Source organism: Heteronotia binoei, chromosome 12 (assembly GCF_032191835.1).
Source record: "Heteronotia binoei isolate CCM8104 ecotype False Entrance Well chromosome 12, APGP_CSIRO_Hbin_v1, whole genome shotgun sequence".
In the NCBI taxonomy this organism is placed as follows: Eukaryota; Metazoa; Chordata; class Lepidosauria; order Squamata; family Gekkonidae; genus Heteronotia; species Heteronotia binoei.
In genome coordinates, this window is record NC_083234.1 from 53,999,362 (window position 1) to 54,065,851 (window position 66,490).

Below are 66,490 nucleotides of genomic sequence, written 5' to 3' on the forward strand. Positions count from 1 at the left end.
TATCCCCTGGGACCTTCCTCAGTCTTTTTTTTAATATATAAATAGTATTTATTTGTTATTCTATTTAGTCCATTACAACAAATATTTGTATTTCCAACACACCCTTCCTCCCTCCCCCCCCCCCCTTTACTCCTAGTCTCTTCTCCCCAGCCATGGGCAGAAAGTCTTAGTCTTCCACTGAATGCCCGTCCTTTCTTCTATCGCTGTCCATTCTAGGTAGGCCTTCCATCTGGTTGTAATTTTCTTGGTTTTCACATCCCATGTTGTCTCCTTGTTAAGTACCGCCACGATGTCTGACTGTATAAATTCAAACAAATAATTGTGCCAGATTTCTACTGTCCATTTACTTTTGTCCTTCCAACCCAAAGCGATGACCACCTTATCCGCCAATACCATAGCCTTGACTAAATTTTGCATACTCCTGTGTATTATCGGGCCACCTATTGTGCTTACCAACATAAGATTAAACTCTATGGTTAATGCTATATTGCATACTTTTCTGATTATTTCGATAATTTTGTTTTAAAAGGTCTTTACTACCAGGCATTCCCACCACATATGAGCATACCAACCTTTAGAAAGTTTACAATGCCAGCATAGCGGACTCAATCCTGGAATCATATTAGCTAATTGTGCTGGGGTCTTATACCATTTTGTAAGAAATTTATATTCAAGTTCTTTAAATTTAGTTACTTTGATTTCTTCTATTCCTTTCTTAATTTTTTCTACCGTCCTCTCTGATATCCAGCCCTCCTGGCTCCATCTCCTCTGTAAATACTCTATTTTTCCTTGTTTTCTATCATCCTTCTATATATCTTCCCTACTAAACCCCTTTTCTGCTTTGCCATTTCTTTGTATAGTACTTCCATTGGCGTGTCTATCCAAAAATCTTCATTTTCGCTAACCTTTTTTACTGTCTTGTATAGCCCAGCTACTTTTAACCAATATTGTTTTCCTATTTCTTCTGTTATTTCCTGTAAGGGTTTAAGATTTCCACTTCGAAACATGTCTTCCACTCTGCAATAACCTTTAAGATTTAACCTTTCCCACCAATTAGTTTCTTGCACTTCCTCATTGACCGTTTCCAGGGGTGCCCATCTAGAAACTCTTCCTAACCAATGCGGCTGCCATTTCTTCCAAACCTCTAATGAAGCTCTTCTAGGGCCTATTGTTAATTGTAAGTCTTTATTCGTAACTTTAGAAAAAATGCCTGATCTACCTATATTATTATTTATTTCATTCTCAAAGTTGACCCACTTCTGAGACTTTTCCTCACCTATTTCTAATAATGATTTTAGTTGGAAGGCTTTGTAATAAATATTTAGGTCTGGAATTCCCCATCCAAATTCTGATTTATGATTATATATTATTCGCTTATGGAATCTGCAATTGTTACTGTTGAATATCCATTCTTTTAATGCTCTATTCCATTGTTCAATTTTATTTTTCCTTGTTCCCAGTGGCAACGTTTGAAATAGGTATGTTAACTTGATATCCAAAACATTTTAGCACTTATTCTAGAAGATAACCCTAACGTTTTATTTTTCCATCTTTTCATGTCTCTCTCAATTTTTCCCATATTTTATCATAGTTTTCCTTTATCATTTTATCAATATTTTTATGCAGAACTATACCTAAATATTTAAATTTCTTAACCCCCAATCCTATTTTTGTAGACCTATTTATCTCATGCCTTTCTTTTCTGTTAACATTAAAATAAATAATTTCTGATTTTGCCAAACTGACCCCTAGCCCTGAACACTTTTCAAAGTCTTCTAGGATAATCTTAATCTCTTTAACACCCTCTTTAGGGTTAGTCATAATTACAATAATATCATCTGCATAAAGGTTAAGCTTCATCTCTTCATTACCTATCTTACAGCCCTCAATTCTACCCGAATTTCTAATCCGTTCCGCTAGTTGTTCCATTGCTATTATAAATAAAAGAGGAGATAGAGGACAACCCTGTCTTACTCCTCCTTGTATAGGAAATGCTTGTGTATGGTTATTATTTACTCTTACTTTCGCATTTCCTCCTTTATAGATCTCTTGAAGTGCCTGTAAGAACCTTTTCCCTATCCCAGTTTTCCTCAATATTTGCCATACAAATTCATGAGATAGAGTATCAAAAGCTTTATAAATGTCCAGTTTTAGTAACCCTATTTTTTCCTTCTGACCATGATATAGGACATTGAGTATATTTCTAATGGGGTGTGTGATGTTTCTACCCTTAATAAACCCATATTGGTCCCCTTTAATGATTGTCAAAATGACCTTCTGAAGTCTATTAGCCAATATTTTTGCAAAAATCTTAGACCATGTCCTGTTAGCCGCCCTGAGCCTGCTTCGGCGGGGAGGGCGGGATATAAATAATTTTTATTATTATTATTATTATTAGTCTTGGTTTAATAGCCTTATTGGTCTATACGAACCTACCTCTTCCGGGTCCTTTTGAGGTTTTAGAATTAATATTATTTCTGATTCCCTCCAGGTATCTGGGGCATTCTTTCCTCCCAACACTTCATTGAAAACTGCTTGCATTTCAGGTGCAATAATTTCAATCATTTCTTTATAGAATTCACCTGTAAAGCCATCTAGCTCTGGTGATTTGCCTTTTTTTTAAACCTTTTATTACATCCTTTATTTCCTGGAGTGAAATATCGCCTTCTAATGCTTCGATCCTCTTTCTCCAAAGAAAGACTAATTGACTCCTGGAACTCCTTTATGGGCTTTTCCTTATACAATTTTTTATAAAAATTCTCAAAGGCCTTAATAATTTCCTTAGGGCTTTGTGTTGAGTTTTTGTTAATTGTTATACTTCTAACCTTCTGTTTTGCCTTTTTAATCTTCAAATAATTCAGCAATCTTTTTGCCGTATTAATACTATTCCTCTGAAAAATCATTCCTTACCATAGTTTTCTTTTCCCATATTGTAGCTATGTCTAGTGCCTCCAGCTGTTTTTGGATCTCTTTTATTTTGTTCTGTTTTGCGGGGCAATATTTTATCGTTTGTTCCTTTTGTAACTTCTCCAGTTCCTGAAATTTGGCTTGTCTTTTTTTGTACCATTCTCTTTTCATCCTCTTTTCGCTCTTTATACAATGCCCCCTTATTACTGCTTTGGCAGCATCCTATAATATATTAGTGGGAACCGTTCCTCTATTTTCCTTAAAATATAGATTTATCTGTGTTTTCATAAAGTTGGGACCTTCCTCAGTCTTATCTGCCCTGTCAGATGAGCAGGATGTGTTCTACATCAGCAGGCCAAAGATCCACCAGAGGTCACTTTGCTTCAGGCCGCAACTACATGGCTGGTGGGGCAAAAAAAAAAATAGCGCTGGCATCGGGGAAGCCCTGACAAGAGCGCAAGAATGGAGGTCTCCAGTGGAGTGGCTTGATAGCAGCAGGGCCTACCTCCCTCACACTCCCTTTCCCCTTCCCGTGCCCTGGAGAAGGGCATGAAGCTGCGGAGACCTCCAGGTGGTCCTATGTAGCACCATACTCCCCCCCCTTTCACCATGCAGCCAATTGGGGCAGGTCTGACCCCTCGCAAAGGGTTCAGCAACCCCGAGGAACAGGCAGAGGCCATGTAGGGCAGAACCTGGTAGCTGGAGCAGCCATTTCATCTTACTGGGTCCTTATAGCCTTTCCCCCCTCTTCTTTCACTTTCAATTTTTTGCCAGCCTCCCACCTCTATCAAAATGGCTGAAGGGTTGGGGCAGAACTCTGCGACAGGAAGTTTTCCCAGTGAATTTGACTTGCCAAACCTATCAGGGTATGCCACAGCACAGAGCTCTGCTAGGGACAACGAGCCTGATTTATCTGGAGATGATGCCAAGTCCAATTTACTGCAGTGGCTTAAAAGGGAACTGTTGAAGGACTTAAGTGTTTCCCAAGGCTCTTCGTCATCTACATCAACTCCAAAAAAAGAGAAAGAGAGATGCTGCAGGCTCAGTACCTAAGAGGGGTAGGCTGGCTCTCACAGGCGATTCCCCCATAGGTAGTTCCTTAGAGGAGGAAGACTCTTGTTCCTCCAGTCAGTCATCTGAAAGAGAGGTTGTCTGAACAGGAAGAAGCACCAACAGTTCGTTCCAGGCTGTTTGCCTTTGACTAAACTCTTACCAAAGGTGCTTAGAGAATTAGATTTTGAGGCCATGCCCAAGGAGATAGAGGATTTGGACCCTGACCTCCGATCGAGCTCTGGGAAGATGATGCCAAAGCTAGGAGCTTCCCGGATAGGGGTTCCACACCCATCCCCTTTTTTCAGCATTATCAAGGCAGAATGGGAACATCCTACCAGACCAAAGGCTAACCCACAGTTGTTTTCCAAGAGGCCACTAAGTACTTGAAACTACCACTGGTCGAAGATCCAGTTAACAGCTTGCTTTTCAGTTCTTTGCTTCCCATGGACACGGACGGCCTGCCCAGGGATGCCTGTGACAGACGGATGGAGCAGGCCCTGCATAAGGACTTTGAGGCCTCGGCTTGGTCTGTACGGGTGTCCACTATGGCATCACTCTTCGCTAGGGCAATGCATTCCTGGGCGTCCAACCTAACAGCAGCAGATAGTGGGGCCTCCAAGGAATTCAAGAACGAACTCAAAATATTCCTGTCAGTGGCCTTTATTGTGGATGTGACGTTGGACGCTGTACAACTCTCCTCTAGAGCCATGGCATGTAGTGTAGTGACCTGCCGCAACCTATGGCTGTGTACTTGGGACACAGATGCAGCAGCCCAGGCCAAAGTGGTATCCATTCCCTTTAAGGGGACAAACCTTTTGGGAGATGCCCTGGAGCGTTTCCTTATAGAAGATAAGGATAAGAAGAAAGTGCTGCCATACAGAAGAAAGGATAGTAAACAAAAGAGACGCTTCCAGTCCTTTCGAGATTCAAAAAAGTCTACCTGATCTACTAATTTTAAATCTTTCAAAGGCAAATGGCAGTAGAGAATTTAAATCCTTTTCTAGCAAGATGGATGCCAGAACCAAAGGACACCCCAAGAAAGGGGAATCCCAATAACTATACCACTCAGAATAGGAGGGTGGCCTCTCCATTTCACGAACCAGAGGCAACGGTCAATGAAGGATCAGTGGGTGATAGAGACAGTGACAAAAGGCTATGCAATAGAGCTGGTCAGTTGGCCACCTCAAAAATTTCATTGTGTCCCAAAGATCCTGTGACTCACCAGTGGATACTGGCAGCTATCAAATACCTTCTGGACATAGGGGCAATAGAGAAGGAACCTCAGTGCCAGCGTGGGCTGGGGGGGTCTATTCTATCCTCTTCCTAGTTCCCAAAAAGAACAGGGATGTCTGAGCTATTCTGGACCTAAAATGGCTGAAGAAATTTGTCCAACAAATGACGTTTCAAATGGAGACCCTTCGGTCCAACCTACCCTTCATTCAAGCCAAGGAATTTCTTACTTCCATAGATCTCTCCGAAGCCTACCTGCATATTCCAATCAGAGAGAGTCACAGGAGACTCCGGAGATTTGTCTACAACCAGAGACATTATCAATACAAAGCTCTTCCATTCGGGCTGAAATCCTCTCCATGAGTGTTCACAAAAGTCTTGGTAGCCCTAGTGGTGCATCTTCGACTGCAAGGGGTGTGATGCTGTACCTGTATCTAGACGACATCCTAGTGAGGACTCAGTCATTCCATCAGACTCTTGAAATGACAAAATTGACAGTTTTGAACTTGCAGCAACATGGTTTCGTGGTGAATCTCGAGAAGAGCAACCTGATCCCTTCCCAATGCATTGTGCATCTGGGGGTCAAAATAGACACTCAGTTGGACAGTTTTTCTGACAGAGGAATGTCAGGTAAAACTACACCATTTGTTACATGAAGTTCTGTCGGTGCAGACAGTACAAGTGATGCAGTTGGCGCAATTGTTGGGCATGATGGTGTCCTGCCAGGATATGCTCCCCTGGGCCAGGTTCCATGCCCATCCATTACAATGGTTCCTTCAGTCTTTTCAACAAATCATTGTGCAAAAATCATCTATGCTGGTGAAACTACTGTCACATCTCTGGGAACAATTGAAATGGTGGCAGAACCCAGAGTTGTTCCTGAATGGGGTCGAAATACAGGAGCCACAAAGGGTCATCATGACAATGGATGCCTGCCTGATGGGCTGGGGAGCCCACTCCCAGAACCAGATGACACAAGGGAAACGGTCTGAGGAAGAATCTACACAGAGTACCAGCTTCTTGGGCAATTCACTTGGGTCTGATCCATTTCGAGTCTGCCCTCAAGGGATCCCATGTGCTTGTCAAAACAGACAACATGACAGCAAAATCATATGTAAACCGTCAGGGGGGCACCAGAGTGAAGACCCTTGGGAAAGAGGCTACTGTACTCATGCAATAGGCGAAGGCGCACCTGAGGTCCATCAAAGCAGTCCATGTAGCAGGCAACATCTTGGTGGACTGGCTGAGCAGGCAGACACTGGACCAGACAGAGTGGACGTTGGACAAGGCAATGTTCCAGCAGATCTGTTACAGATACGGCAAGGTGGAGATGGACTTTGCGATGTTGCAGAACATCCAGGTGCCAAGATTCTTCGCAAGACAAAGAGATGCCAATTCAGAAGGGAATGACGCACTGGGTTGTGATTGGCCTCCAGGACTACTGTATGCCTTTCCCCCGATGCAGCTGATTCCCAGAGTCATTCAAAAAATGTTGGAACAGAAGGCAAAACTGGTGTTGCTAGCCTCCTTTTGGCCAAGGAGGGGGTGGTTTCAAGACCTTCTGAGACTGTCGAGGGAGACACCTTGGCACCTGCAAGTAAATGGAACTCTCCTGCGGCAGGGAACAATGAGTCATCCTCAGCCGGAGCTCCTGCAGTTAACTGCGGGAGCAGTTAGTCTCTCTGGGATACTCACCTCGGGTTGTGGACACTATATTAGTCTTGAGGAAGGGGTCGACTAACAGGATTTACAATAACACTTGGTGGGTGTTTTCTGTCTGGTGTTCAGAGAAGGGTTGGGACCCCTTGAAGCTATCCATAAGGAAGTTTCTTCTTTTCCTGCAGGAGGGGCTAGAAAAAGTTTTGTCTACCAGTACCTTATGCAGACAGGTGACTGCGATTTCTGCAGTCTGGGGAGTAAAAAAAGGGAGGTCCCTAGCCTCTCACCCACATGTGAGATGCTTTCTGAGAGGTACCTCCTTGATTCATCCACCTACAGTTCATTGTTTCCCAACATGGAAATTGAATATTGTTCTGAAAGCATTGAGTAAGCCCCCCTTTGAGCCCATGGCCACTGTAGTTTTAAAGATTTAGCCTGTAAACCCCTGTTTTTGGTGGGGATTACCTTGGCACATAGGGTGTCAGAACTGAAGGCCTTGTCAGTGGATAAGGAGCTGTGCATTTTTCATCTGGACAGGGTGGCCTTACGACCAGATCCTACTAGGGTTGCCAAGTCCAATTCAAAAAATATCTGGGGACTTTGGGGGTGGAGCCAGGAGACTTTGGGGGTGGAGCCAGGAGACATTAGGGGTGGAGCCAAGATCAAGGCTGTGACAAGCATAATTGAACTCCAAAGGGAGTTCTGGCCATCACATTTAAAAGGATGGCACACCTTTTCAATTCCTTCGTTCCATAGGAAATAATGAAGGATAGGGGCACCTTCTTTTGGGGCTCATAGAATTGGACCCCCTGGTCCAATCTTTTTGAAACTTGGGGGGTATTTTGGGGAGAGGCACTAGATGCTATACTGACCCCTAAGGGCCAAACTAGATGTGACTCTAAGGGCCAAACTAGATGTGACGGTGTCCTTGTGACTGCCATCACCATTTTAAAGTGATTTTGAAATGCTGTAAACCCCCAGTCCTGACAGGGCCCATAGCATAGTGCCCCCCCTGCATCCCTTTTCAAATGCCTAAACAGCAATGGGGAAGCCATTTTGGAACTATAAGGCATGGAGGGGGAAGGGAACAAGAGTGCCTCAGCCCACCACACTGCAAACCTAATCAGGATTGGGCCCTTGCAATATTTTTAAACCACTTTAAAACAGTGGTGGCACTTCCATGGTAGCCATCTCTGTTCCTGGAAGTCAATTTTAATAGCGAGAGATCTCCAGCCACCACTTGGAGATTGGCAATCCTACTCACTCACCACCCTTTTAAAGTATCAAAGTTCTGCAACCCAAAGAGAAACCAGAAGGGTTTTACAACATTCTGCACAAGAAACCCAGTCAGGAATTCGGGTGGGCCTCAAGATCTACTGCTTTTGCAAGTGATTTCCAGCTGGCAGAGGTCAGCTCCCCTGGAGAAAATGGTTGTTTTGAAGGGTGAACTCTATGGCATTGTACCATGCTGAGGCCTCTCTCCTCCCCAAACCCCACCCTTTCCTAGATCCACCCGCATAGTCTCCAGGTATTTTCCAATACAGACCTGGCAACCCTAGTCAGGATGCAAAGACTCTGGCAGACTCCTTTATTTCTCTTTTTTAAAAATAATGAAAATAGTTGGCTAACTCTGGTATTCCAGGCTAACAGCCAAGGAAAGTCTCTGTTCAGTGAATTATTACAGACACCTTTTTTAAAAAAAATGCTGTAATAATTCATTAGTTTACTGTTTCACAAGAGCATTGAACTAGTTTGTTATTGTGCTCACCTGTTGATGATTAAAGTAATTTTTCGTAGTTCCAATGAAAGCAACCCTATAAAAAATACTGACCATTATTTGACAATAGTTGGCTGGTTAACTGACCAAATCTCTTTTGCTTGTCAAACATTCAGCCGTGGCCGCAATTGGCTTGGCTTGGCAAGACTTGGATTCTGATCAAAGACCCCAAAACCCTTAATCAAAGAGAAGGCTTTGCCCACACTCCAAAAACTAAGCAGAAGGAAGTTGTATAGCAAGCCATGGCTCAGCTTCTTTCTTTGACACTTAAACAGCAGTCCTACGGCCATACCACATCTTCCATTCACTTAGAAATTGGGCTCCATGCTTGACCCTTTTAGCTTGAGGCAGAAATTCAATAGATGAAACTTCTCCCAAAGCCTTCTGACATAGCCATCTAAATAACTTCTTGCATTCATAAAAGGACCAGAAAATTGCTAAAGTATATTGTAAACTATTGTAACTCAACCATATTACAATATGTTTCCCCTCCCCCACAAAAAAATGTGGCTGACTTCCACCCCTCCTGAGGCAGATTCACTGTCAAATTTCATTCAGTTGGGACACATTGCCTGGTTTTTATAACAAGAAAAGTACCAGGCATTGTGATGGTAGAATGCCGATAGTGTAGCACTGGGACCAATACAACCAAAACAATTAAGGGGTCAGTGGACCAGGGCCCTTTTTGGGCAGGAATGCACAGGAATGCAGTTTCAGCTGGCCTAATATGCAAATGAGTTCCTGCTGGGTACCTTGCCACATCTAGTCTGACTGTGATTTTGCAGAGATGAGGATCAGGAACCTGGAGCAACCCCCCCTAGGAATAGTGTTGCCAACTTCCAGGTGGGTACCTGGAGATCTTTTGCTACTTACAGTTGACCTCCAGCTGGCAGAGATCAGTTCGCCTGGAGCAAATGGCTGCTTTGAAGAGTGGACTGAGGCTCCTGAGGCTCCTCCCCTCCCCAAACCCCCCCTCCCCCCTAATTTCCAGATCTTTTCCAACACAGAACTGGCAACCTGAAGTAAGGATGAGTGCTGTGGGTGACTGCCCAACCAGTTTGTGGATTCAGACTAATTCACTGCCTGCTGAATGCAGAAAGCAAGAAAGCAGAACTCCTTGAGCCGTTATTTCCTTAGGGTTGCCAACCTCCTGATGGTAGCTGGGGATCTCCAGGTGACAGAGATCAGTTCCCCTGGAGAAAATGGCCTCTTTGGAAGGTGGACTCTATGGCATTATATCCCACTGAAGACCTTCCCAAACCCAACCTTTCCCAACCCCCCCCCCCCAAAAAAAAAAAAAATCTCCAGGTATTTCCCAACCCAGGGCTGGCAACCCTACACTAAAGCAGTGGTTCTCAGTCTGTGGGCCAGGACCAAAACATTGCAAGTGGGTTGTGAGGTCCAGCAAGAGGAGGAGGAAGACTAGAGAGATTTGGGTCTCCCTTTGCAGCACATGTGAAAGGGAAGTGCAATATGGCTTGTTGCTCAGTAATGCTATAAATGTATAGATGCTGAACATGCAAAACAAAACAGAAATATGTTCAGTGTAAAGTTACTGATGTGAGATTCCTGTATTCAATGTGTGGGGGAGGGGAGGAGCATGGAGTTACTTTGCAACTACAATCTATTTAGAAGTAGGTTTCAATAAGGACAGTATGTTTAGATGTTGCTCCCACTTCAGTCTGAGTACTTTTGCTCCTCAATGTGAACACGAAACTTCAGAGTTCTCAGGAGAGCTGCGCTCACAGAAGGAAGGAGGAAAGGGATAAAGACCAATACTTGGTCTGCTTTTCTTGGAGCTGGCTTGCTGGCAGCAGGCTTTGCCTTCCCTGCCAAATATGTTGGGGTGGAAAGCTGATGAATCCTCCCAAAAACAAACAAAATCGTTGCTGGGAGTAAGGCTGCCAACTCTGGGTTGGTGAATTCCTGAAGGTATCAGGGGTGAGCCTGGGGAGGGCTGGATTTGAGGAGGGGACAGACCTCTATAAGGCACAATGTCATAGAGCACCTTCCAAAGCAGGCATTTTCTGCAGAGAAATGGCCTCTGTAGTCTGGAGATGATTGCTTATAATGTTGAGAGATCTCCAGGCCCCACCTGAAGTTTGTCAACACCAGAGAAAGGTCACTCACTGGCAGATAAATAAATACACAACCATAAATGGTTATAGTGAGCAACAATTACTAAGACTATATTCAAGATACAATAATAGGTGAGAATACTTAAATACATAAAGACATAGACACAACTCTCAAAGTGTGCATTCATGGAAGATTGTAGAGCACCAACGTACAGAGAGTCACCTTGTAGCTCCTCTTTCTACGAATATTCAACCATATATAACCATTAATGGTTGTATGTTTAATTACTCACCTGAAGTTTGTCTAGTCCATCTGGGATCAAGGAAGGAAAAGGGAATCAGCAGGCCCAGGATAGGACAGGCCTACAGCTATGGGACGCTCTGGGTGAAATACAGCCACTGCAAACTCTGCTAGGCTTGATACCAGTTTAATGGTGAAACCACAAGGTAAGGATGCAGAGCTCCCCTTTCCAGGGTTCCTGGGACAAAATGAATGACTATTGAACAGCTATAGTGTTGATTTAGCTTTCTGCTTTGCAATAATAAACTGGAGAACAAAATCTGCTTTACCCTCACCCTCTATTAGCTGGGAGCAGAACACAGAAATTCCTCCCACTACCACTCAGAACATAGGAGGGTTTTCCTTTGCTATGGTTTACAGGGGAACAAGGCTTTTTTCGTAGAAAAAGCCCAACAGGAATTCATTTGCATATTAAGCCACACCCCTGACACCAAGCCAGCCGGAACTGAATTCCTGTGTGTTCCACTAAAAAAAAAGCCCTGTAGGGAAAAGCTGTGAGAGTGGAAGTTCTCCCCAAAAGAGGGGACATCCAGCTGTCCACATGGGGCAAGTTCCCTCTGTGGAAGTGACCAGAATCGGTGCTTTCTATAACATTTAAAAATCTTTTCTGAATTCCCAGAGATTACCAGCCTGCCATCTTGAGCTCAAAAGAACTAGTGATTTAGCTGAGCTGTACTCCAAGCTTGACTCCCAGTTAGGTCATGTTGACTTGTTCTTGCTAAGAGAGGACAAATATGAGCAAACTTGTCTCCCCAGCCTGGGGGACTGTCAAGAGATTCTAACTTTCCAACCCCTTTCCAGGGGGAGAGGGTTATAATCACAGCCCCATGGTTAAGCAGGGACTATTTGGAATTTCTCCTCCCTGCTTTTTCAGTCCTGCCCATTTTACTCTCACTTCTCACATCTGCAGAACAAACTCGTGATTCTTATTAATGCAATTTCGTCACACTGAATTTTCCCTGTAAATTGTACAAACTCATCAATTTTACATGACCTTCAGAAACCCACCACTGTGCGTTCCACCTGTTACACGTTATACGTATATAGATTGGGGGGGGGGGGTTTCCCACAAGAATCAGAGGGGTGGGGGAAAACTTATCTCCTAAGTTCAGATAACTCACTGAAAATGTCAAGACAGTGTGCGATTGCAATAAAAAAGGCCAACGCCATGCTGGGAATTATTAGGAAGGGAATTGAAAACAAATCAGCCAGTATCATAATGCCCCTGTATAAATCGATGGTGCGGTCTCATTTGGAATACTGTGTGCAATTCTGGTCACCACACCTCAAAAAGGATTTTATAGCATTGGAAAAAGTGCAGGAAAGGGCAACTAGAATGATTAAAGGTTTGAAACACTTTCCCTATGAAGAAAGGTTAAAACGCTTGGGGCTCTTTAGCTTGAAGAAACGTCGACTGCGGGGTGACATGATAGAGGTTTACAAGATTATGCATGGGATGGAGAAGGTAGAGAAAGAAGCACTTTTCTCCTTTTCTCACAATACAAGAACTCGTGGGCATTCAATGAAACATGTGGAATTCACTGCCACAGGAGGTGGTGGCGGCTACAAGCATAGCCAGCTTCAAGAGGGGGTTTTATATATATATAAATTTTTTGGCCACTGTGTGATATAGAGGGTTGGACTGGATGGGCCATTGGCCTGATCCAACATGGCTTCTCTTATGTTCTTATGTTCAGCATGGCTCCAGGTCCCACCATCCACCTCTGAGGCCAGCAGCAGTGGCGGTGATGGCTGGGATCCATGTCGAGCCTGAAGCAGCTCCCAGTTTCTACTGCTGTGGCTGCAGGGGGGCCTGGAGTGGAGTGGCTCCTGACATGTGCCACAGCCAGGCTTAGAGCAGCTCCCATGGCCAGGTCCAGAGTGGCTCCCAGCGTCCGCTGTCAGGCCCAGAGTGTGGCTTCTAGTGACCACCACTGCAGAATCATAGTAAGTGCATTGTCTGCACAGGCACAGGAAAACCCCTCCCAATGTATTTTTTTAAAAATACTTTCATTTTTTCTGTAAACCTGGAGTGGTCTCCCAAGTTTGCAGGAAAATCTGTTTGGTGTTAATTTGACCCTGATTCACAGGTTTAGGTATCCAAAGATGGGGCCACACGTCACTATTAGATATAGAGATTACCTATATCAATGGCATTTACTAGCTTACATCTTGCCTTTCACCAGGGATAAAAGTGTATGAAGTGCCGTGGTACATAACTGACACCATCTAAATTGCATATAAAAACCACATCAACCTGCACACTGTGATATCAATGGACCTATAAAACTATGAGCAAAAAAAATAGTAAACGAACATGGTTTTTAAAAAGACAAAGAAATAACAGACCTCAGTTGCTCATCTCTTGTGTTCACTGAGGAGTGTGCGGGGGGGGGGGAAGTATTTGTGAGTTTCGTGAATTGTGCAGGGGGTTGGGCTAGATGACCCTGGAGGTCCCTTCCAGCTCTATGATTCTATGGTTGGAGGTAAGCCATGGCTCAGTGGTTGAACACTATCTGGGTCTGCAGGAGGTCCCAGATTCAATACCTGCCATCTCCAGGTAAAAGGATCAGGGAACAGGTGATGCAAAAGATCTCAGCCTGGAGAGCCACTGCCAGTCAGAGGAGACACTACTGACCTCGATAGGCCAATGGTCTGACTCAGCATAAGGCAGCGTCATGTGTGCGCATATGCAGAGCACCTCTCCTCTCACTGCTTACAAGATGCGAGGATAAGGTTTCTAGGGAAGAGGGTGTGGGTTCCAGCACCCCTCTCTTTCCAAATCAGGATCCAGCAATGAGAGGGGTACCTAGACTGGATGATGGGGCTCTTAAAAACACAAACAAACACTTGCAGGGATTGATATTTGGATTGCTGCTCTGCAATTTAAGCATGCAAAAGAAGGTGGAATCAGAAGTGTTCCCTGCTGGAAATCTACATTCTGAAAGGTTTTTCTAAAACTATTTTGCGGCAAACTATTGCAGATGACAAAGTCAGCAGCCCTGCCAAAGGAGCATAGAAGCTGCCACTGTGTTATTTCTACCCCTTCCTGCATGATGTAAATGTGGTGCATGAAAAGCAAGTTCAAACTGGAAATCTGAGCAGGAAAGCAAGAGAAACAGACAGGTGAGAGAGAACAAGATTAAGCTTTGGACACCTTGGCTCAAAAGGCTTTTAGCCCCATTCAGGGGCTTTCGGCTTGGGAATAGTGCTGAGCTGACTTGTCCTCTGAACAGGGACAGTCTTAAGCCTCTGTTCAGGGTAGGAAAAGGCTTTTTTTGGCCTTCTGCCTACATTTCTCAGTTAGAGATTTGTCCAGGATACGCACAGAAACTCAGAGGAGGTTAACCTTGGCTGATAGGGAGCTCCGTTGGGGGCTCTTTAGAGGCTTTGAGGGACCCTGGAGAAGAGTGGCGTTTTTCATCATCTACAGAGGCTTATAGAGCCATTCAATTGGCGTAAGCTTGACAAGATCCTAAACTCTTTTGGGACTGATGAACATCTGATATTTGAAGAGACCGAAATTAAGCTGGTTTATCAGTGGAGAGGTAACAGATTATAATCTTTCGCTCTGGGACTTTTTTTAAGGCGAACTAAATAATTTTGGAAGGTGGGAAGGAGTGATCTGGAAAGAGGGGAAGACAAAGAAAAGAAATATTGAATTTTGGACTTTGTTAAAATAAGGACAATGCTAAAACTTGGGAAAGAAGTATTTGTTTGAAATACCTGTGGTCAGCAATGAAAGCATCATCGTCACGGCTCTGCATTCTCTACAATTAACACAGGAAGTACGTCAAAGATCGTGAGACTTGGATAACACTGAGGATGAGATTTGGTGCCTAGCAAAGCAGGAAGTAACAAGAGAAGTGAGACTAATAAAGACTGTGAGATTTGGATACCATTGAGAACGGGATTTGCTGCCTAGCAAAGCAGGAAGTAATAAGATAAGAGAGACGAACAAGAAGGCCTACTCAAGGATAGACTCTGTGATCTCCCCCTGAGTCCCTAGCAATGATGGAACTGAGGGATGCGAAAGAACTTTTGCGCCTGAGATTGGTGGAGCTCGAACTGAGATTTGCTAGAGCTAGTCTTTCTGCACACATTTTCTTAGGGAAGCAAGCCGAAGTACTATCCCCAGCCAGGTATCTTTTCAACATCACTATCCCAAAATATCGGATAGCTTTCTCAAAAGCACGACTCAACGCACTTTTCTCTTCGGTGCTTTTGGGACGTTACGCTGGGTACCCATATCTGGAAAGATTGTGCCCCTGCAATTGCAATGAGGTTGAAACAACTCTCCACATCGTTTTGCACTGCCCTAATTACAATGACTTGAGGGCAAGATTAATCTCTCCGATTCTTGGGTCCTTGGTGGGCAGGCAAGAGGATGAGCAAATTGCCTTCCTCCTGTCTGACGCTCATTCTGATGTTTCATCTAAGATTGCCCATTTCTGTTATGCTGCTCAGTTGGAAAGGAGGGAAATTGAGAGTGTAAATCTTGGTTATGAGTTTTAACAATATGTGTAATAGTAGGAGTCAGGAATTTCGTGTAAGATGTGATGGGTCTGTTTTTATGATTTTGTTTTTGTTTGTATTAAGCTGGTCGGATGACCGTGAATAAAGAACTACTATCACTACTCAAGGATTTTTTACTATAGAGAAATTGCGATCGCCATTTTGAAGAAAATAAAACTTTTAAAAATTAATATCTAAGCCCAGGAAGGTCGTAGAACGGCAAAATTAGGCTTATTTAAAAGGGCAAGTTCTAAGCTATTGAATCTGCTATTTGGATTTGGATTTTGAGTCGTTAAAATTTTTGTAGGCTTTCTTTAATGTCAGAGTCAAACACAACACGTGCAAGAGCTCTCTCTTTGGAAAAAATGCAAGACCAACTAGAAGCGATGGAAGCTAGAATAATGAAAGGAGTTGACAAGATGTTAACAACCTGTAAAAAGAACTTTAAAAAGATATTGGAGATCTTAAAAAGGAAGTGGAAGATTTTAAAAATGATGTGGTGGTGGTCACAAAAAAGTCCAGGATGTAGAGGAAAAATTTAAAGTACATGATTCCACCTTGCTAAAGCTGCAAGAGAAGGTGACAATATATGACTGCAGAATGATGGAAACTCAAGTTCGTCTGAGAGGAATACCTGAAGGGGAGGGAACTGACTTAAAGGAATATATGGTGAAAATAATTGCTGACTTTTTGGAGGAAGATCCTGAAGGGACTAGAAATTTGTATGATAACATGTACAGAGTTAACTCATCATATGCCAAGAACAAAAATTTGCCAAGAGATATAGTTATAAAATTTATGGCAAAAGACATGGCAGGGAAAATTTTGAATAAAAATTTCCAAAAGACTCTGATAGTAGGAGGGAGCAGAGTCAGAATAATGAAAGAGTTGCCAAGACAAGTGATAAATGATAGGAAAACATACAAAAAACTGACAGAGAAATTGCGTGCATATGAAATAAGATATAGATGGATAATACCTGAAGGCTTGAGTTTTGAGCTACAAGGAAGGAGGATCACAATTACAAATGCTCATGAGTTGTCTAGATTCTATGAACAAAACAAAGACTTTGCACCATGATGGATTACAAATTATTATCTTGGAATGTAAATGGAATAAATTCACCACAAAAAAAGAAAAGCAACATTTCATTGGATTAAAAAACAAAACTGTAACATAATTTGTTTGTAGGAAGTTCATATACAACAAAAGGATTATAATTTTTTATGGAATAAACAATTAGGACTGGAATTTTTTTCATTGGCTGAACAAAAGAAAATGGGTGTGGTTTTTTTATATTAATCAGCAATTAGAGCCAAAATTGGTGTTTAAAGACAAAGATGGAAGATATATAGCAGTAGAGATAATGATTAATGGGGAAAAAAATGTTGTTATTAGGACTGTATGCACCAAACGGTGCAAAAGATGCTTTTTTAAAAGACATTATTAGACAGTTGGATGAAGTGACTTATGACCATATCTTGATGATGGGAGATTTTAATGGAACAATACAGCATAAAATAGATAGATCTGGCCAAAAAAGTAATAATAAGGAAGGAAAATTGCCAAAATCGTTTTTTGAATTGGTTAAACAAGAAAATTTGGAAGATATTTGGAGAAAATTTAACCCTGAAGTAAGAGACTATACTTTTTTTTCAGCAAGACACAATACTTCTTCTAGAATTGACATGTTATGGGGTACTAAGGATTTGGGCCTCATAACTAAAAAAGTAGAGATTCTTCCAAAGATAAGTGCGGATCATAATCCAATATTATGGGCCACAAAATCGCAAAGAAAAATAAGAAGATGGAGACTAAATGAAGATTTGCTACAAGATAAAGAACATTTTTAGAAAATGAAACTGAAGCTTTTTTCCAAATAAATGACAAGGATGATATAGAGTTCCAGATGGTATGGGACGCTTACAAAGCTGTAATAAGAGGAATATTGATTAAATTAAATAATAAGGATAAAAGAGCAAAAGAAAAACAGAGGTTGGACATTCAAAATGAGATAAAGAAAAAAGAAGGGGAACTGAGAAAAAGACCAGGGGAAAAAAAATTATAAGGGAGATTACTATATTACAAACCCAAATGAGACATTTGTTGAATAAAGAAGTAGAATGGAATTTGAAAAAACTGCAACAGAAATCTTTTGAGGGTGCAAATAAACCTGGAAAGTATTTAGCCTGGCAATTGAAGAAAAAGAGAGAAAGTAAAATTATTAATAAAATTGTGGCTGATGGAAGAGAGATAGTAAATCAAGAAGGAATAAAAAGACAATTTTTAAGTATTATGCTAATTTATTTAAGGGTGTGAAGATAAAAAAAGAAAAGATTGAAGCGTATTTGCAAAATATTAAAATAGCATCCTTAACTGAATATATGAAGAAAATTTTGAATGATCCAATTGAAAAAAATGAAATTGAAGCAGCAATTAATGCAATGAAAATGGGAAAGGCACCTGGGCCAGATGGATATACGGCTAAATTTTTTAAAACCTTTAAAGAAGAATTAGTACCAAAATTGCAAAAATGGATGAATATGATAAGAATAAAAGGAAAAATACCAAACACTTGGAAAGAAGCTGTAATTTCATTGACCCCAAGGAAGATAGAGATGTTATGAACGTACAGAACTACAGACCAATTTCATTATTAAATAATGATTATAAGATATACACAAGAATCTTGGCAGAACGACTTAAACAATATTTGATTAACTTCATAAAGGAAGATCAAGCAGGATTTCTCCCTAAAAGGCAAATAGAGACAGTATAAAAACAGTTGTAAATATTGTAGAATATTATGAAAAACATCCAGAAAAGGAAGTCACATTATTTTTTGCGGATGCAGAGAAAGCCTTTGATAATTTGAACTGGGACTTTATGTTTGCAGTAATGGAAAAGATAGAACTTGGAGAACATTTCATAAGAATGATAAAAGCAATATATAGCAATGGTACAGCGAGCAAGTTGTGTATAAATGCAGGCCTCACAGAGGATATGATGATCAGTAAAGGTACAAGACAAGGCTGTCCGCTTTCACCATTGTTGTTTATAATGACTCTTGAAATTTTGTTGATGCAAATATTAGATGATAAAAAATAGAAGGGCTGAAAATTAGAGGATTTACTTATAAATATAGAGCGTTTGCTGATGATATAATGTTTATAGCTGAAAATCCTATATGAGTAATACCTTTGCTGTTAGCCAAGATACAAGAATATGGAGAGCTGGCGGGACTTTATGTTAATAAAGAAAAATCAAAAATTTTGTGTAAAAATATGTAAGTAAACAAACAAAAGGAATTGCAGAGACTGACAGGATGTGAAGTTACTTCTAAAGTAAAGTATTTGGATTTGGAGATAACAATGAGGAATATTGATTTGTTCAAAAATAACTATGAAAAGCTATGGCATAAAATGGATGAAGATATGGTGAAATGGAATAAACTTAATTTGTCATTGCTGGGCAGAATAGCTGCAATTAAGATGAATATTCTGCTGAGAATAATGTATTTGTTTCAAACTATTCCGATTGTGAAAGATAGCAAACAATTTAATAAATGGCAAAGGAAGATTTCAGAATTTGTTTGGGCTGGGAAGAAACCAAGGATTAAAATGAAAATTTTAACAGATGCTAAAGAGAGAGGAGGATTCCAGCTACCAGATTTAAGACTATATCAAGATGCAGTTTGCTTAGTATGGATAAAGGACTGGATGACGCTGTTGAATAAAAAACTTTTAATGTTGGAAGCTCATGGAAATAAGTTCAGCTGGCATGCTTATATGTACTATGGGAAGAAAAAGATGGATGGGTTTTTTTCTCATCATTATATCAGAAATAATTTGTTAAATACATGGATGAAATACAAGAAATTTGGTGATGAGAGAAAGCCATTATGGATAGTGCCAGCAGAAGTAATAAAAATAACAGCTGAAACCAGTGAAGAGAGAGGGTTGTCATATAATCAATTACTAAAAATACAAAGTGGCAAAATAGAATTGAAAACTGCTGAGGAGTTGAATAAAAAATATGATTGGTTTCAAATGCAACAAATAAAAAGCCTGGTGGAGAATGATATTAAAACTGAAGGAATAAGACATGAGACAACAGAAATGAAAAAAGTTCGGCTTGGAGATAATGAAAAATTAATTTCAAAAATGTATAAGTTACTGTTAAAATGGTCTACGGAAGATGAGGTAGTAAAATCTCAAATGATTAAGTGGGCAATCAATGTAAATAAAGAAATACAGATGGATACATGGGAGTATCTTTGGAAGAACTCTATGAAACTATCAACATGTCAGAATATAAAAGAAAATTGTTTTAAGATGATGTATAGGTGGTATATGACTCCTAAAAAATTGGCAAAGATGAATAAAAAGATGCCAGACAGATGTTGGAAATGTAGAAGACATGAAGGTTCTTTTAATCATATGTGGTGGACTGGTGAAAGAGCGATAAAGTATTGGCAGATGATTCAACAAGAAATTTCAAGGATCTTGGGATATGAATTAAAGAAAGTAGCAGAGACTTTTTTATTGGGATTACAAATGGAAAAGTTTCCAAAAGAAGATAGAACTTTGATCTGGTACTTGCTTTCAGCAGCTAGGACATTGTATGCGCAGTTATGGAAGCAAGAAAAAATACCAGAAAATGGGATTGGATTGTAAAAGTTATAACATGGAGTGAGATGGACAAACTAACAAGAATCTTAAAAGACTATGATTTAGAAGTGTATGAAAAGGAGTGGAAAAAGTTTAGATGCTATGTAGAAGAAGAATGGAATATAAGAGGATTTGGGACAATTTTTTAATAACGATCACGTATTAGAAAAAAGTAGAATATGAATATAGGTTCTTATGGTTTAAGGGTACCTTTAAATGATAGTATTTTAAGTATATAACTTCGGCGGGAGTCAAGTAACAGGGGGAGGGGGAATTAGAAAATAGCATATGGGATAGATAAAAAGAAGGTATTAATGGATATGGTTACCATATGTTATCAATAAAATTGTGTTTAAAGTCAAAAGGCTTTTAGCCCCCTTCTGAACCACAGAATGAGAACCTCAAGATTTTGTAGAATTATTTGGTTAGGGTAAATCGACAAGGCTGAAGGAAAATAAAAGTTTTAAAAAGGGCCAGTTCTTCCTAATCCAAACACTAGGAAATAATGCACATGGTTGGACCAAAGGCAGGGGCAGTCTTAGCCAATGGGCAACTGAGTCAGTGCCCCAGGCCCTGCACTTGAGAGGGGCAACAACTGCCCATGGCCATTCACCTCTCAAGGGTGGGGGGAAAGAGTAGGTTCCTGCTGCTACTTGCATCTGCCATGCCTTGGGTTTAGGGTTGCCAGGTCTCTGTTGCAAAATACCTGGAGACTCTGGACGTGAATCTTGGTGGGGGCAGGGTTTGGGGAGGGGAGGAGTCTCCACTTGGTACAATGCCATAGAGTCCACCCTTCAAAGCAGCCATTTTCTCCAAAAGAGCTGATCTTTGCCAGCTGGAGATCAATTGTAAAAGCAGGAGATCTCCAGGCCCCACTGGAGACTGGCAACCCTATTTGGGCTTGGGTAGCTGGCTTCCGGCAGCAGCTGGTCCAAGGTCACCCAGCAAGCTTCAAGGCAGAGTGGGAATTTGAACCTGTAGGTCTTTCAAATTTTAGTTCAACCATCTAACCACCACATTGTGCTTCCTCTCAGATTCACGAAAGGTCTATCAAAAGCTATTAGCCACTGGTGGAGCCTCCACATTTAGAGGCTGAGCACTTGTGAATGCTGGATTGGGAACCAAGACCCCACCAGAGGCAACTGGCTCACCAAATGAGTAACGAACTTTAGTCTGATCGTGCAAGGCAAACCTTGTTTTTTTAAGGCCGCCTGTGGGAATGGGGCAGGCTGTGTGTGTGTGTGTTCGCTTGTGAAACATTTCAAGAAGCTGCTGGTCTCTTATTACCTTCCTTAGCCCAGCTGTCCTCCTAGCTCTTATCTCTCCAACCCTGAAGCTCAGTTGCTTCACAGCCCACCCAACCCCCACCCAGAAGAGAAGATTACTCCATACACTGAATTCACAGCAACATCCCAGGCCAGCAGGAACCTGGTCCAACTTTGAGATGGACACCAACAGAAGTCAGGTTGGTGTGTTCATGGGACAAGGCTGTCTCATTTGTTGCCACCAGATGGGGGAACTTTCAGCCAGAGGAGGTTAACCATACCTATTAGCACCTGACTTTCCAGAGATTTCTCAATTCCAGAGGTGCTTTTGTACTTTGTTTATTCTGAATAATCGGCTAATTTTATAGTCACTTGGGAGGGAGTGTCTTACTGATTTTAAGGTACTGTCATTAGAGGTTAAAGGTTCTATTGCTATTAGTTGGAACGTTAATTTGCAACAACTCCTTCTGAACAAAAATAGGGCAGGTCTGCACTGCTCTCGTGAATGGATTCCCCCCCCCTATCCTGCAAATTAAAAATGCCAGGTAAATTAACAGATGAGTTGAAAATTCAATCTAAAACTCTTCTGTTTCAGGAAGCTTTTTCTATGTGAAAGGCTATTGTTTTGCTTCTGATTAAATCTTGGGAATGCCCTTTATCTGTGGGCTGCTTGTGGTTTTCGATTCAATGTTGTTGATTTACAGAAAATTCTTGTGACCACGTTATTTATTACATTGTTCTCCTGCCCTTCCTCCAGGGAGCTCAGGGGAGCATATGTTGTTCTTCCTCCACCTATTTATTCTCTCAACAACAACCCTGTGTGAGGCTGAGAGAGACTAGTTGACTAGGGATGGGCACAAATCAGGAAAATGTGGCTTAGTTTGTGACTAGTGGAGTGCCCAGTTCACAACCCATAAACCATCATGAACTTTTTAAAGGTTCAGTTTGTGACTCAATAAAGACTACTAGAGACACCAAACTTGTAGGACAACTCTGGACGGCTCTCCTCTACCTGCCCTCCAAGTTTTGTGAGGATTGGATTTATGGGGTCCAAGTTACAGCTCTCCAAAGAAGGTGTCCCCAGGAAAGTGTATTTCCCATCTAGTACCTTTGAAGGAATAACCACACATCGAGCCAAGTAAAGGCTCTTCTATAAGATGGCACCTCCAAATAGGTGAGGTATCTGGCCATTCTCATTACATATTTGGACTCAATAGGTGCCAGAAAAGAACAGTCCTGTATTAGGTTCCTTTGTCGCTCTATGTCACAAACTCTTTGCTTGATGATACTTTTTGCCTGGGCTTGATGATAATTTCTTTTTTTTTGCTTGATGAGAGTTTTTGTTCTCAGGTGAGAGCAGTGTTCCCTCTAAGCTGAGTTAGAATGAGCTAGCTCACAGATTTTTAGCCTCCAGCTCACACATTTTTGTCTTAGCACAGGAAAACTGGCCCCAGAGCACAATAATTTATGCAGTAGCTCACAACTTCAGTGCCAGTAGCTCGCAACTCTAATACCAGTAGCTCACAAAGTAGAATTTTTGCTCACAAGACTCTGAAGCTTAGAGGAAACATTGGGTGAGAGTCCTATACTTTCTAAGTTGGTTTTATCCAGTTGCAACTACCTTGGCTGGAGGTCAGTTGTGTGTGCTCTGACCAGGGCTTTTTTTGAGCAGGAATGCACAGGATCGCTATTCCAGCTGCCTTGACACCATGAGGTGTGTGGCCTAATATGCAAATGAGTTCCTGATGAGCTTTATCTACAAAAAAAGCCCTGGCTCTGACCACCTGTGGCTCTCCAGGGTCTCAGGCAGAGGTCTTTCACACCCCTTGCTACTTGATCCTTTTAACCAGAGATGGCAGGGATTGATCCTGGGACCCTGCATGCAACGTAAATGCTCTACCGCTGAACCATGGCTCCTTCCCAAACAGAAGGCATTTATGTCAGTTGCAAGGCTGCAGCAGGAGGGAAGAAGTAGGCAACAATTGTCCACCTCTTTTCTCTTAGTGGAAATTTACCAAAGGACCCAAGCCATTATCAACCAAAACAGATATAGGGCTTGAGATTTCAAACTCAGAATTATAAATAAATAATGATAATGGGGAAATAAGTGGGCTCAAATGTTCTTTTCATTTAAGCTTGAGTTCCATTAAAGAACAATTAAGAAATTAGACTATACTAGTTAGTCCTTGCACGGTAATTTATAGTTTGCAGAATATCAAGGGAGACAAGCCAACAATAGCTTAAGACTTTCCTTTTTCAAACAATGCTACAGTACAACAGTATGGCTGCTAGGCATCTCTTTCAAGGATAATTTCACTACTGTTCCCTGAAAATATTTTGTAATGTTTCTTGTCCAGAAATTCTTTAAAAGCTGTGTTCAAATAATAATATACAAAAGCTCATTATCTTATGAAGAAAGACACTGGGGGGAGGGGGGGAAAGAAAGGCTAAAATAAAAGGGGAGCTCACATAGTACACAGACATGCTATATGAAGAAGTGTCCTGATTTTGGTATATGCTTCTATTTAATCTACAGTTTTAAAATCTCATCTGCTTTTTATTTTATTTTTTTGCTTTGAGAACTGTTGGGAGCAACTGTAGAGGAAACATGGGGTGCTTATTGAGCAGTTGTAAGAATTCCTGATATGATGCAACCCACATGCTTTGAACTCTCTGAGCCATTACGTAAATGCTCAAGTTTTATTTGAGCAAATCCATGACATGATGTGAGCTACAAGAAAAGGGCATGACTTTTATGTTGTTATGGTTTCATTAAAAGCCAAACCTTGTTAATGAAACCTTATGTACATGCGTATGTATGTAATACATTTAAGGCTCTCCTGCTCAGGGCCAGCGCTAGGCTTCTTGGCGTCCTAGGTGAGGCCTCCCCACTGTTGCCCACCCCCAAGCAGCCCCCACAGGATTTCCGCCCCCTCGTCTGATCCCTCCTCTCTCTCCCCCACTCCAGGTGTCTGCTGGTGCAGGAAGCCCGACTCACTTCTTGGCCCTCTCTGGCTGTCTCTGCTGCTCCGAGCATGGCCAGTTGGGTGGGGACTGCGCTTGGGCGTTGGCGTCTGACTGAGTTGGGAAGAAGAGTGGCTTGGCCCAAGCGGCAGGGAGGGAGACCAAAAGGGGAACTTTCTTTTATGACCCATGACCAGCAAGGACCATGGAGGGATTGAATGCCAAGCCAGCAGTGTGCCCAGGATCATTACCTTGGTCACTGAAGGGCAGGGCAGGGTGGGGCAGGACCAGGGAGGTCTGTGCAAACTTCATCAAAGTTTGTTTGTCAGCAGCAACAAAAAAGTGAAAGGAAACAACCCCCCATTTGTTTTCTCCAAAAGCCAAACCTGCCCTCCCACCAAACCAGCAACACCCCACACCTGCCACCCCACACAACCCAGCCCCCCAACCCTAAAAACACTGGAAGCGCTGCACAAAGGGGGAGGCAACAGCCTCCTAGTGGAGTCAACAGTAGCAGCAGCACCCCAGCAGGTGAAAGCTATTTCAGGCGAGGTGGGTGTCTGGGGAGCCACCTCCTGTCTGCCCATGTCCACCCAAAGGAAGGGAGGTAGGCAAGGCAGGCGAAGAAGCTCAGAAGGGCACTCGCTTGTGTGGCCAGGGAAGGGAGGTGATGAGAGAAGCCAAGGAGCAGCCCAGTGGTGCGCTGGCAAAGTGGAGGGCTCTCACTGGCAGGTTGCAAACAGGGGTTTCCTTGCACTACTTTCAGCTGTTGAGACTGCAGCTGTGCTGAGCTCACAGGGAGGGGGAAGGGGGCACCCACCGCCTCTGTGGCCAGGTGGTGCCCTAGGCAGCAGCCTACCTGGCCTACTTGGTAGTGCTGGCCCTGCACCCACTGTAATATAAAGGCATCCATTGGAGGGGGGGAGAGTGCATCACCTTTGTTTGCCTCTTATCAACAGTAAGATCCTCCTTTACTTACACCACAAAATAACCCCACCCTGAGAGTACTATAACAGGAAGCAGAACAATGCACTCCCATATATTCCTGCAACTATATATTGTCTCAGTTCAACATTGGAGGAAAAAAGCATAATGAAGAGCATGTTCCTTCTTCCACCCACTGCTCAGTTCCCACTGGGAGCACTTGGAAGAAGAAGAAGAAGACTGCAGATTTATACCCTGCCCTTCTCTCTGAATCAGAGACTCAGAGCAGCTCACAATCTCCTAAATCTTCTCCCCCCACAACAGACACCCTGTGAGGTGGGTGGGTCTGAGAGGGCTCTCACAGCAGCTGCCCTTTCATGGACAAATCCTTCGATAGCTATGGCTAACCCAAGGCCATTCCAGCAGCTGCAAATGGAGGAGTGGGGAATCAAACCCAGTTCTCCCAGATAAGAGTCCACACATTTAACCACTACACCAAACTGGCTCAAGGAAGTCTCCAAATCTCTTCCAGCCAGCCCCTACCTCCGATGTACAACACTTTCTCTTTTTTGAAAAATTCTGGCATCTCAAGTTGAGAGCCTTTGCCCTGTGTAACAATGACACATGTTTTTATACTGCTTATGCAAAAAGCAGGAACTCATTTGTATATTAAGCCACACACCCTGACATCACCATTGTTTCACACAGAGCTTTTTTGTAGAAAAAGCCCAGCAGGAATTCATTTGTATATTAGGCCACATCCCCTGATGCCAAGCCAGCCGGAACTGCATTCCTATGCGTTCCTGCTAAAAAATAAAAAAGCCCTGCTTATGCATAACCAAACTTGTTCGCTTAACTGACATTGTCTCGTTGCCACCCTTACAGTGCTGTAAGACGGCCAGGCCACTGTTATTCTTCCCAGACAGAGAAGGGCTGAGAAATAATCACTTGCCAAAGACCACCAAGTGAGGGAAGATTTGAACTCAGGGTCTCTTAGTTCACAGTTCATAAACATATTAACCAAACTTTTCATTTGCACTGTCAGCTGTGGAGTACGCCTGCATATACTGCTTATCATTAGTCTCCTTCAGTACTGGGCTGCCTTATAGACACGTTTTAAGACACAATGTTGTTTGCACTGAACCTCTGAGGAAAGGGCTGGTTTCAGGGTCTGAGGTTCAGCCTCTACCATGGTCTGACCACTGTCTACTCAAGGCAAGGCTGAACGTTAGCTCTAATTCACCACAAGGAAGGGGGGTAGGTTAAAATGGTCCACCCACAGAGACTCTTGGATCCTTCTAAATTCCAGAATCCTCTGGAGGATTTTAGGATCCAAAGAAATGCTCTGAGGATTCTGCAGAGGGAGCCTGGAGCAAGAAGCTTCTAGAAGCTATCAACTTCTTCTAGAAGCTATCGACTCCTGTGCTTGGGGCGGAATCCAGCTGATTTATCATGAAACTGAGTGACTTGAAGAGGGCTGGGAGTCATCTAGAGAGATGCTGATGAAAAACTTGAGGTGAATCTACCAAAGCATTTTATAGAACTCACTGAAAGACCAGTGACAGTGATAGTGGCAAAGAAATGTTATTTCTCTGCCACTTCTGCATCTGCTAGTCCACAACCACCCCAACTCTTTAAGATGTATTGGCTTCTGCTAACTCTTCCATGTGATGTTATTGCTGCAGGAACAGGTCTTCTAGAACATTTTTATTCCCATCTTCAGTGGGGTTCAGTTGACCCTTGTTCAGTGGGTTAAGAATCTAAAGGTTATACTGGATTCAGTATTAGTGTTGGAAAGCAAGTTAATGCAGCTGCAACCCCCCCCACCACCCTTTACTCCAACTTTATGTAGTCTTCAAGATGATCCCCTACCTTGAATCGGCCATCCTGGCTACTTGGATCCATGCTGCAGCAACATCAGGGCTAGACTACTGTAATGTACTCTACATAGGTCTTCTCTCAAAGTCTGCTGGTACAGAATGGCCTCTAAAGCTCAGCTATTATAGGGAGCTAGCCAGAGTATACATATTACATTCATTCTGCAGCCTCTGCACTGGTTGCCTACCAGTTATGGATTCCATTCAAGGAAAAGGCTATTCTATACAAAGCCCTTCATGGCCTTGGACCTTGATATCTACAGGACCACTTCTCCTGCTATGTTCTCCCATGACAGCCTTGCTCATCTGACCACAGCAGATCAACAACTGACCATACATGTGCATTCTTTATTGTGACCCCCACCTTGTGTAGTAGCATGCTTGAGGTGGTCAGCAAGGTTCCCATGCTTCTGACATTCTGCAAGATATTTAAAGCTGAATTGTTTAAGAGGGCATTTTTATAAAGGTGATAGGATTATATGACAAAACAGTTCAGGAAGGTACTTTTGGAAAAGGAACAGGACTGTGATCTCTTGTTCACTATATATTATCCTGCGCTCAATGCTTTGTTTTTATACTTATGTTTTATCATTCTCTGCAGTGTTCAACCTACCTTGCCAAATACTTTATTTTAGACTGCTGTCGCTCTATTTATTTAATTTACATGTTTTTCCCTAACTGAATTGATAAGCTTTTAGCTTGCACTTTGGCTGCGGTTAGACTGCTTAAAAGGGAAACAAACCCTCAAAATTTACCAGAACCAGCCCTTGATTCTATTTGAAATTTTGAGTTTTCTTTTTTAAAAAGCAACAGGTTCTCATGCCCACTGACAGAAAGCTTCTGATCTCCAAACTTTGATCCTAGCCATGTACAAAATTGCTAAACAGAGTGGAAATGGCACTCTGTGCATGTTCAGAGTTGCTGACATCTTTTTCTTTTCCCCTTCCAAATGGTTCAGCACTGTTTTCTGAAATGTTACCCTTTGCACTGCAGAAAAATGTATTAAAAGGCAAACGTTTTAGAAACTGAACAATTTTAGAAGCGAATGGGAGAGAGACCTACTTACCATACCATTTCTCCTCCAAGCACATGTGCATGACTTTTTTTCAGTCACCAAAACCTCACTAGTCAAAACAGTACTTTTGGTCAGCTCCACCTTCTTACTATTTTCCCCCCACATTGCAAGCAACTGTATCAACACTAGCATGATTTGCCAGATTTCCTCCAGCAAAACAAGGAAACGTGGCAAGCCAATCAGAAAAATAAAGAGAAGTTCTGGCAGGGGAGATGGCTTTTTGCTGGGTCTTGTGTCCATTTTTGAAACTCCCCTCTCTGCCTGCTTCAATAGGCTTCTGTGGGAATAGTTCAGTATGCTGGGTCCAGAGGAATCCCCCTCGGAAACAAGAGAAAAGGGCTTAATTTTGACAGAAAGCGCTGGAACCGTTTGCTTTCATTACAGTCCTGCCTAGTTCAGCAGAACACCAAGCTGTGCAGGTTAACACTTTTTCTGTTTTGCTGCTCAGAGAAGTCAAGTCCGGCCACACGGTATGTATCAATTCCAACTCCTAAATTCTTTCACCTTGTAGGGGAAAGTATTTTATTTATTTATTCCTCTCTTTTTTTTAAAAGGAAAGCGTTTCATTTGGAAGCTGCTTTACTGTTTTACTTTCCTTCTTTTAGATCGCTTTCCTAATTCACCTTTGCATCCCATAAATTTCAAGGTCCTTCATCTTAGAGGAATATTTTTAACAGCCCAGATAGTCTGTTTAAAAAACAAATTAGACTCTAATTCTTGCCAGAGTTAATCTGTTCTTAATTTCATTTTCCCATTGTGGTTGAAAGACATTACTCTTTTTATTTGTTGACTTTTAAGGAGAACCGTTACATTGCTTAGATAAAATCATCTCTGGTGGCTAAACTACTGCTAAAAAACCTTAGGGAAAGCGAACAAGAAAGAGCGTGTTTACCTTTTGGAGATGTTGAGAGTTGCAGGCTGGGGGAGATGGTAGCTTTGGATTCGTAAATTTCAAGTGGCGCAAAATCCTGCATTCACAGAACTCTTGGTTGGAAAAAAGAATTTAAAATGCAAAATGACAGAATATATTTGTTCCAGTTTTAAAATTCAATCAAACTAATCTATTGCATGAGAAATATACCCAAGTGGTCCATGGCCACAGATTGATCAAATGGAACTTCAGGCAGCCCCAGACCTGATTTGATTCATGGCACTTTTCCCAATTTAAATAAATCTTTGGTAATCATATTGCATGTGATTTTGCTAGTGGTGAAAATAACATATATAAAATGGGGGAAGAAATGACTCCACGCCTAGCACAGAATATGTTTCCTCTAGTTAAAGATATATCACTATTCAGGATTTTGTATGTGATTAGTTTTATAAAATGTGAATGCAAATTTATTTGGAGTCAGTGTGGGGTAGTGGTTAGAGTACTGGACTGAGGAGACCCCAGGTCAGATCCCCATTTAGCCATGAAGATCACTGGGTGACCCACACATAGCACTCTGAGTTTATTGAGAGGTAGACGTAAAAAATGTAATTAATGGACTATATATGTCTCTGAACTCGTGCATGTCTTTAACTGGAAGGGTCTTACAGCTATGTGGCTTTGAACCCCACCCCTCCTGCAGTCTGTTTTCATGACAAAGCACATTTCCCACCCAGCCTCCTCCTGTCTCAAAAAAGAGAAGTTGCCTGTCTAAACTATCATATTGATAACTGCTTTTCCTCTAGGGAGCACCAAGCCAGTGTTGTTTAGCCTCATAACAACCCTCTGAGACCTAGCCCAATATAGGGGTTTATGGTGAGATTAGGACTGGAGAGGTCCTAAATCTCTACTAAAATCTCAGTCCAGTTCAAGGGTGGCCAAACTGCAGTTTGGGAGCCACGTGTGGCTCTTTCACACATATTGTGTGGCTCCTGAAGCCCCCCACTTCACCCAGTCTGCTGGCTTGGAGAATGTATTTAAAGTTGCTTTCTTTCCACCCCTGCCTCCCCCCATTTATCTTCCTCCCTCCAACATCTGATGTTCATGTCTTATGGGCTCTCAAAGGTCTGGCCTTTATTCTCTGTGGCTCTTATGTTAAGCAAGTTTGGCCACCCCAGGTCTAACTGGATATCACACTGTTTCTAGATCCTCCATGGGCCCTGTCAAACCTAGGACTTCCCTGTCCGCTGAAGGACCTTGGGCCAGCCACTCTCCCTAGGGTTGTAACGTAAAGGTGGGCCCTCAAGATCTCCCACTTTTACATCTGATCTCCAGACTCCATGGATCAGTTCCCCTAGAGAATGGCTGCTGTGGAGGATGCGCTGTATGGCATTGCACCCTGCTGAGGTTCCTTCCCTATATCTTCAGGAATTCCCCAACCCAGAGCTGGCCACCCTAACTCTCCCTGAGCCTAAAGTATCCCACAGAATGGCTGCAAGGATAACATAGAGGAGACTGAAGCACCCTGAACTCCTTCAAGGGAGAACAAGATATAAAAACATAATAGCTAGACCTGGCTTCAGTCTCTAGTTGAGCTTCATAGTCAAATAAGGATCAAACCACGTTTCCTGCTATGTTATTGCCTTCAAGCAGTTAGCTTTGCATGTAAAGAATGTGGGCAGACAGCTTGCAGGGTCTCTTGGGAAGAAGAGTGCCCTGCGCCTTCATGTCTCTCAAGAGGATCAACCCAGAGCAGGCTCAGCAGTTGCCTCCCTGCTTGCAGAATTTTAAGCAAACAGGGTGCTTTGCAAGTTACTCTTCCTGTCACCAGATACCATCGATCTTCCTTCCGTTGAATTCAAAACATGATTTATTTTTTTCCCTTTTTGCACTGCTAGCAAACAGCTGTGTGGTTTCCAGTGGCCTGTCATGTCTCCCTTTCCAAATGGCAAATGTCAGCTTTTCCAAGTAAGGTTATTACACCACTACCTAGCAACAACATACAGTGTTCAAAGCAAAAATTCAGGTGGGTAGCTGTGTTGGTCTGATGCAGCAGAACAAAGTTTGAGTCCAGTGGCACTTTTGAGACCAACAAAGCTTTAATTCCAGGTATAAGCTTTCATTTACAAACACATTTCCGCAGATACATTGAAACAGAATTTTCTCGACCATTCCGTATTATATACTAATTTACTGCCATTCACAGATCTTACCAAACACCAGGCCTCGGATTCAGCGGGAGCTCACAGGAGCACAGCCCCTGAACCTTTCTGAAAGTTCCACCTCCTCCTTCCCACCTTGTCCATTGAATAGTAGGTGCAGCTGCATAACAACCCCTGGATGAGCTCCACCAACTATTTTTCTACAAAATGACCCCTGCCAACCACCTTAATCCAATCTCAGCTACGACCACCCAATACTTATGCATCTTCTGACAACCTTCCTGACAACTAACCCTAACAGGGTCAAAAGCCTGGGGGTACTATTGGAGTCCTCCTTAACGATGGAGGCTCAGATAGCAGCCACTGCCAAGTCTGCATTTTTTCATCTTAGGCGGGCAAGGCAGTTGGCCCCCTTCCTGGAGCGCGACAATCTAGCAACAGTGATCCATGCCACGGTCACCTTGAGGTTGGACTACTGCAATGCTCTCTACATGGGGCTGCCTTTGTGCCGAACTCAAAAGCTGCAGCTAGTGCAGAATGCCGCGGCCCGGCTGCTGTTAGGACTCCCAAGAAGGGAGCACATCCGGCCAGGGCTCTGGGATCTGCACTGGCTGCCAATAGCTTACCGAGTCCAGTACAAGGTGCTGGTTATTACCTTTAAAGCCCTATATGGCCTAGGACCTGCCTACTTGAAGGACTGTCTCTCCCCACATGTTCCCCAGAGAGTACTGAGATTGGGAACTCAAAATCTCCTAGTTATCCCCGGGCCAAAAGAAGCCCGCTTAAAATCTACCAGGGACCGGGCCTTTTCTGTTACGGACCCCTCCTGGTGGAACCAGCTGCCGGAAGAGGTGAGGGCCCTGCGGGACCTTGCTCAGTTCCACAGGGCCTGTAAGACAACCCTCTTCCAGCTGGCCTATGACTAGCTGATACAAGAAACCAAGTGTAGTTATACTAGATGTCTGCTGTCCCTAATGTTTTAAATGGTTTAAATGTCTTAAAATTTTAAATGTATTAATTATTTTAACTGTTTTTATGCTTAAATTCTATTTATGTCAAATTTTTATGTTGTGAGCCGCCCTGAGCCACTTGTTGGGAAGGGCGGGATATAAATCATAAAATAAATAAATAAACCCCCTCACCCCTTCTCTCTTCCTATATGTAATGGTTGAGGAAATTCTGTTTCATTGTATCTGAGGAAGTCTGTTTGCACATGAAAGGTTATACCTTGAATAAAAGTTTGTCAGTATTAAAGGTGCCACTGGACTCAAACTTTGTTCAGTATTCAAAGCTGTTGGTAATACTCCCTCTAAACTGTGGAATCTTATAAGCAAAAATTTTACTTTGTGAGCTACTGGCATTAAAGTTCTGAGCTACTGCATAAATTAGTTTGCTCTGGGGCCATTTTTCCTGAACTAAAACAAAAATGTGTGAGCCGGAGGCTAAAAAACTGAGCTAGCTCACACTAACTCAGCTTAGAGGGAACACTTCTTACAGCTCTGTCAGGTAGGCTAGTATCTTGGTGGCAGATGAGGAGCTGAGAGAAAGTGAAGTTTGCTTGAGACCATTTTGTGAGTCAAAGTTACAACTAGATGTTATGGGACACCTGTGATAAAACAACAGCACCAACACCAAACCTTAAAAGATCAGGGACCAAAGCACCTGAAGCACTGCCTGTTCCCACATGGACAGAGCCCCAGCTTTGGTGTCCCCACTTTTGATGAGGTAGGAGTGTGTGGCAACCTGAAACAGTGCCTTCACTGCAGTGACACCCTGTAAGCACAGTGCCTTTACAGTAGTGGTACCCTGTGCTTGGCAGACCCACCCCATCACCATTGGAGCAACAGCTTCAGGTGTTTAAAAGCAAGCTTATTTATACAGCCAACTTGGCCTATTCCCACGCGCTGGCCCTGTTCCCAGGTAAGAGTCTGCAAACTTAACCGCTACACCAAATTGGCTCTCACCAAACTGGCCAATAATGGTTATTGGGGGTATGCCAGATGAAACAAAAACGCTTCATCCACTGGCAAAGGACATCGATAGAGGTGATGGACGAGTCTCCCAGGGAGGGAAAGAGTTCCAGAGTTCTGTTGCCATGACCAAGAATGGTCTTTCTCAGGTTGCTGCTCATTGAGCCTTAGATGGCACGGGCAACTGAAGCAGGACCTCCAAAAATGACCAGAGTGAATGGGTAGGTTCATATGGGAGAAGGAAATCCTTAAGGTCACCTGCATATGCCATGTATGGGCAAGAAGGTAGCCAATATTTTTATTGGCTCTGCTCCTGTGCCTTAGACTCTCTAAAATGGAGCCAAGGATGTTCCACTTGGCAATGAAATAGTTAAACCAAGGGAGAGTCAGTATGGCACAATGTCAGGTAGGAAAACCCAGGTTCAGGGATCCCAGATAACTCTTGCATGCATTGGCAGGGCAGCGGTTTGCCCTAAGGCCTCTTGCCTGTCCACAACCCAACTGGATTTCTGCCACTGTGGTCCAGGAAGCACATTCAGTGTGTTTTCCTCTGCTATTTTGGCTGGGTCTTGGGGAGCCACCCACAGGCCATGGGCTATACATTAAATATCATCCAACCAGATGCCAACTGTGGAGTAAGCCAATGAATGGCACTATAGGCCACCATGAAGCCAGCAGAACAGAGCATGCAACCTTAACCCAGTGTATTCTGAATCAAACAGGAAATGAATCTCTGTTAAGAAAACTTTCTGCAAGCAATAGCTTTTTTACCCAGACTTTAATCTAAGGGGCTTGACTTTTGAAATCGTTTCTGATGTCTGTTCCTTGCATGTTTTATGGCAACCATTTAACCCAGTTTTTATATTTCAGCTAAGTTTATTGATCAATTTGTGTGCTGTTTTATGATTTTATCATGTTTACTATTGTGAGACACCTTGAGCAGATTCTCCAGAGATGTAGGATACAAATTTTCTAAATCAGGACTTGAATTCAGCAGGAGCTCACAGGAATGCAGCTCCTGAACCTCCAGCTGGGGTGTGCATGCAGTGTGGAGTTCTCTCCCTGCTGCACACAGATCCCGGGGCATATGCAAATGAGATATGCTACTGAACTCCTGCACCTTTTCCCCCTACAAAACGACCCCTGTTCTAAATAAACAGATTCCTAAGACTGAATAGTATGTTCTAGGGATGGAGATTCCTTGCTGGCTCAGAGATTGCTCTTCAGTGTGAAATTCCTCTGGTAAACAAGGCAATCTGTTCAAAAGGGCAGCAGGCCTTGAGGTGCATCTCTTAACATCACTGAGCTGCTGCTGCTTTAGCTACAAGAGCAGAGTGGCAGCCAGTCAGTGTTGCTGAATGGCTGTGGAAAGCACTCATACCGGTATTTTAGCCAGGCACTAGATCCCTCTACAATCCTGTCCTGATACTGCTGGTGCACAAGTTACACGATGTACATGTCCTCTGTGTGTCCAATTGACAGATGTGGCCTGGGAGTCCCATGCCTTCTGCATCCTTGGGCAGAACAAGCCTCAGGTGCCGTGAGCAGCATGTCAGACCTGGAGCCTGGAGACCAACTCTCATTTCAGCCATGAAACTCACTCAGTGAACATGAGCTAGCTACACACTCTCTCACCCTGACCCAGTGGTGGCCAAACTGTGGCTCTTTCACACATATTGTGTGGCCCTTGAAGACCCCATTAATCCATCAGCCAACTTGAAGAATACATTTATCTCTCTAAATCACTTCTTCAAGCCAAGTCAGCCAGCAGCTTGGAGAAGGTATTTAAAGTTGCTTTCTTTCCACCTCTCCTTCCCCAATCTTCCTTCCAATATCTGATGTTTATTCTATGTGGCCCTTGCACTGAGCAAGTTTGGCTACCCATGGCCTAACCTATCCTCCCAGGGTGATTGCCAGGATAAAGTGCATGGGCAGAACTTGCATGCACCACTCTAAACTGCTTGGAGGAAGAACAACATGACTAGTCCTGGCTTGCAAACTGTCATTTAGGTACCAGCTGCTTCTGAAGTTAGGTCTCCTCCTTTCCAACTGGTTCAGAACCTGCATGAGAAGTGGGACAGCTCATTTGACCCCACATGACTCAACCTTCTCATTGTGCTAATTGACCAGGCTAGGATGCTTGATACATATTCTGTCCCACTGTTTGCAGGAGGATTTAGGCCTTCTCTCCTCGTTTTTTAAAAGATCAAGCGATCATTGCTGGAGCACCCCAGTCAAGCAACTGCTCTCTGATAACAGAGTCAATACATCAATCAGAGATAAATGCTAATGGTGTTTTAACACAATGCTTGTTGGAAAGTTTCAGATAACAGTTGGACACAGTTGCCAGGACCAAAAGGCTTGATCACAGGGCTATTCCCCATGATAAACATGGCAATGACTAAGCCAGATTTCACACAGAAATCTGCTTATTGCTCTAGCCTGCTTAAATACTTGTTATCTCTGTAGCACTCTCGGTGAGCCTGTTGCCTTACATGGACACAAGAAAATAAGTCTTTGCCCCCAAGGAGCTTTCAGTCTGAGAAAAGGGAGACAACAGAGAGAAGGGAGAGAGATGAAGAGAAACAGGGGAAGAATCTGCATTTATTCCATCTAAAATTCCATCATTATCAATAGTATCTGTATAATGCTAGGGGACTTGAATAACCAAAGCCAAGAAATCTTGCCCTGGCCATCATGGGACTCTCTCAGCTTACATTATGCCCCATACATGTTAGAGGCTACAAGATGGATTTCTACATAAAGCAAGAAATTGGTGATCTACTGGATGGAATCAAGTGGAGACCATGGTCATGGACAGATTATTATCTGTTGAAGACACATTTGCGGTATAATAATCTCTCCTTCTGCAAAGGTGATGGACTAGGAGAGCCAGTTTGGTGTAGTGGTTAAGTGTGCGGACTCTTATCTGGGAGAACCGGGTTTGATTCCCCACTCCTCCGCTTGCACCTGCTGGAATGGCCTTGGGTCAGCCATAGCTCTGGCAGAGGTTGTCCTTGAAAGGGCAGCTGCTGTGGAGAAGCCCTCTCAGCCCCACCCACCTCACAGGGTGTCTGTTGTGGGGGAGGAAGGTAAAGGAGACTGTGAGCCGCTCTGAGACTCTTCGGAGTGGAGGGCAGGATATAAATCCAATATCTTCTTCTTCTTCTAGTTAGAGTGGTACTGGCAAGGACCTCAGATGTCATTCGGACCCATCCTGGAGCCTCCACGCAGTCCCCGGCCAGGCGGTCCCATCTCATCCCTGAGACAGCTGAGTGCCTCCACACAGGGAGGTGCCTCAGAAGTCTCTACTCTGTTTTTTTTTTTTAATGGGTTGAGCGCTTATGCTCTGGCTCTGACTGGCCAGTAAAGGAAAAAAAGCCGGAACCAGCTTGGGGCGGCTTGGCACTTCCACACAGTCAAGTCACCTCGTGTGCACCCTTCCCCTTCCAAATGGCGTGGAGGCGACTGGAGGCTGGCTCAAAAATTTGTGACCACTTCTGAAGTGGTAGCTTTTTGGGCTGGGTGGATCAGCCTAGAAGACGGGGTGAGTGTGGGATGGGGACGGGAGGCAGATGTTATCGTCTGCAGGGATTTTTGGGGCCAACTTCGGAGGCGTCTCTGAGTCGGTCCAAAGTGCCAGTCTGTAATCAGCCATAGTGTCCTATATTTTAAACTGACCAGAGCCAGATTATTTATTTATTTATTTATTTATTTATATTTCTATACCGCCATTCCCCGTAGGGCTCAGGGCAGAGTACAACATATGATAAAACAATAAAATACAATAAAAACATTTTATAAACAAACAACTCAACAGCACTCAGAAAATTTTCCATATCATCGCATATTGCCCAGTCTGGCCATCTCACATCATGATAAGATGTTATCCCATAGAGATGGCAGATATTATTCCATTTTATAGCACAGGTGACAGTGATGGCAGGGGAGGCCAACCAGATCAAGAATAGGCGCCGGCCGAATGCCCAACCGTAAATGCCATCTTATTATTGTTCTGTGATTTTATTGTGTTGTGGTTTTAAAATTGGTCAGTTGTGAGACCTCTAATAATGTGACCCGCCTTGAGTCTGCTTGTGGGAAGGGTGTGATAGAAATTAAATTAATAAATAATGATAATAATAACTAGTTAGGATAGCCTGCAATTACAGACCCATGAGTCTTATATTGTCCTGGAACGTTCTGATGGACTTAGGGGTCCACAACTGCAACTCCATATATTCCTCCCCCCCCAATCTGACAGTCTGAAGGCAATTGAGAAGACTGATACTTTCAGCCACTTGGTGTGTCAGTGCCCAACATACTAGTGAGCTGGCCATTACAAAGTAGGTTGGAACACAGCTGGGAATGACACTGGTAGAAATCTGCAGCTGAGATGCCACAGTTGTAATTTGCCTACAAGGTAGCAGTGCCATTCATGAAACAAAATATATTGAAGCAATTCATTTGCCAGGTCCTTTGTGGTGAAGGTTGCTTTTCTCTGACCCAGCCTAGATGCCAGTTCAAGACAGCAAGCATGGACCAGTGGTATTGGATTGAAATGTTTATTATAGGTGAGAAGGTCATTTAGGTTTGCTCAACTTGAACTGTGAAGGCGGCCACCAGTGGGAAACCAGTTTCTTGTCCATCGCAGGTGTAAAATTTCTTGTCTATCAGAGATGTAAAATTTCTGTAGCAGGACAAAGTCTGTAGCAGAACAAATGCAAGTCTAGTAAAACAATAAAGACCAACAACTTTTTCCAAAGTGTAAGTTTTTGTAAGTCAAAGCTCACACTGACAGATACGAAGAATTTTATATTAGATGTAGTTAAAAAACAAACTCCCCCTTCCCATATTTTTCCTGGGCGTTCATATCTCTAATCGTGTCCACTTAATTATTGCCAGATGCTGAGAGAACCTTTGTCTAGGATAATCAGCCCCTTGTTACTAGTGAATAATTTCCCTCATGCATTTGAATAGGCAATAGTGGATCTACTTTGGGGGGGTGGGGGGAGCTTTCCTTAGATAAAGATGACTTGGCTAATTATTGTTACAGACCTCCGTTTTAGGACATGGTGATTGTGTGGTGACAGAGCTACTTCAAACATTACTGAATGTTTCTTTCCTTGACCCTTTTAAAATCTAAAATGGAGAGAGTCTTTGTTGCACTAGTGGATGGCCTGTGTCAACCAACTGGCAAAGGTAATTCCTCCCCATTAATCCTATTCGATATGGTCAAATTTGGACCATTTGGCAGGCATTTTCACAGTTGGCTCTCCAATGATCTTTCATGTTCAACTTGGAGTTGGAAGTGGAGGACTGTATGCTGTCTCCTGCCTCAAGACTTCAGAGACAGCACCATAAACGTAAGCAGAGAGGTCAGGACACACAGAGCATCCTTTCCTTCCTGCTATGAGATACTATCCCTTTGATGTAGAATGCTATTCTCATGGACAAACTTCCTCCCTTCCAGCTCTGATGTTTCTCTCTTGCACACATTGCCAAATCTCTCCACTCTGGCAACATGGATGCATATGTTATTCCTGCATCCCTATCCATTCTAGTTAGATAGAATAGATATCTATCCTGTCTCTACTCTCTAGAATAGAGTTCCTTAAATAAAAATGGCTTTTATTAGCTTTGAAACATTAAAGAGGCTCCATGTAAGTTTGTTTGTTAGCAGCACATACCAAACCAGAGAATCTAACACTTGGCACAAAGTTTTCATGGGCAATTCCAAGTCATTACGCTTTGAATTTATTACATAGGGTACTACAAGGTACTATTTGCAGTGCCATTGAATATCTATACAAGTCCATTAAATAAGATTTTCAGGAGCTTTGGATTTGGGCATTTTCAATGCATTGTTGATACCAAATTGTCAAGTTCATTAAACAACTGGAAGCAGCCGTTTCTTCTGAATCACTTTCTGGATGTGGTGGTGACAGTGATAAGGGAGAACAATTAGAACTCATTCCTGACTAAAAGGAAGTGGCACTGATAGGAAATGTCTAGGTTCTGAACTTTGGAATGTTCTTGGACCCATCTTTGCTCTGAAAGAAGCAATAAGCTACTTTTTACTCTGTGAGTAAATGTGTCACAGTGGTTTGAGGGATAGGGAAAAGGTCAATTGCATCAGGTCAAAAGGAACAGAAGGCACACAACTGCTGAGAAGCAATGAAAGCCCTGCATGCTCCCTTTATGAAGATTAGGAATCCTAGGTGCAGAGATGCATCTTGGGTTTAAGAGCTGTATACATCTACAACATGTCCACCTTGTCCTTAAAAGCATTTCACTCATTCAAAAAGAGAAAATATTTCATAGGTTTTTTTCCTTCAGTACGCCGTCAGATTTCCAGTTTTTCCATTGAAGAACTTTTTAAAGACCTCAGAAAAAAGTGGCATAAACATGGTTTTTTAAAAAATTATATCTTTTTTTTAAACCTCTCAGTCAACAGCATCTACTTCACCATTCTAGGCACTGATACGGCTGTGTTGATCCATGGTTCTGTAACTTCCAGTTTAGACTGATATTCATGGTGCTGCCTTTGACGGCAACTTGGAAACTTTAGTTGGTCCAAAATGCAGCCACCCAGTTTTTGGTTAGTGATGACACTCCCAAGCCTATTTTAAAACAACTTCACTGGCTTTCAGTTTGCTTCTGTATTAAACTCAGGGTGCTGGTTCTTACCTTGAAAGCCCTTCATAGCCAGAAAACCACATACCTCATTGTTATTCTTCTATGAGGCTGTAGGACTCCTCCATTTCAGAGGGTTTATGATTAACTGTTAGCACTTACTTTTCAGCTGGACATTCTATATGGTGTTTTAATCTGCCAAGGCTCTTCATCTGTATTTGTTTGGTTTTAGTTTACAGCCAATTATTTTTATAGAGTAATGTTCTAAATGATTACATACCACCTTGTACTTCAGAAAGGCGGGGCATTCTCTTGGTTTTAAACTTCTCCTTTTTTCCTTCTATTAAGGACAATGAACTCCAGAAAACAGACAGTTCTGTTATGGATCTTCTCTCTTGTTCTCTTCTCGGTGGTAGTAGCTGTTTACTTGGACTGGTAAGAAATCAAGACAGATGCATTCAAGATATTTTCTTTTTGATCTTTATTAAAATGAACAACAAGAGGAAATATAAAATACAGAGACACAGAAAATACATAATAATCCTTTCCTGTATTACAATCATGGACATAGACATCCTTTATCACCATAGGGCAACTATGGTATTAATTCAGTCCATCCTAGGTGTTACTAGCTCTGAGTTGGGAAATACTTGGAAATTTTTTTTGAGGGGGGGGGGGGGGAGTCTGAGGGCTGGGTTTAAGGAGATAAGGAAATTCAATGGGGTATAGTGCCATAGAGTCCACCTTCCAAAGTGGCCATTTTCTTCAGGTGAACTGATCTGTGTTACCTAAGAGAACAGTTGTAATCCCAGAGATCTCTAGCCACCACCCGGAGGCTGACAACCCCAGTCTATTCTATTGCCAGTCCCATCCTCTGTAAAGCCCCTGACCAAAGTAGATTTAACCTGAGTGTCTCTCTGCTTTTCTGGGATGCAGTTAATTTCACAAGATCTTCTTTATTTTCAACTGTATTCCCAGTTCTTGTAACTCAGGAGCAATTTTTTGTTTGTTTGTTTCTGTTGCCTTGCAAAGACCAATCTGGCAGCAGTAATCTTGGATAAAGCAACCATTAACAGGTCACTAAGGATATTAGGTAGATAATTTAGCAGCAATGTCTCTGGCTTATAAAGTATATGTTTTCTCAACCCAACTGATATAATTTTCACAACTTATTTCCATGAGCTGGAGGCATGCATACATGTCCACCACCTATGAATGAAATCTTCCTAATTTCTCCACAGAACTAGCATTTGCTGATTTGAGCCTTATAGATCTTAGTCAACTTTAATGGAGCCAAATGCCATCTATGAATCATTTTCTGCAGATTTTCTCTAAAGGAGAGAGAAACTGTAAAGGTAGTACCATGGCTGAAGATAAATTTCCATTTCAAGTCATTGCCTTGGGGGTTTTTTTGCTGCTTTATGCAGAAGTTTTTTTTTTAATCAGACTTCATTGTCATATTCAATAAAATAGTATACATGCATTGGAGATGTTTTCTAATGAACAGAGTTGCATCTTGCAGGGAATCAGTCACACACCTTTCTTAGGCCTTTCAGACAGCAACCTCTTCTTTGCTCCAGACTGGCTTTCAAGGTCTGTTCAGAGATCACTACTTCCTTGGGAACAAATGTGCAAACAGGTTCACCGTATCCCAAAAATGTTAGCAAATAAACTTTTCTTAAGATGGATAGAATGGTTAAGAGCCTGAAATGTGAGCCAGGAAGGACATGAAGTTCAAACCTTACTCCACTCACTGTGGGGATGATTTTGTATTTCTCCTCCCTGCCCTATCAACCCCCAAATTATTGGTTCAGTTCTGCTTTTGATCTGATGCAAACTGAACCGAGGATTGCATGTCATTTCTGATTTGTTGTACCACATCTCACCCCCTAGTATGCATTTGCAATGTTGTAAGTCAGAACAGGACATCATTTATACATATAAAACATACTTGCATGCATAATACCATATAAAAACCATACAACATACATCCACAATACAAATGAACCTGATAGCAAAAAGCTGGAAAGTAAAACTGGTGACAAAAACAAAGATAAGTATAAAAATACAAAACAAGGAATTCATCAGACACACCAGTTAGCTTCAGATCAGCTGTTTTCTCAGCCTCAATGCCCCCATCTGCAGCTGGGGAAGTGGAATAATAGACCTTTCTGTTGATCTCAAGATATGCCTCAAAAAGAGTGAATTTTTACTCCTATTCCTAAAGATTTAACTCAGGATTCAAGGGTTCACTGGGCACTTCCATTTTGATTTGGTACGAACCTACGGTGAAGCTTCAAAACATGTTAAATACCAAACACCATTGCACACAGTCTTCCAAATGCTGTAATTCACAGATATTGATATCAGATATTGATAAATAGATTTGGATTCAAATATCACTGCATGTCGACTGTCAGTTATAAAATAGCACTATGCGTTGATGTTCAAATACTATCAACAGCCAGCTCTCAAAAGCTAAAATGCAATGACATTGCAATTAGATACCACATATTATAGCACTCAGAACATTTGGTGCCCAAGAAAGAATGTAGAGCGTGTCTGAGATCAAACAATTCCATTTCAGCTCTAATTAAGATGTGGCTCCCCATATAGATGATCCACTCTGAGACCACTAAGTGTGGGTCTGTTGGCTTTCTACAACTACATGAGATCTTGGTGATCTCTGAACAGACCATCGGGTGGGTATTCTAGTTGTAAAAGGCAGCTGTGGCACTGGGAAATGTACCTGTCTTTTTCCTTCCTAGGCTTATTATAGGAGGGCAGTTTCTCACTGGAGAGACAGTAGAGGAAAGGAGAAAGAGTTATAGCTCCTTTCCATTCACAATATGGCCTCAATCAATGATTGAGCCCCTGGCAGCTGATTCCCGCCCCTCCCCCCCACACAAATTCTCAGATTTGGTGATCCAGTCATAGACCCATCCAGGCATTTAAGGCATCCCATTGAGAATGGGGAGGGTGATGTAGTTTCAAGAGAGTTGCTGCTGTTTCTGCATAGCATTGATGCAACATGTGAAGTGCAAGCAACTGCAACACAGCTGCATGTAACGTTTTGTTGTTCCTGTTTCAGCAGGGATGGAACACTGGTGTGGATATACAACAACAAGTAAGTGACCAATGGAATTATGGGGAAAGGCTTTCTTTATACTAGACAAAGGTGGGCTTGGGCTGCCCAGTCCAGCCTGGGATTTATTCTGTTTGGCACTGGATTTCCAAGGCCTCTTTGGCAGGGGCATACCTGATCTGTTGCCTGAGATGCTTTAATTAGTGACACTGTGGGGTAAGAAGCTCACCTGAGACACTATCTGTATACAGTCATGTATCCTATTGCTGAGTTGTTGCCTTCCAATGCAGAGGTGGTAGTGTCAACAACAGTGCTTACGGAACAGTCCCTGACTCCCTGGACCTCCCACAGAAGTGTTGTGTCTACAGCATGTGGATCTGGTAAAATAAGAACAGTCCTTCTGGTGGGGATCCATCTAGTCCACCTTCTTGTTTCACACATGGCCAATCAGTTCCTCTGGAGGGCCAACAACGGGGCATAAAGGATGAGACCTTCCCTTGGTGTTGCCTACAGACACTGGGATTCAGAGATTACCTCTGAATATGGAGGTTCCCCCCAGTCACCATGGCTAGTAGCCACTAATAGACCCATCTTCCATGAATCTATCTTATCCCCTCTTAAACCTCTTTATTCCTTTGGCCATCACTACATCCTCTGGCAGCAAATACCATAGCTTAATCAATTTGTCATGTTGTTTCAATAGATACCAAGGATAGGCTAACTGACCAGTAGGTTTGCCAAGTCCAATTCAAGAAATATCTGAGGACTTTGGGGGTGGAGCCAGGAGACATTGGGGTGGAACCAGAAGCAAGGTTGTGACAAACATAACTGAACTCCAAAGGGAGTTCTGGTCATCACATTTAAAGGGACAGCACACCTTTTAAATGCCTTCCCTCCACTGGAAATAATGAAGGATAGGAGAACCTTCTTTTGGAACTCATAGAATTGGACCCCCCTGGTCCAATCCTTTTGAAACTTGGAGGGTGTTTTGAGGAGAAGCATCAAATGCTATGCTACAAATTTGGTGCTTCTATTTCATAAAACAGCACACATTTCCCTCCCCCTCCCACTTTCTGATGACCCTGAAGTGGGGGGAGGTCCTCCAAATTGGGGAATCCCCTGCCCCCACCTGGGGATTGAAGAAGGTCAAACCCTCTGCAAAAAACCAATCTCAAAATAAGTACAAAAATTATCCATGCTTTATAAATAGGAGACAATATATCAAAATAATATGAAATTAATCACTCAAAGGGAACAATAGCCACACCCACACCAAAGTCTCACAGAGGACGAATCAACGTCAATGAATCCAATGGCAGAGTCCAGGTTATGGCAGAGGTAAGTTCTTCAAGGGAGTCCAACGCTCCAAAGGGTCTTCTCAAATATTTGATGGAACAATTCTGTGCAGCAAGGTACATATAGAATGCGACAGGGTTGTACTTGATCCCCCGTTTCACGCAGGAGCTTCTACGAGCTTCATAATACCATTATACATTTTTCAAGAGAGCAAAGCTTCAGAATTCTTAGCAAAAGTACCCTAGGCTTAATGAGACTGAAGGCTATAGCAAGCTGGGGCGCAGTGAATCATCTGTGTGTGGGGGGAAAGAAATTGGCTGTTGCAGTTGCTCTGGCTGTTTCAGAGAAGTTTTAAAAATCCAGCTAATATTACCAATGATTAACTGAAGATTTTGCACTGGTGGTTCTGAGAGTCATATTCCTTTTGTACGGAAGTGGCACAAGACCCAGCCAAATGGGACAGCGCTGTGTCTCTCTTCTACCTGACAACTTCCTTTCAACACAAAAAGCTGTTTTCATTTGGTGTGATCAGGAATGACACGACAGAAGAGGACTTGTTCACAGTGCAGCCCTGAACAGACTTGAGCCCTTCTCAATCCACTGAAGTCAATGGGTTTAGAAAAGGGTCACCGTGTTTAGGATTGCATTTCAGTCCCTTTCCCTTCCTTGCTATTTGTCCTCCAAAAATCCACCTCAGCTGTTTTTCCAGCCAAGGGGAAAAGATACAGCATCCTTTCCTCCGTGGGAAGCAAAGGAGCTCAGAAGAACTGTGTAATTTTTCTTCTGAAGGGGACAGTGGCAGGAGGAGAAAGGCTTGAAGAACCTCCACTGATCATCACAACCTTCCAAGGCTGTTTCCATTTTTAAAAAATGAGAGGGAAAGTGACAAGAAAATTCTGTGCCCCAGTTCAGCAAGAAGAAATACCCAGTGAGGGTGGACCACTTACACATACATGCCCAGAGAGTAAAGTGGCAATAATTACCAAGTCCTGGTTCTCCGCCAAGACATAAATATGCTTAGTTGGAAACTATCATTTGCATCTTTCAGTTTCTCTACAGAGTGTGTCAGACGCTTTGACTAAACATTCTGTCTTTGACTAAACATTCTGCAAACATTCTTACAACTTGCCTGGAAACTGTGCTTGTCCATTATCAAAAAATATATCTACCGTTGTAAAGCACAGGGAAGGAGAAAATGAGATAAACCAACCTTCCCACAAAGCCAATCTGATATTTACCCATTTACAATGGCCTTTATCATCACACAGCAAGAGAGGGGCTAAAAAGCACTTTAAATAGTAAAATGTGAAATTGGCCTGTGTTTGTGTTGCTTCCACCCTAAGATGCTTTTCCGTTACCAAGTCATTTCTCTAATTATCTGCAGGTAGAGCTGAAAGTGTGTGTGTGGGGGGGTCCATATAGCATTTATAGGACAATATTTCTCATACCCACAGGCCTGATCCTATTATAAGCTTAATTAGAATTAAGATAAATTCGCCTTGAAATTTTCTTTTTTTGCCTTTATTATCTCCTCTTCATAGCTGGAGCATTCATGAACCATTTGTTAGTTTGTCATCATCTTCATCACATGGTCAAAAGACTTCCCACTCACAGTCATTAAAGCAAATTATAATAATATAATAATAATAATAATAAATTTTATTTCTACCCCGCCCTCCCCGCAAAGCGGCTCAGGGCGGCTAACAGTAAATAATATATTAACATAAATAGTAAAACATTAGATTAACAATTAAAATTACACATAAAAACCCGTTAATTCAATTAAAATACTTAATTTACATTACATTATATATATATCTGGCAGTAATAGCTGTTCTGGCGCTGATTCTGCCAATTTAAATGGTGTTAAAGATGGCGGTTCTTCGTTCATTGCAACTCAGCAGTCCGTATCATTATAGGCGCGTCTAAAAAGGGCAGTCTTGCAGGCCCTGCGGAACTGGTCGAGGTTATAGTATTTGCATACATCTGGGTAAAAGTTATAGTATTTGCATACATCTGGGTAAAAGTTCTTTCAGCATCCGCAATCTAGTCGCAATGGCTATATTTTTAAAAATACCCACACTTCCAGTAATATATACCAGTTCTTGTTTGGGGGAGAATTACAGCTTTGCACTTTGCAGCTGAAGTCACTGCTCATTGGTTTGGTGGGGTTTTTAAACAGTGGTAGGAGCAGGGCTTATTTTGAGCAGGAAAACAGAGGAATGCAGTTCCAGCTGGCTTGGTGTCAGGGGTGTGGCCTAATATGCAAATGAGTTCTGGCTGGGCTTTTTCTACAACAAAGTCCTGTGTGAAACAATAGTGATGTCAGGGGGTATGGCCTAATATGCAAATGAGTTCCTGCTGGGTTTTTTCTACCAAAAAAGTCCTGGGTAGGAGTACAATTAAGAAATTAGGATTATATATATATATTTTAAAAAAATTTAAGTTACATTGGCTTTGGATACAAACTGAAAAGCAATACTTGACTCCCGTAAACAAGAACTGATAATTAACAATTGATTCAGGAATACCACAGAGTGCCTTGGGTCAGGAGTCTATTGTCACACATCTTTAGATTTTCACAATACTGCTATATGAAACTGTTCTGACCTAAGTCAGGCCACTGGTCCACCTGTTCTACTGCTGCCGAACTGGCAGCTCACCATGTCTCAAGTAAGAGGGTCTTTCCCGGTACAACCCGAGATCCCTTTAATTAGAGAATGTGCTGAATTCAACCTGGATCCAACTTCTGCGTGCTTGAACACTGGGGCTACCACCAAACTAGTTCTGTTCTAACTAGGGTAACATGTTGTGTCCCAGTTCTCTGATTGTCTGCTCTCTCTCATATACAGGAGCCTAAAGATCGCTGAGCTAAAAAATAGAACAGAACACTGGCTGACCATGCCCGACTGGTTCAACCCCTGGTAAGAAGAACATGTAAAACAGAACCAAAACCCATAGGCCTGAAACTTGTATATTTGGCTCTGTGGTAGCACCTGTGTTCTAAAGGGCTTCATTCCCCACATCTGTTGTTCCCCAGCCTGAAGCCCTGGAGAGTCAATGCCAGGCAGGGTTGACACTCCTGAGCTAGATACTCCAGTGCTCTGATTCAGTATAAGGCATCCTCAAGGGGGAACAAAGAACAGAAGAGCCATCTTTGTTGTTGTTGTCATTGTCAAGTCACAGCCAACTCCCCCTATAGTGCATTAATTTGTCCCACCACTCCTGACATAATTTGTGTTCACCCCCCAAATCTGCATTGACCGTGGGAAGGGTTGCTACATCCAGTGTCCTGTCCAACCTGTCTGTCTTCTTGCAGGAATGCATATGCTAATCAAGAACCAAATGGGATATCCTTGCCCCAGTGGTTTAATCCAAGGTAAGAAATATAAATTCAGAACCAAGGTATTGGGGTATATGGGGAGGCTTGCACAACACTCGAGGGTAATATACAACCTTCAAAATGGAAGTGTCACGATCTTGGCTCCTCAACAGGTACCCTTATGTTTACCTCAGCAGAGAACATAGCTCTCAAGGGCCATTTCAGGTCAATACAATACAATAACCTTTATTGGAATGATATCGAACATAACTGGAACCAATCCATCCATCAAATGGCAATTTGCAAATACATTCCTAGAAGCTAAATATAAAAAATTTGCAACAGTTTCAATTACCAATTGGTTCCGAGTTGACAACAAGAAGACAATTTTATATTTGTGGGGCTTTGCTGTTTGCTCACTCAAATAGGGGTCAATGATTACGGAGCGCAGGTCATCATGATGATGACTTCAGGTCAGGAAAACAGCCGGGGTCGAAGGTTTATTTCCCCTCTGGCCAAAATAGAACCGAGACCCCACTCAAACAATAACAGCTCTTTTCAGAATAAGCTTGGAATGCAGCTTGTTGAACTGTTCTGGCACTGGGAAGCCACGTAAACAACATATTTTAGCAACAGAGCTCCCTGTGGCCATTTCAGGACTAAAAACCGTGCAGGTGTGGGGAAAGCTGAAGCCACCTCTCTTGTCACAATCAGAACCGGGCCTGCCCACGTCTGGGAGGCAGTGAACTCCCACAGCATAGCTGTCATTCTCCTGATTCAGGGAACCATGCTTGTAGCATGCCCTCCAACATGCCGGAAATGAGAACAGGGGCATGCATGGAACACCCAAGTCTTCATACCAAAGCCAGCCAAGCCCCTTCTCCCTGAGTATTAAAGGCCCCCGTTTCCCCATTATCTATTATCCACCATCAACACATACCTCAGCAGCTACTGTGTACGAAAGGTCAGGCAGTGTGCAGAGCATGATCCTTAGTGTTCATGCACATAAGTTTATAGGTAGGCATGCTAGACATGAGACATCCATCCCCCACTCAGAGAGAGGACTTGCAAAAGGCCCCTGGCACAGTGTGAACTCTGAAGAACAAGAACTGCAGCAATTCTTACAAGCAAGCTTGTTAACCAAGCTTCCCTTGCAGGCAAAACAAGGGAGAAAACGGGGCAGTGATTAAGCAGGGAGCAGGACCCCAAAAAACAGGAGCAGTCAGACTGTATTTTTACACAGTAAAAATCCAGTTACAAAATGCATTAGTTAGTGTAGTGTGAATGCACCCTATGACCATAGCAATGTGTTAACACCATCAATACATTGTTTGGGACCAGCTGAAATTTCCAAGAGGGTTTCAAAAAGCACATTACAGGAAAGAAATGAATAGTTATCTATGCTTTGGCTGCATCTAACCTTGCTTACTGTAAAGAACACATCTGACCAGGGCTTTTTTGGTGGAAAAATCCCAGCAGGAAGTCATTTGCATATTAGGTCATACCTCTGGCATCACCAATATTTCACACAGGGCTTTTTTGTAGAGAAAGCCCAGCAGGAACCTATTTGCATATTAGGTCACACCCCCTGATGCTAAGCCAGCTGGAACTGCATTCCTGTGCATTCCTGCTAACAAAAAGAGCCCTGCATCTGACACATCAGTTCAGCTTGACAAAGGGTGCATCAGTGCTACTCAGGACTTTGTCAGCTCAGTTTTCACCACCCTACCCCAAACATATGTCTCCAAATAATGAGCTCCTTAGCTTCACTGTGCACTAAGTTAACAGCTTGAGGAAGTTCCATTTGGGCTCCAGCCATCTCTACATTAGGACAAAATAAAGTCCCCAACAATCTCAGCCACCACCCAGCACCAGCAGCCCCTCACAAGCAAAGCAAGAGTTCACAGAACTGAGCAACAACACGGGACCACAAGTTCCCCAAGGATGGCAACTGACTGAAATGGCAAGCTGTCAGATCCTTCCTCAAACCACATTGCATGAGACAAACCTTCCCCAGAAATGCTGCAGGGGATTTTAGATTGCGTTATGTGTCCAAGAGGAAGGTCTTGACAAAAAGAGGAGGGATTCTTTCTGATCATGTAATTTCCATAGAGCTGCTTATTAAGCATGTAAGAGCAGCCCTGTTGGACCACCATCCCCTTTCAGTATGTAGTACGTGCTGTACCAACTGGAATGGTACTGATAAAAATGGCACTCCTCAGCCAGTCTTCCTAATTGACACATGAACACATGAAACTGCTTCCCTTCTATTTAATCAGAACACTGGTCCACCAAGGCCATTAGTCTCTACTCCAGGGGTCCCTAATGTGATGCCTAGGGGCACCATGGCACCCACCAACACATCTTCTGGTGCCCAGTAAGTGTTTTAAGGAATTGGTTGGGGCCAGGTAGGGCTTTTGCCTATCAGGTCTTCTGAATAATTACTGGAAGTCTGATCGGTTGTGCAGATTTTTTTTTAAACGTGCTGGCAGCACAAGGATCTGAACTGGGTTACTACAGTTAAGCTGTGGCAATCATTTTGTGGCTGGCTCTGCCTCTTGTAGCAACCATTTAGTTGCTGTGCCCACCATGCTGTGTCAGAATTCCAAATTTGGCTGCAGGCACCCAATTGGGAATGAATGGAAATTCTTCTTAGCAGAAATCTACCCTTATTTCAGAAATGTTTATCTCACACTCTTAGCATCATTATTGCTGAGGTTTCTATAACAACCATTCAAACCATAAATCAATACAGAGGTTAATAAAGAAACAGCAGTAAAAACAGCCACATTCCAACTTTAAACATCAATAAGTGCTGCTGTCGAAAAATAATGAAGGAAGGATAGGAAGAAGAAAGAAGAACTACATAGAACAAAGAAATCAGCAAAAAGATTCAGGAAAATAAATGCATTCACTTGGTACTTTAAGCTCAACAAACCTGGCAGCAGGCAAATCTCTCCAGGGAATAGTTCTGTACTCAAGGAGCCACTACCAAGTAGGCCTGGTCTCTGTTTCCCCACCTCCAAAGGCAAAGGAAGGTACACAAAGAGCAAAATTTTATCCTAACAGAGGGACATGCTCATTTGAGAGAAAGTGGTTCTTTAAATACCTTGGTCCCAGACTATTTAGGGTCGTATAGATAATGACCAGCACTTTAAACCTTGCTCAGAAGCAAACTGGCAAAGATATTTCAAAACTGATGAGATGCATTGTGTTCTAACTTGTAACTGTTATGTGCCATCAAATCACTTCCCAATTATGATGACCCAATGAATTAATGACCAGTCTTACACACTGAAGGCCATGGCTTCCTTAATTGAGTCACTCTATCTCTTACTAAGATTTTACTCTTTCCTTACTCACGTAGACTGGCAAAAAACACTGCTGCTGTGGTTTGTACCAACTGAAGCTTCTGAACAGTCTTTAAAGGCATCTCTGTGTTAGGCACATTGCAATAATATGATCAATTCATAGGCTGCTGTGTCCAGATTACATGCATAGCATTGCTCTAATTCTAAACTATGGCTACTCCATTAAGTGGAGGAGGAATAGAAATAATAGCCAGACTGAGACTGCAAAATACTTTTCTTTAGAAAGAAGGGGCATTGCAGGGAGGTTAATACTGGCTTTTGTAGATAGTAACTTTAATGGTGTAATAATTAGACAGGACAAGATATAGACTGCACAACTAGCAGGGTGCTCTGGGATGCATATCATAGTGTGACACCCTATCGGTTTTGCAGTATCTTAGTGTTTATAAAATAAACTCTCTTGGTCTTGAAGAACTGAAAGCATGAAGAGAGGCTGTGCTCAGAAAAAGCTGGGTGAGAGCCCAACATTAAAGCATTTTTGCTCAGGGATCGTCACGGGTGTTTCTGCTTTGCCTGAAAAACAAACTGCCTGAAAACAGGATGCTAAATTAAGCACAGACAAGAGTCACTGGGAAATGGCTTTTTTTTTTTAAAAAAAAAAAAAGAAAGAAAGAAAAGAAAAATTAAAACCATAATGCTTTCAGAACATCTGGTCACTGTTAGTGTTCTGTAAGGCAAAGCTGTTCATCTTCACATTTCCCACTGTCCTCTGGCAAATGTTTTACATGATATTGGACATCTGTGCCAGAAGCTTCATTTCTGCACGGAACTTTCATATTTGCCTATGGAAAACACACGAAGCTGCCTTATACTGACTCAGACCACTGGGCTTTCAAGGACAGCATTTTCTACTCTGATTGGCAGTGGCTCTCCAGGGTCTCCAGTTGGGGAGGGGAGTACTTTACATCAACTGCTACCTGATCTTTTGAAACTGGACCAGCTGGGGACTGAACCTGAAATCTCCTGCATGCCAAGCAGATGGAACATACAAAATGCTTTCTGGACCAAACTTGCATTCTCAGGCTCTCCTGATCCAACCAGGATCCAAAAACCTCCCTGAAAAGCTGTAAATTGCCACTAGCTATTTCTTTCTCAGCAACCCAAGCATCTTATTATAATCTTCCTACATAGACAACAAATGAAGCCCTGGTATCCACAGGGTAACACCCTGGCACAAGTAACCATAGCACAGAAAATAAGTACAAAGAATGTGGAAGTCATGGCTTTTTTTTTATTATTAGAAAAGAGGGGGAAAGTCTATTTTATGTAAAAATCATAAAAGTTAAACAGCATTTTAAAAAGACAAAGCAAAATGGCAAATGGCAACATAACAGGACAAAAATACAAAACCTAGCGTCAGATTTAATATCCCACAGTGGCCTCAGCCATTTGGAAATCTTTCAGGGGAAGAAACAACAGGAGTTCCACCATGTTGATTGGATTCACTAAAATTTTAAAGAGCAACTCCAAGCACTTCCATTTTATAACAACTAAAGTTTAAAAAGTGCCTTTTCAAAGCTGCAGGCTCTTTGACTTGTGGTGGGGATAACAGAGTTTTTACCCAGTAAGGAATAAACAAAACAGTCAAGGGCATGTGGAAAATGTAAACAAAGAGCTTGACATCTGATGTCTAGGAGAAGTAACTGAGGGGTTAAGCAGCTGAAAACAGTTTAGTCAGTATTTTAACACAGACAGGCTACCTCACACACTCCTCCAGGCAGGAAAAGGAGAGACTTCCTCCAGACCTTTCCAACAATTATCAAACGTCATTATATTTCAGAGTAAACAGAGTGGCTTGTGCCAGTGAAAGCAGCAAAACCAGGCTGCCCATGGATGATGCAGATACACAGAAAAACCAAATGAACAAGAGCCGCAAAAATGGCCCAGTGTTCCAGGGGTCACAGAATACTGACAGTGATCAGGTCTACTAAAAGGAAAAAAGAAGGCAGGAGAATGAATTGTTCTACTCATACCCTTCACAGTGATCCAGGGCAGCATATGTGATTTTCAGGAGCTCAGGGAAGCATATGTAATTCTCCATTTCTCTAAGGGCTTCAGCTCAGATCCTGACAAAATCCCACATTCACCTCCTAATAGGTGGATAAAGTAAAGGGGAAGGGAGGCCTCTGCATGGATTCACAATGTAGTTGAGAAAAACCTGACATTTAAAATGGCACCCAAAAGAGGGTGAGAGGTGTCTTTCATTACAACTCCGATTTAAAGGTCCAAACGGACCCCCCTCCCTTGCTTGAAAAACAGGGCAACTGTTTGACTAGGTAAGAACAAAGGCCTATGTTTACAGGGGTCAGTTTCTAAATATGCAGTGGGGTACCATGCTGGTCTCTTCACCCTGAAAAACCCTCATTCCTGGTGAGAGAGATTGAGCTGCAACAGGACACTGGGCAGCCCGCCTGCAGGGCACTAAATAAAGCCTGAAATAGACTGACCTTGACCAGAATTAGGCTTGCCAATCCCCAGGTCCCAGCTGGAGTTCTCCTACTTTCCGAGGCTCCTTTCTGCTCCCAGTCAGCTAGCTGGAGGGGAGAAGCCCCACCCCCACAGCCACCATGTGCCTTTCCACCTCTGTAGGCTTCCGACTCGGAAGCCTACAGAGGAACGGCTTCCTCTTGGGATGGGTGTCTGTGTCTTTAAGGCTGAATGGGGGCAGGGGGGAGGAGGCAGAACAACATGGCCACTCCCAGTGGCTGTGAAAACAGCCCAGACCCTCTCTTGGTTGCACAATCTTTTCAGAGGTCGTTTGCATAGGAAAGATAAATTTGAACCCTTGGTTGTTCTGCATTACTTTGAAGAAGTTGGAAGTTCAGCAACTCGTGAGTAGAGATGCCAATCCCCAGGTGGGAGCAGGCCGTCCCTCGCTTCAGAGTAGTCAGAAACGGGTGGGGGAGGGGGGAGAGGGAAATGTCTGCTGGGAACTTCATTATTCCCTATGGAGATGGATTCCCATAGGTATAATGGAGAATTGATCTGGAGGTATCTGGTGCTCTGGAGTGGCTGTTTTTTGAGGTAGAGGCACCAAATGTATGGCGTAGCATCTGATGACTCTTCTCAAAATGCTCTCCAAGTTTCAAAACGATTTGACCAGGGGGTCCAATTTTATGAGACCCAAAAGAAGGTGCCCCTATCTTTCATTATTTCTAATGTAGGGAAGGCATTTAAAATGTGTGCAGTTCCTTTAAATGTGATGGCCAGAACTCCCTTTGGAGTTCAATTGTGTTTGTCACAACTTTGATTATGGCCCCACCCCCAATGTCACCTCGCTCCACCCCCAAAGTCTCCTGGCTCCACCCCCAAAGTCCCCAGATATTTCTTGAATTGGACTTGGCAATCCTAATTAGAAGTCATGAAAAAGCCAATTGGAAATGAAGTTGAAGGTTACCCCAAAGCCCTGACTCAAGCCATACTCCAGGGGATTTAAAGGAGCTTCACAATATAACTCAGCTCTGCACTTCCAGTGCCTCTGAAGGGCTGCAAAGTGTGCTCATTTCTTTAGTGACTGATATGCCTGAGCTACTGACTAGGAATATGAAAATGTTTGCCAGCGTATAGAGAACAACTCATGTAGGGAATGTTGTGTCAAAAGACTGTGTGTGGGGGGGGGGGACTACTCTGTGAGGACTCCAAGATTTTTTTAAATGTTGACTTGAGTTGAAAGTTGTGGTTAGGGAGCCTTGAGGAAGTTTCTGCCAATTCAGTGTTTGTCTAAAAAAATCTAAGCAGTTACTACTATATTTGGAACTTGACTGCGTCAACTACATGTATACCTTCCTCTGGTAGTTTGGTGACTTCCCTGTAGCTATGGGGCTGAGCATATTGAGGGCCCAGAAACTTCCTGTGCAGATTATTCTGGCTATTATTGGAGGGGTTGTCAGTAGGGGCTGGCTCCTAATACCCTTAATCTGCTTGAGTACTGAAAAGGTATTTCAGGTTTAAGACTGAGAGAAAGCTGGGTAAACTGTGGAATCCACCTGCACCAGATGCAGGGTTTGGGGAAAATGGTTTGCCAGCCTCGAGGTGGTGCCTGGAGATCTTCCAGATTTACAGTTTACCTCCATACTACAGAAATTAATACCCTTGGAGAAAATGACTGCTTTGAAGGGTAGACTATAGCATTATACCTCATTGAGATCCTTCTCCTCCCCAAATCACATCCTCCCCTAGAGTTTCCATCTTGAGTCTCCAATCCCCAGCTAGGGGCAGGGGATCCCCTGGTTTGGAGGCCCTCCCCCTGCTTCAGGGTTATCAGAAAGCAGGGGGGGGGGAGGAAATGTCTGCTGGGTACTCCATTATACCCTAAGGAGACAGATTCCCATAGGGTATAATGGAGAATCGATCCATGGGTTTTTGCAGCTCTGGGGAGCTGGTTTTTTGTGTAGAGGCACCAAATTTTCAGCATAGCATCCAGTGTCTCTCCTCAAACCTCCCCCCCCCCCGCCCAAGTTTCAAAAAAATTGAACCAGGGGATCCAATTCCATGAGCTCCAAAAGAAGGTGCCCCCGTTCTCCATTATTTTCAACCGAGGGAAGGCATTTAAAAGGCGCATGGTCCCTTTAAATGTGATGTCCAGAACTCCCTTTAGAGTTCAGTCATGCTTGTCACAACCTTGCTCTTGGCTCCACCCCCAAAGGCCCCAGATATTTCATGAGTTGGACCTGACAACCCTAGTTCCACCTCCCAATCGTTAGAAATTTCCCAACCTGAATTTGGCACCCCTGGGGGGGGGACATGCTGGGAGAAAGTTGTACCTGACAGATTGTGCTACAGCTGCTGAGTCAGTGTCTAATGGGTTTTAGTAATCTCCTTCTTATTTGTCAGCGCTCGCATGAATGTGCGCACATTGACTTCTTGGTCAGCCCCCATCATCTGGGAGGGAACCGTCGAGAGATCAGTTTTAGAGGATTATTACAAGAAGAAGAAAGTCACAGTTGGCTTGACAGTTTTTGCCATTGGGAAGTAAGTGCTGCTTAATCACTGACTGCAATATTGTTGTTATTTATAGCAAATACTTTTCTATAGCTTTAAAAAAAAGTTTCATAATTTTATTACAGATGTTTCCAAACTATGTGCATTGAGAGATCTGCTCATGTGTCATGTAAATTAGTCATACAAGTTAATGTACTAATGTGTCCCAAGGTGACCCCACACTTCTGGCCTCACCTATATCCAGTCAGCCTCTTCTGAGAGGAACACAAGTTAATCTCCAGCATCTCTGCACTGGATCAGTGTCTCTCCTGATGCAGAGGTGGCAGTAGAGGCTCTGTTGTTCTGTGCCTGATTTACTGCTCCAGGCTTACCACTTTTGAAGAAGGAGGAGGAGAAGGAAGAGGAGGTTGGATTTATACCCTGCCCTTCACTACCCAAAGGCGTCTCAAAGCAGCATATAATCTTGTTACCCTTCTCCTCCTCACAACAAACACCCTGTGAGATAGGTGAAGCTGAGAGAGCTCTGACAGAAATTGCTCTGTGAGAACTTGTGACTGACTCAAGGTCACATCAGCAGGTGCATGTGGAAGAATGGGGAATCAAACCCGGTTCTCCCAGATAAGAGTCCACACACTTAATGACTACACGAAGCTGGAACAATGATTCATAAAGGCAAGAGATATTATCTTTCAGGGACTGGCAGTTCTTACTGTCTCACTTTAAAAATAAAGGTGGGTGCATAAAGATGAAATGTGTGGGAGGAGAGTTGTATTGTTCTGTTTATTTTGACAAATATGAAATAATATGAAGACAAAAAATATGATCTAATATTGCCTTCTGTTTCAATGCACACTCTCAACCTTCTGAGTTTATAACTTGCTTTGTTGCTGCAAGTTCTGTGGTCAGTTATGCAAAGTGGATGCCCTTAAGATTGTGTAAGAGGAGGAAACAATGTGCAGCTTCAGATGAGTGTCCACAGACCCAAATTTCAATAGCAAAGAAGGAAGCAGCATCGTCAGGGTAGAAGTATGTGCATTCGATGCATCCATTTTAAGCTGACGTTTTCATGGAGGGGGGGAGGTGAATCAGCGAATCAGCAGGAACTCATTTGCATATTAGGCCACACCCCTGACATCACCCCTGACATTGTTTTCCAGGGTGCTTTTTGTAGAAAAAGCCCAGCAGGAATTCGTTTGCATATTAGGCCAAACCCCTGGATGCCAAACCAGCCAGAACTGCGTTTCTGTGCATTCCTGCTCAAAAATAGCCCTGATCAGAGATATATTTCAGTTAACAGAATACAGAGCTCTACTTTCTTACAAAAACAGCCAAGTGGCATCCTAAATTGTCAAACAAAACAGTCACCCACTCCCCTATGAGCTAGTCAAGCCAGGGGCCTAACTGAAGCAGACCTTTAGAACTCAGTCCTTGACTGGGACTTAATTTTGGAAAAGGTTTGTGACTTTTCTTCTGGTCTTCCCCCAGGTACCTAGACAAATATTTGAAGAACTTCTTAACCTCAGCCAACACCTACTTCATGCCTGGCCAAAACGTTATCTTCTATATTGTGGTGGACAACCTCTCAGGAGTGCCCTTGATTGAGCTGGGTCCGCTTCGGACACTGAAAGTCTTCCAGGTAGAAAAGGAGAGCCGGTGGCAAGACATCAGCATGATGCGCATGAAAACCATTGCAGACCTCATTGAAAGCCAGATCCGCCATGAAGTGGATTTCCTCTTTTGCATGGATGTTGACCAAGTCTTTGAGAGCAACTATGGAGTAGAGACTCTGGATGAATCAGTGGCACAACTCCAAGCTTGGTTTTATAAGGCAAACAGGGAATCTTTCACCTATGAGAGGAACCCTGAGTCAGCTGCATACATCCCTTATGAAGAGGGGGACTTCTATTATCATGCAGCGGTGTTTGGTGGCACCCCACAACGCATTTACAACCTTACCAGGGAATGCTATGAAGGCATCCGATATGACAAAGAGCATAATTTGGAAGCCATTTGGCATGACGAAAGCCACTTAAATAAGTACTACCTCCGGAACAGGCCCAGTAAGGTGTTATCTCCAGAATATTGCTGGGATTATAAAATTGGTTGGTCCTATGACATTAGGAATATAAAGTTATCCTGGATGCCCAAAGCATATGAAGAAGTCAGAAATAACTAACATGTCAGCATTCCTGAAAGCAAAAGGTGTTGGCTGGTCATTTTGAGCACAGAACATGTTCCTCTGGCAGTTTGAAGAAAAGAGAAAAGGAACATTTGCCAAAGTATTTTAATTCAGTAAACTGGGAAGTTCCCCATCTTCCTTCCAACATATAGGTTTTTCTCTTAAAATCTGGCAGACGCAGAAAGACAAGTTAGAGGTTTACAAAATTAAGCATGGGATAGAGATGGTAGAGAAGGTACTTTTCTCCTTTTTTCACAATACAAGAACTTGTGGGCATTAATGAGCAGTAGGTTTAGAACAGATAAAAGGAAGTTTTGCTTCACCCAAAGAGTAATTAACATGTGGGATTCACTGCCACAGGAAGTGGTGGTGGCTACAAGCATAGACAACTTCAAAATGGGTGACTACAAGCATAGACAACTTCAAAATGGGGTTAGATAAACATATGGAGCAGAAGTTCATCAGTTTAGACATAAGGGATAGTGCTTGGTGCTTGGGGGGCAACAGTGGAAGAGTTTCTGGAGTTCTGGTCCCATTGATGGACCTCCTGATGGCACCTGGTTTTTGGCCACTCTGTTTTGGCCACAGAGTGTTGGACTGATGGGCCATTGGCCTGATCCAACATGGCTTCTCTTATGTTCTTAAATTATGAGTCAAATAACTTATGGAGAAAATTTATTGGTGCTTCAGCTTTGGTCTCAAGATTTGCGAGATATTTTTGGTAGGTTTGGGGATATTAGGACATGCTCACTGTTGTGTGGTGACATCAGAATCATCAGCATTGGGACATGGCAGTGACATTTTCTGTTCATGGCAAAGACAGCAGAAAAGACAGACAGCAAAACAGAAAGCAAGGGGTGGGTTAGGACAGCCCAAATAAGGCCAAGGAGGTCCTAAGAGAGCCAGAGTGAACATTGTAAAATTTCTTGGCTGATACAGGACTTTCAATGCACAAACTGTCTGGATTTTCACTGGAAATAAAACCTGAGTACAACATCCAGAAAACTGAAATAGTCAGAACTGTTTGGACTGATGGGGTTATTATGCCAGGACCAGAGGCAAATCCAGACCCCAAGCCACAGCCAGATGCCTGAGGTCTATTGCTGCAACTAGTGGCTGCTTCCTGGAGGGCGTTAGGCAAAAAACTGTACTACTAGTGGTCTGTGAAGATCAGGTGGTGGGCTGCAGACTACTCAACATTTATACCAGGCCTGACCAATGCAGAGATGTTCTAATGTGTGCCATGTTACTGTGTTGAGCACAGATGAAAACAGGAGTCAAAGAACCAGTTACAGTAGAAATGGAGTGGACCATTCCCAAGGACAGTTGCTTTCTGTAGTGGGCCAGGACCCAAACTTGCATGTGAACTTCTCTTCTTTTGAGTGTGGGGTGGCACTTCAAATGACTTACTGAAAATTCACAAGCCAACAAACCCTAAAGGTCATATCTTTGTGGGCACTGAAAGAAGGAAAACAGACACCAGGGACTTTCAAAGGACAACCAACACTGATGTTCTGTTTGAGACTCAGGGAGGACATGGCCTTTTGGTGCTTTAGAACAGACCTGGAGGCAGGAGAGAAGGAACTAGAGTGGTTCCAAACCCAACAAGTTATTCTCTGTCTGCTTACAGTAAAGGTTTGGGTATTTCCTGGATGTTCCAACTGCAGGCATTGCCTTGGGGTCTTATGTGCCAATTTCAACATCTTGTACTGTTTTCTAAAGCAACTTTCTAGTTCTGAAGGACATTTATCACATGGCTTTGTGAGTGCCTGGTAGAATCTCAGAAGCCAGAGGGGCACTGAGCAAGGCTTCCAAGCAGAAGCTGAAATAGACTAAGGTGGAAGGTAGGGAAACATATGCAAATATGCACAAGCTAGATTAGTCAAGCCAACTCTTGCTTCAGAATTGGGTTCTTTGTGAAACTGCCTTGTAATGATTGAGTACTGCCCATCTAGGCTTTCATCCTTCTAGCCAACTTGCTTTAACTGGAAATGTCAGGAATTGGTCTAGGACCTTCTACATACAAAATGCATAGTTTAACAAAATGAACTATGACCCTTTCTCTGTGAGACTCTTTTTTTCTTATAAGGTTGAATATAGAGAGCTCTGAGCCATTAAACACAGAAGGATAGCTAAACAGAATTTGCCATATCCTCTACAACTCACCTAGTCCAGAATTTAGCTCCCAGCAGAAACTGGCTAGGTGTTTTTAGAAGTTCATGGACAAGGCAGGATGGAAATGATCATGTACTGTTAGCTGTCCTCAACAGCAGACATTCAGATTTCTCTGAAATGGAAGATCTCAAAAAGCACAGGGGCATTGGTCTCATGCTCTGCCCATGGAGTAACAGAAGTAAGGCAGTTCCAGTGGTTCACCTAATCATGCTCAGTTCAGATCAACCAATTTTCAATGGTTTTACATCTTCCACTGTGAACTCTCCAGCCCCATAGCCAGGATTTGAAGAATTGGGGGCCCCTGATTTTTTTCAGGGGGCACATAGTGGCCCCAACCTCCATGGTCTTCTCTCCTAGCACCGCTGAGGAGGAAAGCTGCCAGCTCGCTGCCATACACCCTCCCCCCTCCCCACAGCTGCCCCAAGGTGATCCCTTTCCACCCCTCTTCCAGCAGCTCTGGTGGGGAGCCACTCAGAGGTTTAGATACGTGCTGCATGGTCTCCTGCCCTTACCTGTAGCATGATCCAGCTAGGCAAGCCTGGCGGGACAGGGGGTGGGGGGTGGAAGTCACCACCAAGTCACAACTGACTTCTGGGGCTACAAGACCTCCAATTCAGATTTCTTCCTGTCGGAGGGCGAGCCAAGGCTACCCAAGCACAGCTCCCACCCTCGCTCAGGTGGCCAGCGAGACCAGGCCAGAAAACCCCTGCAGGCGAACATCACCTCTCCACTGATCCACAGCCCTGGACTGCAGCCGGGACCTCCACTTGTGTGCGCCAGCCTACCCTACCCTGCCCTGTCTGCAATGGAGCCATCCGCCCCCTACCCTCGCCACTCCACTTGAGGGCCAGAATGGCCTCTTCTTGCAGGTGCCCTTTAGCTCAACATCAGCCCAACATGGAGCTTAACTTTCAGTCCTGGGCGCTGAAAGTGCCCCGTTGTTTCTGCTTGCTGAGGGATCAGAGATTTCTTCCAGCCCCTAAGCAAGCAGAAGCAACAGGGAGCTTAATTTTCAGTCCTGGGCTCCGAAAGTGCTCTGTTGTTTCTGCTTGCTGAGAAGTCAGAAATTTCTTCCAGCCCCTAAGCAAGCAGAAGCAACAGGGAGCTTAACTTTCAGTCCTGGGCTCTGAAAGTGCCCCCTTGTTTCTGCTTGCTGAGGGGTCAGAGATTTCTTCCAGCCCCTAAGCAAGCAGAAGCAAGGTGGAGCTTAACTTTCAGTTCTGGGCTCCGAAAGTGCCCCGTTGTTTCTGCTTGCTGAGGGTCGGAGAATTCTTCCGACCTCTAAGCAAGCAGAAACAACTGTGTATGATCACGTCCCCTAAGCAAGCAGAAGCAACAGTGTATGATGACGGCAGAATAGAGAAGGATGCAGCCGAGGCACTGGAGGCTAGTTAGGGGCCCCAAGTCAGGGGGTCCTGCCTAGTAGTCAGGGGGCTGTGCCCCCACAGGCCCCCTCGTATCTGTGGGCCTGGATCTCTCCCCTACATATCTGGTCTCTGCTCAGTGAAGGTAGCAGTGTTAGACAACCTGCCTACTCTCATGCGCAGACTGGACTCATTGCTTGTTTATAAGGTGGAGAACCGCATACTCCCTGGGCTGTTGAATGTTCAGTAATTCCCTGAATTACTTCTGCCCTTTTTGGACTTACATTCCACAGGTCAGGCCAGCTCTTTGTAAGATTTACAGAGCCAAAGTCAGCCCACCAGCCATGACAATGCTTGGCAGCCCCATTTCAGCTCCAGAATGATTTTCAGTTCCTGTGTATATGGTGGATCAGTGTTTGGTGGGATGCAGTCAGTTTGGTGAGACTCAACACACAGTACCACCTTGTAGGGTCTGCTCCAGTAGCAACTCATTTATCGTCTCTCTTGTGGAAGATCAGCACAGTGCCTTACAGTTCCAGACACAAGGGCATCTCCTTCCCAAGGATGCCAGGAAATGCAACCAATCCCTGTCTTGGCAAGGCAGACTTTAAAAACACACACACACCATGAAATGGGTCTTCTGAAGTTCCTCTGTGGACACTTGGTTCTTCCTGGAAGGGATGATTTTTGTTAATTTATTTTTTTTTCTTTTTGTAAATATCATGATGATAATAAACCAGCAAGAACTTTTGCATCTGTGTTTGGATGGCATTCTAATATTGCATTTCTGCATTAACTCTTGCATGAGGGTGTTGGTTTAAATGGGTTTCTGGATAGATCAGTGCATCTTGGTGCCTAGACAAAAAATCTTAAGAGGCACATTCCTCCTTCTGGGATCAGCTGGGGTTTTGTGTCTGTGGATGAGTGTCTTACTTTTGAAGATCATGTTGCCATCTGCTTCTGAGTGGAGATGGCACAGATAATAAATCCAGCCAGATTTCTCAAAGTGCCTGAAGCCCAAGGTAGAGGCCATGTGCCATGCCTAATAGCATTGCTGCTTTGGTTTAGAGTGGGCACACAGTCCTTCTAGCTCTCTTTTGGGGTTATCAGCCTCCAAGTGGTGGCTGGAAACTGGCTATTACAACTGATTTCCAGGTGAAAGAACAATTCACCTGGGGAAAAATGACTGCTTTGAAAGGTGGACTCGCTGGCTTTACACCCCATTGAAGTCCCTCCCCTACGCAAACCCCACTTTCCTCAGGCTCCACCCTCAAAATCTCCAGGCAGTTCCCAACCTGGAGTTGACAACCCTGCTCTCTTCTCTCCTTTTTGAGTTTTTTCTATTCTTTTGATCTTGTTAAAGCCCATGGGCTTTACAACTAGTTCCACCTGTAGGTAGAGAGTCCATTCATCCCCTACCTTGGACTAGCAAGATTTCTCTCCTCAAGCCATCCTGGTCTGTTGTGTCACTCGTACCAAGAGAACAAATACAATCTGGTCTCCCTTTGATAGCAAGGGGAAGCCCTTGAAGCTGGAAAGGCACTATAGAGAGGGCAAGCCCAAAGCAACAGATTTGCCAATCTTGTGATTACTATTTAATCTACTTAGAGTTATTGTGAGTTTTACCTTCTGTGCTTTATCCTTTTGTGTGTGTGTTTATTGCTATACTAGTTTAGGCCTGTGCTGAGTTTGCCCCATGTAGGTAAAGGCATTTGCAGGGTGTATCTTTCCAAGAAGCTAATTTGTCAGATGTCCCAGCCAAATCTGTCCAGATTAAATTCAGTTTTGAGCAGAAAACCTCTTCTGCAGAAGGCTCTTGATACTTATGCGTGTTTACCTTAAATGAGGACAGACCCCAGACAATTGGCATTAGAATACCAAAACCTTGAGTTGCTACCTGTTAAAACACTGGATGCTGCTATGTAGGACCTACCTAAGGACAGCTATCCTTGAGGCTGTTGAAAGGAGATCTTAATAGATTGTTAAATTCTAGTGGACAGAGTGGGTTGACAGGCCTTGGGTGTGCAGATTGATAGAACACCACACAGACTCCTTCGTATTTGATGCAGAAAATAGGATTCTGTTCTCCTAAACCTTACTGGGATTGCATCAGTACTTGGCCACACTGGGAAAATACTGAAAATGAATGACCTGAAAACTAAAGTGGTGATATTTGGAATATCTACTTGCTTTGTGTATCAATGAGCATAAAACAGAAATAACCTCAATGGTTTTTTGTTTTCTTTTGTTTTTGTTATGGGGGTGTGCATGTGTTGTTTTCTGCATATGGTTCTGATGGAAAGATCATATGCAAGCTGCAAATTCAGAGCTGCATCCAGTGCTTAACTAAATCCTGGAGACCCTGTGGGAGACTACAGAAGACTTCTATTTTTAAGATTTCAGATGGAAAAATATGCCTTCCATGGTTCTGTGTTGCAGACATTTGTTGACGTATGTTAATTTGGATATAGAACAAGATGTAATTCTGAGAATTGTTTTAGGCACTCCCAAACACTGTTCTTTTGTTGGCTGATAATAGCTCCTTGCCTATCCAAATGAGAATCTGCTTTTGTTTTTTCATTACTGGTCTAAAGTTCAAGACATGGAGGAAGAGAAAACTTCCAAAAATGTTACTTGTACGATCAAGCTTTTAAACCTCACAGAAAGAGAAAGCTGGTGGAAGAGGACAACTCATATGATATGTGTTTTAGCTTCTCCCTGGGGTACCTTCTAGCAAAGCAAGCTTCCTTTTTTGACTTCCTGTCAAATTTGCAAAAAATGGAGGGGGGGAGCAGGCAGATAAAAATTGTCTCTTTTTGGCTGCCACAATGGTCATGTGAAAATGGGTCAAAGGATGCAGGTTTTTAATAATACACACTTGATTTGGTTTACTGACCAAGTGTTGAACAATAATAGCCATTTTCCTGCTATAACTACTATGAACTACCAGTAACTTCTCCTGCAAGAGATCTGCCTTCTCTAAACTTGATAGCCAAGATGGAAACTATTATTTAGTAAAATGTGAAGTGAAGAGAAATCTGTTATCCATTGAGCTTCTGGCAAGAAGTGGCTGCTGTAGTTCTCTCTCTCTTTTCAACTAAATCCAGAGCTTGAATTTCATTTATGAGCTCTTAAAAGAAAAGTGGTATTCTTTGCCACATCCCCAGTTCACACCATCAGCAAAGGAGCCATGTGCTCTGAGCCAGTAGAATCCATTGAGGTTGGAAGAGTGGCATGGGGGGGGGGGGCATACTACCAGAGGGCACTTTACCTAATGAGGTCAAAGGTGGATGTTGACATTCCCCAGTCAGAATTCTGTAAGTTGGCTTCCAATTCCTCTCTTGTAAGAGTTCCAGTCCCTGAAGATATCCACAGAGCCATCAGCTCATCTCTGGAACACCTGCAAGGAAAAGAGAGGGCTTTTCTGTTGGTTTTTTTCCTAGCCACAGCCTGAAATAATGTCTGCCTACTAAAAAGTGTATTGAAAAAAAATCCACCAGAAAGTTCTAATTAAGCTACAAAAGCTGCAGCAGAATACATATACGGCATTCCACTAATACCATTTATTTTCACAGGAATTGCATAGAATTTCCTAGTGGCTAGTGCCTACAGGAGCATTCAAAAAAAGATTTTTAGTTCAGAAATGCAGCCTGGAATTCCATTTTCGCCAAAACATCAAAGCCAATGGAATTTTGTAGAACTGAAACTTCCTGCAAATAGAAGTAAGACTTGGAATATTGCTGGACAATTTAGGGCTTTGTATCTGCAGTTGGGTTTTGTGGAATGGATTTCCAAGAATTTATTATCAAATTACGAGCTAGCTTTAAGTGTCAGTGCTGAAGTCAATGGACACAATCCAGGAGAAACTGAAGTATTCCTAATTACTGTGCATTTCAACAGAAAATAATAGAGATGCGCTTCTCTCTCTCTCCATAAAATCAAATCCTTTGGTAAAATCATGCCCAATATATTTATATATTTTTCCTTTTAAAATCTCTGAACCCAGCTATGATGACCCATGTCCACTTCTCTCCCTCAGAGGCAAAATTTTCCCTCTTTCTATTTACCTTTCTGACTGAGCAGCCCAAGCAATGTGTTTTCTTCTTTCCTGAAGAACTCTGCCTGTTCTATCCTGTCTCAGTATGATACTTTGCTGCTGGCTCAGACCAGGAACCTAAGGAAAGGGTCGAGACAGCCTTTTAACTGTAATCACTGAAAATGCCATTTGAGACATTTTGAAATTCAAAATAACCAAATGTTTTATTCGACATAGAGGTGAAAGGCCAAGTGAAATCAAGGGTAAAATTTCTGAGGTAAAATCAATGTATGCACATACTTTAGTTTTTATATTTCAGGCTAATGAGAGTTTCTTAAGCTATTCACAACAACTTAAATCTTTATCTTGAGAGGCTTTTGTTTCAATGTTTTCCCCAAACACTCCAGCACACTTTCTTTCAGTATTCTCTTTTGGTTTCCAGAAGGCTGGTACATTCTTTCCAGTATCCAAACTCCTTCTCTTGAAACACCAGTACTTGTCTTGAGTTTTTAATTGTTTTCTGCAGGTTTCTACAGACAGTTTCTGACCACACCAGACCAGGGATCTTTCCACTCTTCAGAGCTATCACCATGTTTGGACCGCATGGGGAATTTTCTTCTCTCGCTAGAAGTTCTATCCCCTTTCTTTGGCCTGAATGGGAGTCTCCCTCTAACTGCCCACTCACCCTTGCCAACTTTCCCCAGTTCTCCTGTGTTAAACTGCTCTCAGTCAGGGCTGAATTCCAAAACTGTCAGTACTCAACTTTTCTCAGCTAGTGCTGAGATCAGAC

At 43.0% G+C, this 66,490-nt stretch overlaps 1 protein-coding gene across 1 annotated transcript; it reads left to right on the forward strand.

Annotated features, from left to right (window-relative positions):
* Positions 1–28,370: 28,370 nt before the first annotated feature.
* On the forward strand, positions 28,371–58,274 carry LOC132580529 (N-acetyllactosaminide alpha-1,3-galactosyltransferase-like). The gene is made up of 7 exons (XM_060251390.1): positions 28,371–28,765; positions 40,280–40,366; positions 43,023–43,058; positions 47,165–47,236; positions 47,632–47,691; positions 55,839–55,976; positions 57,432–58,274. Exons 2-7 carry the CDS (start codon positions 40,284–40,286, stop codon positions 58,120–58,122), a joined length of 1,080 nt encoding a protein of 359 aa, XP_060107373.1. The 5' UTR covers positions 28,371–28,765; positions 40,280–40,283; the 3' UTR covers positions 58,123–58,274.
* The last annotated feature ends 8,216 nt before the right edge of the window (positions 58,275–66,490 follow it).

Coding starts and splice junctions, on each gene's coding strand:
- LOC132580529 (XM_060251390.1), top strand. CDS start 40,284: ATGAACTCCAGAAAACAGACAGTTCTGTTATGGATCTTCTCTCTTGTT. Junction 43,059..47,164: donor GTGTGGATATACAACAACAA/GTAAGTGACCAA, acceptor TCTCATATACAG/GAGCCTAAAGATCGCTGAGC. Junction 47,692..55,838: donor CCCCAGTGGTTTAATCCAAG/GTAAGAAATATA, acceptor CTTATTTGTCAG/CGCTCGCATGAATGTGCGCA.